A 72,089-nucleotide genomic window follows, 5' to 3' on the forward strand; every position below is an offset into this window, starting at 1 on the left:
AGGAATTACTTTGAGAGGGCAAAGAATTGCTTTGAAAATGCTCTGAAGAGGGAGCCTGATAACCCAGATGTTAATGCTGGCTATGCAATAACAATGTATCGCTTGAAGGACTGTGCTGAGAAGTATGGTGAAGAGGTGAGGCCATGCCTTGAGGCCCTGCAGCGAGCAGTGGAACTGAATCCAAACGACACTACCATTATGGGGCTACTTGCATTAGAACTTCAGCGATTAAAAAGAGTTAATGAAGGAGAGAGGTACATTGAAGAAGGACTGCAGAAAACCCCTGACTTTCCTGTTTTCCTGCGATATGCTGCTAATTTTTACAGAAAGAAAGGAAAAGTAGACAAGGCAGTGGAGATCTTGCAGAGGGCCCTAGTACTGACACCAAACGCTGTCGTTCTGCATCACCAACTAGGACTCTGCTACAGAACCAAGGCACTTCAATTGAAAAAGACAAGATACACACCTCAAGAGGAAGTGGAGAATCTCATCCAGCTTGCCATTTTTCATTTTAAAACAGTCATAGACAAGAAGCCAGTATTTTTTTGTGCCCATTGTGATCTTGCAAACACATACGCACTAGCCAAGAGGTATGAAGAAGCAGAAGAGGTATTTCAGGGAGTGCTTCTGAGAAATTATATACCCTGTGATGACAAACAAGTTATCTACTTCAATTATGGCAATTTTCAGCATTTTCACATGAAGTCAGAATCAAAAGCCATTAAGTATTACATAGAAGGTCTGAAAATGGAAAAAGATTCCTATGGAAGAAAAAAGTGCAGTGAAGCTGTGGAGATATTGTTGAAAGAGAAAATTAAGAGAGGTTTGAGAGCCACAGATATTGGTACACTTGGACTTGTTCATAACCTAAATGGTAAGAAACAAGAAGCAATTCAATGCTATCAGAAAGCCATTGCTTTGGAGCCAAACAATGAAGAATATCTGAACGCATTAGCTGAGCTACAACTTTCCATCTCAAGCTAAAGCTCACAAAAATCCTACGTACCAAAATATCCCCAAGGACCTTTCAACGCTCTCAAAACTTTTTTTTGTTGTTTGTTTTTCATTTGAAGGTAGACATTATGACCAGATGGAACTCGGGTGGCATCTGTTTCTGGTCATAATGTAGAAACTGCAGACGATTGTTCATTTGTTCATTCACTAACAGAGAACATGCTTGGATAACTACGTAATATATATTTATAGCTAATCTAACTTAGTCTTCAATGCTAACATGGGTATAAATGTTACATTTAAGCGATGGTCTGTAGAACACAGAACTGCAACACTGAAATCAGATATTACGTTTTACTGAGAAAAAGATAAGGGAATCATATTGTAGTGTTTTGTCTGTACACTTGAAGGGCATGCTTATACACAAATAGAAATTCTGAAGCTTTTTTAAGCATTTCAAAAATATGTTTTGTAGAAGAAACTTTGTTGAAGGCTTGTTCAGTTTACTACCTTGTATGCTGTTTAATTATGAAATAAAAACACAATTTTGTTAGTCCACTGGAAAGCTTACAAAATGTGTATTATTGTTGTGAATTACTAAAGTCTGTTGGATCCATCAACTGCTGCTTCTGGGTATCTCTCTGATGACCAGCCTTCATGTTAGTAGATTAAGACAAACAGCCATCAAAAAAGTAAGAAGGACAGAGTTTTGGTAGGATACAAAAGGCTGAGGAGACAGCCCCATTTATTTTCCCTGAGCTCTCAGCGAAGCTGGCTCCAGGGGCATTGCATCAAAGAATTAAACTGTGCACAAAACAGCATCTGTCTTGTTTACCTATCAGGAACCACTACAGCAAACGTCTTGTAGCAGCGTGGGCGGATGGTAAATGCTGCTGCCTTCCCAAAAGCGTCTCCAGGTGAAGGCGTTCGGGCAGGCACACAACAAACACACAATCCACACACACAGGGCACGGACAGCTTGTCAGTAAACAAAGCAGGAAGGGTCTTTGTACGGAGTTCCAACAGGGTTTATTACAGCCACACATCAAAGGGGTCCAGGCACAAAGACAAGTGACAAGGGTGGGTCCAGGATTATATATAGAAAAGGGGGGGCAGATCAAAGGGTCAGGGTCCAATAGGAACAGGGGAAAATGGTGCAGAGGTGGGGTAATAAAACAAGGGAATCGATAGGATAGCAGGGGTGGACCACTGCACTAAAGAATGGGGAAACAGGGGTGGAAGAACATCCTAGGGAGCATACATATAAGGTAAAAGGGGGGCTGAACTGGGTGACACCAACTTGGTAAAAGCAATGGGGGAATAAACATTAAAATATGGCTGCAGAGGTCTATGGGAGTGAGGCGTCTCCCACCCGAACCTCGGGAGGCATTACTCATGGTGTCCTTTCCATGGCTGAGGGATGGAGCTTTTGGTCATAGGCCCTTGGGCATCCACAACATTTGGAGGGGAAGGAGAGGCAGACTTTGAGATGCCAAAGAGGTGGCTGTGGCCATGCTTATTAAACAAGCAAGGGATAGCAAACACACACAAGAAATGACCTCAACTGGACATGGAGGGCAGAGCACAGCCAGAACAGAGTTGGGTGAGCACCACAGAGCAGGGCAGAGGAACATAAGGGGTGTGTGGGAAAAGGGGTGGGTGCCCATAGGGTCAACATGAATGGAAGAAAGGACTGAAATGACAGAACGGGTTGGCAAGGTGATTGTCTTCATATAACCAAGTAAAATTCAATACTCTTTGGAACATCCTGGCCTAATTTCCCAGTAGTGTACCTTTGTTTGATAGACCATAGTACTCAGGGAAAACTAATGTTCTACTTCCTAAACACTTCTGAGCCTTAGCCACTAGTGCAGCATGAAGGAAACTGGTGACAGAGCCCATCAGGAAGGATGTGCCCTTTAGTTTCTAGCCATCCTGGAGCATTCCCACACCTGCAACAGCACCCCTCTACAGACAGGATGACAAGCCATGAAGGAGAGCAAAAACACCAATGCCAAACCACAAAATATCAATAAACTTCTTCCCTCTTAGTTCTCCTTCAGAGAATCTTTCGTAACACAAGCAAAAGCAATCAACTGTACATAATTACAAACACCCTCTTCCTAAAAAAGAACTGGAGCAAAATTCACCCTTGTTTCCCAGCCACCTGTCAGTTTCTCTGGTACATACAAAGGCAACCCTACCTAGGGAAGGAGAGGTGAGGAGGGAGAACAGGAAGGACTGGGAACAGTTCTGACAGACCTGAAAGCTGGAACAGCAGTGGGGGCAAAGTCAGGAACTGGTGACACAACATTGGTGTGCCCAGCTATGGGGGAAAAAGGGTCTGTTAGACAACCTCACTGCCTTTGTGAATCTTGAGGCCTTCTAAGTTCAGCATCATTGTTATCTAAACTCTACTGAGGGCATAGATGGGGGAGGGCAACAGGGAAGAATCTGAGGAAGAGGTGGTGCAGATTCACAAAGCCGTGGTACATCCATTCCCCCCTCTACACTGTGACCAGGACATCTCCTGAAAAAATAACCTTCAAGAAATAAGGATAAGCTATAAATTATTTGGGGAAAAAAAAAAAAAGTGAGCCTGAATTTTTATGAAGAGTCATAGCAGCTCGATCTGCACAGTGAAGAAACTGACTGCAGAACACAGTAATGCAAAAAGTGTATTTGTTGTGCCTCACCTCCTTTGTACTCTGGAGGACTGCTCTGGACCACAGTACTACCTGGGGATGCTCTGTGCAAACACAGCCTTCTGGATTTTGCCTGTCTTGTAAATGAGGAAAAACGTTACTTCCCACAGGGTGGTGCTGCTGCATTGCTTGGCGTGCCGACATGGGGAGCAGGTTGAGCTCGAGCTTTGGAGGTAGACTAAATGAAACACACATTTTGGAGAGTCCACATCCATTGGGCAAAACTAGAACTACACAGAGGCTGAACACACCTCTCAATTCACACCCAAGTATGAATACATCACTGAAGCTGATGCTAGCAGTGTAGAGGGAAAAATGAGTGAAGATAACCCTTCAGGAAGTACCAATTCATGACTCAAAAGCACTTTCTAAAGTATATAGAATTTTTTTTCTGAAATACACCAGAATAATCACTAAGAAGAATGTATTATTTATTTATTTATTATTTATTTATTCCCCACTAAGGACTTTGCTATGCTGACCATGAAGTAGTGTTACAGTTTAACAAGCTCTTCCTTCTCACATAAATTTGTAACACTTTAGAAAGCAAACAAGGCATTGTTGTGGCAATATAAAATACATTCACCATATAGTAACACAGCCTTTATCTTTCAGGAGGTAAATTATTATCCAAGCTGACAGGAATGTTTCAGGAATGCTTTTTCTGAAAAAACAGTAATTTTTCAGCAGAAGGTACTTGATTTTCCAATGTTGTTTTCACACAACTTTCCAAGGTACAATTTATTAAATGTATCCAGATTATCATTAGGATATAAATTATTTCAAAATAATTATTATTTTCCCATTTCAAACCTCATGGAATGGAGACAGATGGGATAACTTCAGCAGCTGCAAGCAGTTTCACTTAGTTACACTGAATTTCCATCCACTGCACAGAACAGAGCATAATTGCAGGTAGGATCCATCTGAGGTAGAATCTGTGTTGGACAGATGTTACCCCAAGTCAAGTCCCACCACGCTGTCCTGGGAAGCCAGACAGGCTCAGCAGTGCAGTGCTCCAGCTGAGCTCCTACCCATCAATGCATGTGCCCATCAGGGCTGGTGGGAACATAGAATTACAAGATCATTAAGTGTGGAAAGGACCCCTAAATCCTCAAACATGCAGTGTTCATCTGGAAAATTGTTCACAGTTAGCTCAGCTATCTTGTAGCTGCCAATACAGTAAATAATTCTTTAAAACTATTGTAACCTAGAGATTCTATAATGCATTGCTTGGAATATTTCACATGGCTGGATGAAGATGACCTGTTGAGCCTGGGTTATGTGGAGCAGGAGGTAGAAGTTTGGCATGAGGCTTCACCAGCCTGGATTGTATTGCCATTTCTTACACTTGCAGGTCATTTCCTGCTACACTTCCTTCATTCTGTTTCTCATTGGGGGCATTCATGACAGGGCTGATATTTCACAGTGTGTTTTAAGCACAAAAGTCTTTATTCCATTGATTTAAGTCAGAGCAGAAACAGTGTTGGAAAACCCTGAAAGAATTTTGCCATTTTCTACAAAAGGTCTGTGAATAAAACCAGTTGAATGTTTGCTGCTAAACAAGATATTTAAAACAAGAAGTACTGCTTAAAAAACAAAAAGGGAAAAGCCTATGAAAAAATAAAATCTTTAAATAATAAAAAATGCTAATAATGTATTACACACTATAATTTACTATAATAAAAATGCACATAGCATTATCCCAACAGGCTTTTACAATATGCAGCTCTGACATGAACAACAGGTGACATGTTGTGATGTGATAAACAAAGTAACTAAATTTTTGTAAATTTATTTACAGTGGTAATTTATAACGTGTTAAAAATAAATTATGTTTTTTGTTGACCACACTATTCCCTACTTTTTTTGATGTTAAAATATTGTATAAAGTTCTAAAAAATTATCTTCATCAGTACTAACTAATAAAACCAATTAATTTTTTTCCCAAATGTGCATATTTTTCCTAACTCATTAAGAAACACCCATGGATAATTTTTGTCTTTTTTTATGAATATATGTTAAAAACGAAACTGGGGCCCAAGACTCAATTTTCATGCTGAGCTGAAGAAAAGTTATGTCATTGGCTTTAAGTAGATTTTGCACTGCTCGCATTTATTCTATGGTCTGTGCATGTAGATCATGCTGCTGGCTCTGACTACATTCCTGAAGCAGGACAGTGAGAAACGCTTCATTTAAATACAAACAATTTTAATATGTTATATTTGAATATATTGTATCAAATATAAGCGTTATATTATACACTTGGACAATAAAACTACTTGATACACATTATTCATATATATATGTGTGTGTATATATATAAATACATTATACTCCTATGGCTGTACTCTTGGTCTAAATCAAATTGGTGAACATCAGTCTATGTTGCTTTCACTTACAAGGCACAGAGTGGAAAAGACACACAAAATGAGCAGCCATTCAACACACTGCAGACTAAAAAAATTACTAGTTCAGTGTAAATGAACATTATTTGGACTCAGATCAATTTGTTAATGAACAGAATACAGTTTGATGTGGCATCAATACACTGAAACTATTTGTATTGTGGAATGTGAAGTTTTCCATTGCTGCTGATGTTTTCACTCTGGAAAAGTAGAGAATGCCAGTATTTATTAGACCATCACATCAGTAAGTTACTCCAGGAGCTACATTCACTCCCTAGCTCCTGTGAAGCAGCCAACTGGAGTATTTTCCTCACACAAGTAGCAGCAAACTGTCATCAAGTCACTGCCAGCTCTTGTGTTCTGGCCATCAAGGAAAAGTGACCTGAGAGCTCTTCAGATGGTACAAATGAGCAATTGGCACCACATGAAGATGCAGCTTCTGGGTCTGAAAAGAGACAGATTTGCCACTGCAATACACAGAAACAATTCTGCCAACATCCTCTCCACTGTCAGCCTGTGGGGTGGGCAATCTCTCAGCCATCTGGTTGCATGGATTCTAAAGTTCTCTAATAGATGCTGATTTTACAAGAGGAAGACGCTCTGTGTTTGAAAACACAGGAGCCTCTCTGGTCTCTCGGGTTGCCTTTGGGTTTCTTCCAACTAATGCAGTTAAAGCACATTTATCTATCAGCATGCCTGGTCCCATGGCACAAATTCACTCCTCTTCAGATAGCAGAGCCACCACAGCACATTTTCCACTCTCTAAGACAAGGATCAGCTGAAAGATCATACCCAGAATGTCAATGTTTAGAAATTCAAATTTTAAAGGTATCCAAAAGAAAAAAGTAAAAAAGTAAAATTTGCTAGAGAGCACGTGGGAAAGCACGCTTCAAATATTTGAAATTAAATTGCAATGTATGTACAAAGTTCAGGGACATTGTAAAAATTAAAGCTGCTCCAGAGATACTTTCAGCATAAATCAGTTTCCTGCCAGATTTTCTTAAAAAAAACCAAAAAAACAGAAGCAAAACGAACACATGACTTTGGCATTTGAAAAATTCATTTGCAAAGAGTTTCATACAGATTGATAAATGTGGAGATTTTTTCGTGGTGTGTGTGATTAGTCCATTGAAACATACTAGACCACAAAATGAAAAATCTTGTGTCATTAATGATATTTTTAAATGTAAATGTTATTGGTCAGTTTTGGTGACTGATACCTGTGGAACCAACATTGCATTTCAAAGAAATCTCTGAATGTTTGTATCTACAAACTCTGTTTTCAGTGTAGCTTTTTTCTATTACTGCATTAACTTGGTATTACTGTTGTTGTATGTAGATTTAAGCCAACTAAAACAGGACAGAAAAATCTAACTGAAAGATGTCTTGCTTCACAGGAGAAGTATCTTCAACAGTGTAACCACCACAGAGCCACGTCTGCCTCAGGCTATGCCATACTGAATCTCAACAGCACTTGTCACCTGTTGCTGAAGCTGTTTGTATCCACAGCCAAAAATTCACCATCCCTTTGGTCTAATTCTGCTGTGACAGAATAAGCTATTGCTCCATTTGTCCAGATGTGCTGTTTCAAGGCCATGTTACCCGTGAGGGGCCGCAAATGTGTTCTTTTGATTTTCTTTGCTAGTCTTGCAAAGCACAATAGTGCTGAACTAAATATCATAGAAAATCCACACAGGAGAAATGATGCAGTATAGCTGCCAGTTGTGTCCACAAGCCAACCTGTAAGAAAAAAAAATTAAATTTTTTTAAAGGTCTACCAGTATTCTGGCAGATAATTTACAAATCTTGTGACCCAGTTATAAACTTCTGGAGCTATCACATATAAATGCAATCAAACAATACAGGTTTACATCACCATCACTATACTTTTACATCCTGGGGCAGAGAGGGATTTATTCTCAGCAGGCAAATAATATCTTTATGGCCTTTTGTTTGGAGCTCAAATCCAGAAGGAAAGGCAGAGCCACACTACTAAATAAACATCTTCCAACTGCATGGATTTAACTGGCAGTCTTTAGAAGGCCTAGAGAGCTCTAAGATCTTCATGCAGAAATATTTATTAAGCTATGCCCAGGTTCATGCTTCGCTTAATTCTATTTTGCGATAATTTTTGCTATGGAAAATTAAATTAAAAGCTTCAGGAGCAGTGATTAATTTGGAATTGAAACATCAAACAAAGTGTAAACATCAGACAAAATATTCAAGATAAATGTACTTGATTGTTTGAAAAATATCTCAGACCTTCCATAATATCAAAAAGTGTGTCAAGTGCTTTCTAAGGGATAATAAGGGTAGAGGGCTCATCCTTACTTCACTGTAATGGTACGGATGGGAAAAATGACGGTTAGGTATTACAGGGATGATCTAGTGACCAAACAGGAGTGGAGATGACTCACCCACCTGTTCAAAGCAACGTAGAGACTAAAAGATCAAGTCTCGTACACACACACAAACACACAACTTGGAATTAAACTCTCTTAGAGAAATTTAGATTTTACAAAATCATGTAATTTCACAGTGAAGTATTTTACTCCTTCTGTTTGCACAGTTTCTAAACTACATGAAGTGGTGATGTAACAGCTCTTAGAAGCCCATTCCATACTGGTTTGTTTTTTACATTTCATCTCACTCTATATGTAGAAATCATCCCACGGAGACCAGGATGGGAGATCTAAAAACTTATGAATGTCCAGGTGTGTTATTCCTCTACCCAGAGGCTACCTTCACATTCACTGTGCATTTGCTGTCCTTCCTCCCCTTTAACATCACAGCAATACATAAATCTGAAGTACTGGTAAAATTATAGGAAAGTCATTTGGCAAAACTGACCTGCCACAGGTGGGCTCACTAGATATGGTATGGCATGAAGAAAATACACAACACCCAGTGCTGATGATAATAAAGAAGTTCCCACTACATCTGCTGTCATGACAGGGATCAGCGTTACATAGGCTCCGTCAAAGTAGCCAAAGGTAAATGAGAAAGGCACAAGCAAGGGGAAGCTTTGGAGAACTGGCAGGAAAAGACAACATAGGCCATCCATTCCCACAGCAAAGAGGTAGCAAAAGTACCGATGCTTCTTCAGACACCTGCAAATTTCAAAACAAAAGAAAAATATTATCACTGAAACCAGCATCTCCACTTCTATGCTCTGCCACGCAGTGCTTCAGTCTCTCTCTCTTTTCTATAGCTCAAATTTAAGTCCATTTCCTTAGACAAGTCTTCATTCAGCACACAAGCCCAGGTATGGAAAGCTGCCCGCCTACAGCTGCAGAAACATCTGGCCAGCAGCAGCCATGCTGCCTGCAGTGCTCTTCAGGATGTTCCTAGTGACAGAACTCTGCTGCCAGGAATTTTCAGTCCCCTGAAGTTTCAATGTTCAAAGCAGTACTTCATTGGGCTTTACATCCCAGCTCAGCAAGGTGCTCCCAGAATTACGCATAAAATATTGCAGTATACCTCTCTTAGCTGTCATCTTTCCAGACAGCCCTTAAATGCGAGTTAGAGTTAAGTGAGATGGCAATTTCCTTCCTTCCTGCTCCACAAAAACAGTAATTGTTTTTTTTCCCACAACCTAAATAAGTGCAAAGAATGCATCCTTTAGAATCAAAATCCTAGTTAATTTGGCCATTATCTACTGGTGTTACAGATGCTGCACACTGATGTTTACAGTGAGCTGAGTTCACAAAGCATGGTGAGTTCTTATATACTGGAAAATGTATAACAATTTTCAGACAGTCCTTCCTAGTCTGTGCCTAACAGTATTAGGCCAGACCTTGGACCCTCTTCCATAACTCCTGTGCCTCCCCAGCAGCACAAAAGAGATGGAAAAGCAGAGGAAGCAGAGTGAAATCTCCCATGAATCAGATACAGAGAATCATGCTCAACATACCTCAGGCAAGGGGTTACATTTCCATTATCCAACATACAAACACATCATTTTTTCAGGAAAGAAATATATTAAACAAGCAGAATTGAACAAACTCAGAAGAGACAAAAAATTAAATAGCAAGCATTTCTGAAAGTTAGACTGTGTTGTTGGGGTCTTTTTAAGTTACAGAAAGAGTCCATAATGTTAACTTTTATATGTATTATACCTCGCTTGCATCTAGCCTCCCACCAGCTAAAGCTTACACTTGATCAGCCAGAAGCCCTTACCTTCTGTCTGTGAGCCATCCAAAGGTGATATTACCAATGATGTCTATGACACCAAGTATGGACATGAGGAAGGCAGCCTGGTGATGACTCACTCCAACACTCAAAGCATAAGGCACTAGGTAGACAAAAAGAGGGCTGCAGCCATATGCCATAAATAAAATTGACACTGCGAGCACCATGAAGCCTGGCATCAGCAAAAAGTCATATTCCTTCCAGGAACAGTAGCATAAACATTCATGAGGCCATAATTTGATTAAAGGTGGACATATGGACATTCGCTTTAAGTCTTGTTTCTCTGTTTCAGGGACATAATTCTGTTCAAGAAACTCAGGAGCAGTTCTACAATCCTCCTTAAGAGAAATAGGCCGCATCAAGGCACCACAGACACAGAGGTTTAAAACAAAACCTCCCAAAATGAGCAAAGCTCCTCTCCAGGAAAACTGCTCAATTAAGAGCTGGACCACAGGGGCCAGGATGAAGGTACCAATTCCACTTCCTGACATGGCTATTCCATACGCCAGTGCTTTCCTTTTGTTGAAGTATTTGCCCACCATCGCAATGGCTGGAGAATAACAAAGTGCAAACCCAAGTCCTAGAAGAGAAAGCAAAGTACAGATGGCTTAATACTAAGCATGACATATGGAACATATTAAATCAAATCAAATCACATAATGTGTACAAATGAATAGAAAGCTTTTTCTTATTCTGTATCACGCAGCCCAGTCCGAATATGATGAGCAACTAGGATGATGTCTTTCTTCCACTGGCAGAGTCACTGACTTGACAAACCTAACTGATGATCATTAATTCACAATAATAAGACTCAGACAGAAGTGATGGGGTTCACTTCATAACAAGAACAAGGATGATCATTAAACATGAGAGAATTGGTGTGCCAGTGTCTCCTGCATGCTAAATGAGGTCTTCCCCAGGGTCTGCACCAATGCTGGCACTGGACGTGCTGTCCTGATGAGGCACCAGTTTGTGTTTTGGTCTGTTGCAACCCTGAACATTAATTTTCAGGTCTCTGAAGCACAGTACAAAGAGCTTGTCTCTGTTACTAATATTCTAAAAAAACCTCTCTTGGTCCACTAAACAAACTCCTTGCAACAGCTGTCTGGAGTCCTGACCATTTTAAATCTCTGCCTACAAGTAAAGGGGGGAGGAAAGGATCTGGCTCAGAAAGCCAGATCCAGTAGAGTAAACAAATAAGATTCATCTCTTGGATGGAGAAAAAGATTGTGGTCTCTGCTGCAGAATCAGAGAGCGAGTTTTAATCATCAAGTCATTGCCCTAACACTAAAATATGTATTTCTGAATCAGTAATAGAAATGAGTTCCTGACTAGGGCTTTCGAGCATGTCCTACATTGAGGGTAAAACAGTCCCCAGTGCTGTAACTGGCTTGCCACATCCTCCTCAAAGGCCACACTGTGTGGGGCAGGCACTAAACCTGCCAGGATGGAATAAGAGGATTAGAGGGACTCTGGGCGGCAGGTGCCCAGTCTGGCACCCCTCAAGAGGCGAGGGGAGAAGCCGGGCACAGAGCTGAGGTTGGACCCATATAGGCAGCAGAGCCAGAGGAGCAGCCCTAAGCTAGACATCATCACTTGAGAGTTATGAAAGTCATACTCTGTTAGGCATACACACCATTTAATTTCTAGTGAGTTGGCAGAGGGAAATAGGTCTCAAAAAAGCCAACAAATGCCCTGTGAAAAGTGGAAAATTTAGGGCTGAAAACATTTTCATACATCTCAGAAGGAACTCTACTGCTTACTGACACTCCCCAGTCTCACCTCTGCATCACTCTGGTTTCAAGTCCTGCTGCTTTTATGGATTTAGATATTCACTTATTGTGGTCCTTCCTGCTCTCTGGGTTGAAGGCACCACATCTAGCCTTTACCAACAGTTCACCTCTCTGTTAACTGGTCCCCACAGACTAAAAGTTCACTGCTTGTAGTGAACTTGGCTCTTTACTACTCCATGTACAAATTGTAACTGCCTTTCCACCTCTGTATTCACAGCAGCTCCCACTAAGGAAGCCTCAGAGGTATTAGCATGGTATGTAGCACAGTCCCTCGAGTTACAAGAAGCCTTTTTATTTGTTATGAACACATTTGTCAAAGATTAACATTGTAATACAGGAGCAACATGCGCTAAAATAAGGATTTTTTTTTTTTTTTAAATAAATAAGCTGTTGGCAGCATGTGAACTGCAGTAATTCCACCAACTTATTACTAAACTCCAGGGGACCAAGTACAAGGTCTTATATCACCGTGGCTACCAGGTCAGTATTAATGAGGAAGGAATGTCAGTGTGACCACGGGCCCCTCTCAAGTTCCTCTGTGCACAACAAACACAGGTAGATAGGACAGAGCAAAGATTTGTTTTCACCACACCTGAGCAAAAATGGAAGAGCTGCTACAGCAAGACTACCAACCAGCAATTTTTTTTTGCTTTTCAACTGGAATGTAAGGCAGACAAAAGTAAGGCATACAGCTGAGGTGCCTGGTATTCACCAAGAGCTCCTTTACCTCTTACTTACATTTATGTTTTGATTTAAACTTTTTTATAATATGCAAATATATTAGGGCAGTCTCAAACTTCTGCTATAACAAACTCCTCCCAAGTCCCAGACAAAACAGGGAAACCTTTTCATCTATATGTATACCAGCTGCAACAGCAGTCCTTCCTGACCTCCCAAGATTTCAGAACTTTATCAATAATCCTCTTTCTAATAGAAGGTAAGAGTTGCTTTTGCAGGGTTCTGCATTTGCATTATATGAGATCAGTCAGTGCTGAAGCTCTTGCTGGGGTAGTCTCTATTTTACAATGATGGGAACTGGTCTGAGTATCTCTGTTTGATGAGGGCAGTGCAAATATGACATGGAGAAGAGATCACCCATCATTTTTAGCATTCCTGTCTTGTGTTCTGGCAGCAACAAAGGGGCTGAATGCATCCTACCTGTGAGGACTCCTAATGATAAGTAGAGATGTTCCAGACTGGCGGCGAATGAGCTCAAAATTAGTCCAGTAGATGCAAGCAGCCCTCCTAGCATGATACCAACTTGGCAGGATACATGATTACTGATTAAACTCCCAAGAGGGGCTTCAAAGAAACAAATAAAGCTGGTAGTTAATGGCGGGTCCTCACACACAATTCACTGCAACAGTTATAAATGAAAAGGAAGCAGCAGGAAGCAGGAGAAAATGGTAATTGCAGCTACAGAGTGATCTTCCAACACACCCCTGTCACAATGGCATAAGCACCAAATATAAAGAAAAAAAATTCTAAAAGTAGTTTTCCTGAAAGTCAGGATAAACCTGAAACTTACAGCAGCTTTCTTAGCAGCCATTTCTGTAGATCAAAGTCATTATGGAACACAGCTAATCTGCAATGTCAAGGGCTCAATACAGGCCACAGCAACAGCCCACACTGTTCATTACTCTGCTTACAACACTTAGACTTTTCCTCACCTGGAATTTGCACTTCAACCCTCAGTAACTTTAGGTGTCCTTCCTCACAACTCCCTGGCCTTGTGGGCTCTGTGTTAGACACAAACAGGAGAGGTCTCACTTCCTTTGGACAACCTCCAGGGCTGCTACCCTTCTCCAGCACTTCTCCAACACTGATTCCTCCCAGATCTCGCTGTTTCTACCATGGGATGTCATCAACAGCACTCTCCCCCTCTGTTATCTGCAATTCCAGTGCAAGGTTACTTTTACTTCTTTTCCCCAAGATATAACCTGGCTGTCACAGGTGAGTTGTTGCATCTCATTCCAGCTGTGTCCCTCTGTCTAATTCTTACAGATTAACCTCTTCTACAGGACTAAAGCATGGATTACCACCAAGCTGTACAGCTTTAAAGCAAACCCATGAGAAATTCATACAACCACTGCATCGATGCACGTGATTTTTAATATCACATTTTCTTTTAAGAGAGAAGACTATTTGTGAATACACACTTCTGATAAAAGAAGGATGGCTGTGACTTGATCTGGAGGCAAGATGTACATCCTGTGCTACATCTCAAATATGACTCTAATCAAAACGCAGAAGAAACAATGGCTCAGTTAACAGCTCTCGAACATGGGGTGTCCCTGCAGACCTCAACGAAAGTACATCTCTGAAAAATTACATCATTTCACAAAGCAAAGTTCTGCTTCTTTTCTTTAGTATGAAGACACTCCCTTTCACAACTGTGTTGGGGGAAGCAGCTTGGATATACCATACCCCAAAGATCCCACCGTATCACTCTTTCCCAGCTGACTGCACCAACTTCTGAGCATGCTAAAACCAGATGGACACAACACAAAAGCAGCCACATTACTTGTAAAAGAGTAATACACACCACAAAGCATTGTAGCACAGTCGACAATGGAGTGGATCCAAGCAGTTCTGGCATAATCCTGCCCAAAGTATGCCTGGAACTCCACAAAGAAAATGGAAATGCACCTAGGACAGAAAATATGAACACTAATCTGTTAAACATGGAATATTTGCCTCACAGAAAACACTGGTCTCACTCTTCAGTTATAAAAAGTACCCACTTGAAGGTCCTCTCCAACTCCTAGGAAAATCAAAATTGTAGTCATGAACATTGTAATATCACATATTTCTTTTACATGTTTTCTGGGGTGTCTGCTGCTAGAGTTTTTATTACTCATAGTATTTTGAACTAAAAAAAAATTGAAATGCTAATTCTCACCAGCAACTTGTAGCCCATATGATGATGTTGCTTCCCTGGCACACAAAGCCCTGGCTTCACAGTTCTTCACTGACCTTGTTGCTGTTGACCCGCACAAACCATGAGAGTGGGTCAATACAATACCTACAGAGCAAACACCACCTGCAGCTATGTGCTCATTGATGGACAAGAGCAAAGTTAACTCCTCTCAAATAGAGAATCAAAACACAGCAGGAGCCTGTGGACCTTCCAGCAGTTTAATAAAATGCTTCCAGGAGAGGCTATTTTGCTCAGCTTAACAAGCGTTACTGTTCAACATGTCCCTGCAGAGGAACAGACTAAAAGGCTGCATAGTTTCATTCTCTTTTCTGGATCAACAAGAGATGCCTTTTCCCCCATCTTTTTCCTGAATCAGTGAACAACCACTTCTACTTTTTTTCTTGCACATACTCCATTTTTCTATGTAGTCTAACATGTGCCAGCCATGAGATGATTTCATGGATGTAACACACTTCACACATGAAAAAGCAATTAAATCCACTAGGAATTCTCTACTGTTATAATGGAATTGGTACATTTGTACACATTAACTAACACTGTATAAGTGTTTCTATCCCCTTCTGTGCTGTTGACTTCAAGACCCTAGATCCCTAAAGACTTCAGATCCCTAAATCTGGCAGCTTTATTTTAAAAGAAATAAGAACTTTAGGTAGGAAACACTATATCTACATTATACTGACTATCCAACAAGACATTCATTCCGTTTTCCTCACTTGCCAGGGTGTTTATCTCCTTGCTTAATATAGCTAAATTGTCCATGTTCACACACAACAGGCTCCTCTGTCTCCAGTTGATATCAAAGTCACTGTGAAAGCAATCTCAGCCCAGATTGCATTATGTTTATGCAAGGCAGCAGTCTATTCCTGTTCTTTCTATTTTCGAGAGAATATTTTCTGCATATTTTGGATACCAGAAGGGTGTAGAGAGGGGTTTCTTCTCCAGGGCTCGGCCCTTCTCAGGCAGGACAGTACCTGAAATGTTCACAGTAGGAGAAGGGGGTATTTACATGCTTTTCAGATTGACTCAGGAGTCACACAAATTCACTGGGACTGGCAAAAATGAGCACGGCTGTGGGGTCAGAGGGACACAGTGAACCCGAAGAGACCCTACATGATTGCTCCCTCCCCAGCCAAAGCACCACAGCCTGAAATAGCGCTACCTGTCCCAGGCCTTGATTCTGTAAGAGATCAGGGAGCGGGTGCTGAAAGCTAGAGCAGCTGTCAGAGGAGGCGAGACTAAAGCCAGAGGGCTCATAATCCCCTGGTTGTCCCCGCAGCCTTAGGGGTTTCAGGAAGCCTTGGAAAATGTAGCAGGAGAAAGTTTATACCTAACCAGAATAACCCTGTCGACTGTAGAATATCATAGGAGATCCCAAACCCTCTTCCTAAGAGGAGGAAAAAAAAAAAAAAAAAACGAAACCAAAAAAGCTAACGCCACAAAGAGGCCAGCAAGACAAGCAGAGTGCCTTTACCTTGTCACGGCCCTGGTGCAGATAGTGACAAGGAAGCAGCCAGCAACGATCATCCATCCCCAGCCTCCGTCGGGAGGGCCGCGGAGCCGGGCCCGGCGGGACGAGGCCATGGCGATCCCGGCGCTGCTCGCCTCAGTGCCAGCGGCTGGCTCCGGCCCTCACGCCCGGCCCGGGCGGGGGCCGCTCGGCACATGGGTGTCCGGCATCTGGGGAGAGAAACAGGCAGGGCGGCAGTCAGGACACACGGATCATGCTGTAACCTGGGCACCGCAGCCTGCCTCAGCTCTGCCCGCCGCAGAAAAGTGAGCGTTTTCTTTCACATGCCGTTGAAGAAAATTTGTTGGAACCGAGAGGGCCGTCAGAATTTGAGCCAGTGCCTGGTGTCATGCTTTTCGTGATGATTTGGGTAATTTGCCCAGCACTTGCATCCTAGCACACAATACCCTTTCCCCCTACGTCACTGTGTCACTGTGTGCGTGTGCAAGTCACTTTACTGCTGCCGGTCACTCATTCACCTCCAGCAGGTTCCAGGTGGTTCCCTGGCCTGAACTGTGTTTTCAACTTCAGTCTCTACTCAAACTAGCAGTTCTTCCTTGTACACAATTTAGTGCAAAAGTTTTGTTTGAGAGAGTACAGTTTTCACCTTTGTATAAGGAGGGAATATTTACTCCACAACCAGAGCAGGTCTGATGATAAAATGACCTCTATTCTCACAAGTTAAACCCCAGATGAAAGCTGTAATCAGCAGGACACAGCAACTTAATTTTATGAGCATGGACAGTTCACAGAAGGTTAGAGCTAGCCTGTCCCCCTCTCCTAACCACTTAAATCAAAACCATGTCTGCATCCAGGCCATAAAATGATCTCTAAACACACACTGGGTGCTTCAGGACACTGCAGGAGACCAAATGACAACCACTGGACCCTATGCGAACAACAGAGTCATGTGCTTTGCTAATGGGACCAACAGTCCTTAGTTCTTTCTGCATCAGTGACTGTATGGCAGGGCTCAACCCAGGGACCTGAAGTGCCCCAATTTTTTCAGTGCAGGAACGTGCAACTGGCTGTCAGTGCTGGATTTCAGTCCATGTTTCTGTCATGACCAGCAAGCCTTTAGCCTCTGGATGGATCAAAGATTTATAAGATATAAGCAGAATATCTGGAATGTCTTTCAGTTTTGCTTGAAAAGAAAGCTCAAATAGCTTCTATCTCACCTAGCTACAACAGATACTAAGTATGCAAGATTCCCACCGACAAGAACCATAGGCTTCCCAGGAAGTGCTACCTGTTAGGACAGGTCAGAGGGCTACAGAGCCACTTAAAATGGCAATTCAAGAAAGCAGCTACATGGCTAACAGTGTGCATCCTTGGTCCTTGAAGCTGCTTAGACAGGTGATGCTCAAGGCTTGACTTTGCAAAGCCCAGAGCTCCCTGACCCAAAGAGCAAGACACTCTAAAACCAGCCCTAAACATCATCACATCTGAACCTTTGAGAAGTGTTCATCAGTGACCTCCTTGAGATATATGGAGTTTCAGCTCAAAACCAAAACCAGAATTATTTCAAGAAAACATATACACACTACCAAATTCAAAGGTGAGCAAAATAGGAGAAAACACAACATGTTGAAAGCTTAGTTGACTAGGCTGTAAATAATATCCTGTAACAACACTGTACAAGAGTATCAACAGACTCTTTTTGAAAACAAAATCTTTGGTAGTGTTCTGACTCAAAAAGAATAAGAAATGTAATCCTAATCGATCTGATTTGCCTTCAATGCCAAAGAATTGCAGCTGATCATTCAGGGTCATCAAGTCCTATGTTCTAACAGAACTCACTCCACTAATGTTGAAAACAGAAAATCCCTAGTGCAGCTTTCAAAGACAGGGGTGTACTGGGTTTGCATGGCCTGGTTTTTGGTAGCGGGAGGCCTACAGGGTGGCTTCTGTGAGAAGCTGCTAGAAGCCTTCCTTCACCAAAGTGAACCAAAGCAGAACCAAAGTGCAAAATCCAGGGGCTGTGCTTTCATATGGGGCATCCTAACTGCCATGGGAAGTGAACAGCAAAGAGCACAATTCATAACCTTGCAACAAAATGTGTGCTTGTCGTTTTTGAACAGTGACCTGTGCTGGCCATGTTTAAAACAATAACCTTGAAAAATATCAGTGAATAAAAATATCCACAAAAGATGCCAAAACTATATTATACTGCCATCCAGTTATACCAGCTAAAACAGCTAACATTAAATAACTGTTCCAGGTCTTTCCTGGTATTCCTCAAGGACCACATATTTTTCCCTCTGCACTAATCTGTGTACCACACACTTTACTTTAGACCAAAACTGCTGTATTATATTTGGAAATAAAAACTACTGTCCTATTTTCTCTCTTCATGTAATAGACTTTGCTAACATTTATTTATAAATAAATATTTGTAAAAATCTTTCTAATAATTCAGAGCCAAAAGAAATTCCCACTACAAGCATTAGAACACCTACTAATGCTGTTTTATTATCTTCTCCCCCATTGTCACAAACATCTGTTTCATCATAAGTTAAACCGTTTTATAAGGCCTTTGCAAGGTTATTCCCAGTGTTTTTAAAGAGTCTAGCACAATGGTGGTTTTCACTCATCACAAAGTACTATTGCAATATAACCCACATTAATGAACTAGAAGAGAACTCGGGTATTATAAAAACTCTAATGACCTGCTTTGCTTCTCACTTCTCCGGCTCTTTGGAGAGACACTCTGTTCTGCCTGGTTATGGAAACCATTCCCTTTTTGTATGAAGAACAAGCCACATCTCAGTTGGGACACATGACATGGCTACAGTTTGGATTACCTATCAATGGCCACATTTGCTCACAAAGATCAAACAGGAATTCATGGCCAGGGTTACAAGAGCAAAAAAGCAAGCAAAAAACTGGCATCTCATGGATAGAAGTGAGTTTAAAGAGTCTCAGCTGGATGCAGCCTTTGCAAATTCATTCCTACAGCTGATTATAAAAATACTACAAAACAAATTAAACTCAAGTGAGTTTAGGGTTTTAAGCCTCATCTTCAAGGTATTCAATTACTAGAACTTACATACATAAAAAAATCAGTAAAATCTCCAGAATGGAGACCAGGACAGTTTGCCTCTTCTAACACAATTTTTTAATACACAGCAAAAAATGCAAGCACAGCGGACAAAGCTTTCTGAAAAGTTTTTGCAGGTGCCCACATGACCAGCAGGACATCACTGGCCTCTTCACAAGCCTCTCCACTATACTCAAACTTCTGACACAAAGACAAACAAATTGAGGAAAAAAGAGAAAACAGATTGGTTAATGCAGTAAAAGTAGAAAGCATGTTTGTAAGCAAGTATGGCTTACAAACCAAAATCCAAGGGAGGCTGAAAATGCCTTCAGTGAAAAGTTAGAGGATACCAGGCACACGACACAAAAGACACACCCATGGACTCACCACTTGGCACAACACCTTATGTATTTGCCTTCCAGCACATGCTGCTAATTTGTGAGCAAACCATATTTCTTATAGATTCCATCCAGGCAGCAGACAGTTCTGCAGGATTTATGTTACATTTCAAGTAGACACAAACTAATGACTGATTCTTTATTTTTAACTGATACAGTCAATTGTAGCTTTGATTGAAGCTTTCTGTATAGCTTCAGGCAACTGCCTCATGAAATATGTGCAAACATTGGATCAACAAGTTATCTGATGACTAAGACAGTGGTCACATGATTCTTCATCTAGGACCAGATCATCAAGTACAGTTTGATACACAAGTACACAAGTACACCACATCCCAGTCTACTTAGATGGAAAACAAAATTCAACACTTTTGTGAGGGTCTACATCTAACCTAGCCACATAAAAAGCTGCTAACTAATCTATCATGAAGCCAAAGTGGCACAAATAAATTACATCCTGATTTGTCAATTAAGTCTACGATCAAACTATCCTGCCAAATTCACTTGAACAAGCACAGCCAGTACCAGTGCTTTGCACCATGTGGCTACCATATTTTGCATGTAACACTAAGAGCCTTGGGGTAGATTTATTTCTTTATTTCAAGTTCAATAAGTTATGTTCAAATGCCTGGATGATTGAATAGCTCGTAAGAATCCATGAATTAACAGGGCACTGATAAAATTCAAGTTATTTAGCTCAAGATTTTCCTGGCAATCACACGTAATATAGTTAGGTGGAGTTTGCATAAGCACATGATCCATCACAGAAGGATCCTGAGAAATTCACACATACCACTGGAGCACTTCTGCAGAGTCTTGGCAAGGAGAGATTTCTTACTTTGGGTTTGAGCAGTATCTTTCATTGCCCTTTCTCCAAGAATGAAGTTGGTTTTTTGGGCTTTTTTCTAAGTTCTGATTATTTGGAGTGGAGGAGGAACTTCCAGTAATGCAAAAATGGGTAACAGTGACTCTTCAATAAGCAGAAATACATACAAAAATTTTCAGAGGAGTCTCTGAAATACAGAGCCCTAACTAATTTTAATGCACAAACAGTAGTAGATAGGTGCCATGGCCTCAGCCTAGATCTCTGGTCCAACTTCCCTGGCAAGCTTCAGATCAGGGTTGAGACCCTAGTTCGCATTTTTAGCTGTACATTAACGTACTTGGGAAGAATTTGATGACATATCAGGCTAACTAAACATAGATTAGCTATTTGGTTACATGGTTACTTGCTGTTATTTTCCCAGAACTCTGCCAGCAAACATTTAATGAGGTTACAAGCAACTGAAAACAACCATATTATAAAAAATGCCTGGCCAACAGGAAAAGGCCAGCCAGCCTCCCTATAGCAGATTAGTGTAAACCTCATCTCCTTGACTCCCCACTTGCTTCAAGGAGTGCTGTGCCTTTCACAGCCACTAAACTAATAGGCAAGTTAAATAATTACCTTTCTTGTGGCTGCACATGTCTAAAAGCACTTACTATGCCAACTGACAATTTCATTGGGAGGTTAGGAAACTTAATTTGCTTACACTCTGGTGCTGTTTTCTAATTATCTGTATGGTGGATAGTACAGATTGTGGACTCTGCAAATGAAGTTGAACAGCAAGAAAGCACACTTTATCTGCACAATCATGTCCTCTCCCTTCCCAAATGCCAGTTTGCTCTCAAGTTGCATCTTTTCTTAACCCCTCTGGTATAGGATAAGACTCCTTTTGCATATTTGCTCCACAGTAAGGCCTGGCAGCATTGGCTGCTATTATAACGTATCTCAGATGTACATGAAAGTTCCTGCTGCTTCAGACAGCTAAAGGAAAGCAGTGTTAAAATATAATCTCAAGAAACAGCTCTATACTTTGCTAGATAATTTTCACCCAAGCACTAAGTAAGTAAATGTGCTTTGCTGTGAGTTCAAAGATGATGCAAGGGGGGGTGAAAATGGTACAAATTCTGATAATCTCTTAGAAAGCCTTAGTTACCCAATGTGCCCTGGCAGCTCACTAAACAGTGACTCTGTTCCCCCAGTTTAAAACATTAAGTTTAATTTTGCAGGATAAATAACCTAGCAGTTACTTCAGCAGCTGTTTTTGAGAAGCCTAGAAAGAAAACTTGTGCTCCTGACAGCATCTCCCTTGCTCAGTCACTCAGCAAGCAGAAAGGAGTGGGTGAGGTTACTAAAAAGGCATTGCCATAAACTTGCACCTCACCACAAGGTCCCTTTTGCCAGGAACAGGAGCACAAAAATCCAGGGCAGTTTAGCCACCAGCCAGCAGAATGACAGGAGCCACTGACCTTTTAAACAGCTCACAGCCAGCAAAGCACTCACTGCTCCCCCTGCCCACCTCTCCTCCCACCCTAAAGGTTTCCTTATTTAAAGAAATTCATTTAATAATGATATCACAACAGTGTGAAGATGCAAAGCATTTGTATGACAGAGGACAGAAGAACAGCAGGTACAGTCACACTGGCCAGCCTGGGGACCAGGGACAGTGTTTTTCCTACCTTGTTCACCTGCTTAATTTATAGTGTTGGTGTATCTGGCAACTCCCTCACCTCTAGAAATACCACCTCCAGTGCCTGACAGTTTGGGTGCTTTTTGAAAATGCTCCATTTGCAGAGGGATACAGCTTCAGCCAGAGGAAAAGGAATAAGGTGAGGTTTCAGCAGGAGGACACAGATCCCAGACCATAGTGGGGGTCCCACTCCACTACTTTCTTATTCTTCACCCTACCCTGATTACACAAAATCAAAATGGCTCTGTGTGTTTAAATGCCTTTGCAATTTCTTTCAGAACTGCATGGAAGGATTCTGTGCAGCTTACCCCAATGGAGCTGGCCCAAATATGTATTACCAGCATAAATAAGCACAGAATCCAACACTTACTTTTACCTGTTCCATAATGCAGAGATGTACATGTCAGAAGCATGAGAAAGAGACTGATCTAGAATTTTCTTTCTGGAACAGTGTGAGATACATCTGAATAGTTAAACTATATGTGCCATTTGCTGCCTTTACCACGAAGATGGGGCAGGAGAGGCCTGAGAAACTTGTGCCCAGAATGTCAGGACACATTTCCAGAACAGGTTCATTCACACCAATTAATTTAAACTGTACTTTTCTGGTAAACAACAACACACACAGCTTTCAAAGTCACTTTAAGAACATTCGTGCAGATGAATTTTATGAAGAACAAGTATAAAGCAGTTTAAGTGCAGCTGGAGAAGATTCATTAATGCATGAAAGGTAACAGAATTGCATATATTTGCTACATTTAACCTATGCACCTAGCTCTAGGGCAGTTTAATATCTTCTGGCTATTCACATAGCTCTAGGGTAGATCTTCTATCTTTTTTGTTCTTCAGATTGCACCAAATATTATTTCTAGGCACTTGCTACATTCATGTTGACCTCTGGCTTTAATACTCTCTTGCTTTCTCTTCCCTTTGACTGCTGCATCTTTAATGAAATGAAAAATAAACAAACGAAAGAACTACGAATAAAAGAGAAAACAAAAAGGGCATGGTATGAGTATCAAAGAAGAGGAAGAGAGAAGAAGGAAAAAGCTAGCTAAAAAATATGTATGTTCTGTGGGACAGTGGAGCATAAGATTAAATATTTTAAAAGTTTTGAAAGAGTTCATTTCTTTTGCATGTCTTGAAGGATCAAGGATGACCACATCTGACCACTGACCAGAGTCTTCCCAGAAGTTTGCTAGCTACCTTAACTTATACAATAGAGCACATTAAATGGGACATGGCATTTTATATAAGCACAGAAGATGCAGACAGCTGCAAACCCTCTATTGGCTGGTCTAGTTAAAAGAAAAGGAGGTACTCTTTTTTGGGGTTTTTTTTTTCCTGTTAGGAAAAAAACAAGACACTTTTTCAGCCTCTTCTGCTTTCCTATATTCCCACACTAGCAATTGCATACCATGGTAGGCACTACAGCCAGCATTCTGGCAGGCAGCTAAATCCTAAATTGTTCTTAAATACATGGAAAATAAAGACTTCAATTCTGTACAGCTCTTGGGAGGCAAACACTATTTCTAATCTAATCTATTTTCTCCAGTCAACAGCTGTCTCATTCTGCACCCTGAGTTAGCTACTTAACTCAAAAAGAACAGCTTGTTTTGATTTCAGCAGTCTATTTATCAAGAATTATATGATTATGACTTTGACTTGTTTAAAAACAACCCAAGAGGTTCTTTGCAACCCTATGTTCCCAAGTAAAAGTACTCCATTGAGCATCTTAAGGCTGTCACTCTATATTGTCAGCCTTTTTTCTGTTTAAATATGTGTCTAGATAAATATGTGCCCAGTCTCTAGACAAAAACAAAGTTTATGTTCTTCTGAAAAGAATGGCTGATGAATCCATGAAAATAGTCCTTGTGTGAGCAAGTAATCTTGCAGATTATGCATGTCTTTACAAGCAGGGCACTCATTCAGCATCCCAGACCTCCATAAAATCAGTATCTCTCCAGCACTGTTACAAATGTTTAAAAAAAGAACTGCTTACCCAAAGGTTCATTTAAGGAATTGTACCAGAATCCAAGTAAACTAACAAATATCTAAAAAATCCCCAAATAAAACCAAAATCCAACCTGAATTTTAATAGTTGCCAGAACATGACAAGAAGCACATTAAGACAGATTGTAATTAGTGCTTCACACTTTTCCCTGCTTTTTATCCATAATATTCCTGAATAAATCTGTATGATTTATTTTGAAAATGTGTAACCACTTTTATAAGTTTAAGGAGGGATTTCCCTATGATATCAAATAAAAGCAACATTAATAATCTATTTGTATTGCAGCAGTACTTTGGGGCTTCTAATCAGAGAGCAGTGTCACAGGGCTGGGCATCATCCAAACATCTGATAAAACTTCCATCCAAACTGTATCCAGATAGAGAAGATAAAGTGTGCAACAGCCCAGCTTATTAGCTCCTATCACTGTGCTGAACAGCAAATGTTCTTTGTTTGCTTCAGTCAATACATATGAGGGAGGTGGTTGCTGGAGACAGATGGAACAGGAAAAGCAGTCTGGAAAGCAAAGGGATAAGCAGCTGGTAGAGAATGGAGGTGCCAGAGAGAGGCATAGGTGACTGGGTGACACAAAAGAAGGGCAAGAGTTTAGAAGACTCTCTTTTTACCCAAATATAAAAATACTCAGAGCTGAAACATGAAAAAGATGGCAAAAGGAAGGGCTGTAGAGCAGCACAATGTTCATTAGCTGCTCCTGGACCAAGCAGTCACTGGGAAAGGAAGGGCCATGCTTGCCTCCCACAGCGATCACTTTGCCACACTGGCTCCTTAATTTGTCAAAGTTGCCAGGAATTGCTAAACCAAATGATGCAGCTGGAGCCACAGCAGGAGTAGTTACTGTTGGTAATGAGAAATGCAATGTGAACATCCCTTGTCTCTTAAAACCGTTGTGTGGGGCTCACAGAAAACCAACAGCCTGATAGAAGGGGGTCTACAGAAAAAAGTTAAGCAAATGGTAATGGAACCCTTTTGACTCTCTTACGTAGCTTCTGGCTAGGTTAGTCCTTAAATAATGCAGTTTAACTACAGAGGGTAAAAAACACAAAAGAGTATTTTTGTAAGAAAACACATTTGCAGAGAAAGCTTGACTTTAACTTAACTCCACCTGAAAATGTGCATTTTTGATTGACACTCTTAAGGATTTTTAAACAGGCAGGTTGTCACCATTTCATTTCTCACTGTGATGAAAACAACAGAGCCAGACAATTTTCCTTGAGTACACGGCTGTTACCGAAATCTGAGCTGAGCCTGCCAGTGAGCACACCCATAGCAAGGCTGTGGTCACACATGTTCCATCTTACGATGTCAACATACAGATGAGTCAGAAATCTCTGATGTTTGCTATTTTTCCAATAGCTCTCAATTTTTCAATATTCCTACATTTTCCTAATGTAGAAACAGGTGGTGGGTAGACAAGGGTTTTGGAAGTTTTTTGGAAGGCTTACATTTATCTGTTAATTTTGAGTTTTATAATATATCATTAATGATGACTAAACATTTCTTCAAACACTTCTCATTTACTGTTAAGCTTACATATGTCACAGTACAATAATTTTTCTGAGTCATTCCTATCTGTTCAAGGATCTGTGCACTTTTCTGGATTAAGTACTTATTAGTGCCCTCTTATATCCTTAAAGAAATGTTAACATCTGACCATAATTGTTTGGAAATTCTGAAAAAGCTTTGTAATCAAAGTGGTCTTCAAGTGACACTTTTCCAACATCTGGTATATAAATTTTTCCATCTTCAGGACAATCTTGCCCTGAGAGAGAATGCCACTGCAAAGCTGCAATGAAACGTGAGAATAGCATGAGTTTTTTCAGACCATCACATAGTCTGTGGAAATCACCACTCTCCCCTTTCTTCACTGATTCTGCACCCCAGAGTCTACTTTGGTGATAAGGATCCAAAAATAAACTTCTCTTAGGTTAGCTGGAGATGACCTGGTGAATCATATAACAAGCAAATGCTGTTCCAATCCCTCCAGAGAAAATTAGGGTGTCCTCAGGCATGCCAGGAGTGCTCAGGCACCAACAGTGCAGCTGTGCCTGGGTAAAACTGAGGGGCTGACAACATGGAGATACATCTCCCTGAACATATCTTGAAGTGCAAAGGCCACCTAAAAGCTGTGATCGCTGCCAGCTTTTGTGTCTCATCTCTGATAAGAAATGAGTGCTGATGAACGCCAGTCACAGCAAACGTCCTTGGCGGGGAGTCCTAGCCTGAGGAAGCACTGATAACCCTTCTGTGGTGTCCTGGGAGAGGTGACACCCAGTCCAAGTTCCTGCTAACAGAGGAGATCCAGGAAAGCAGGAGGCAAGGCCAGGGCACATTTGTATGCCCTCACCTAGAAGTCTCAGTGATATGCTTAGAGAACTTGTACATGTACTTGGAGTTCTTTCACAGTTATCACCTTCTCAGCCTTTCTGTTTATGGAAAAACCTTGTTCAATCTGCACCAAACTAATTTGGTTTATAATAACCTTGATGCCTGGCTGGGTTTTAGTAAGATGCACCTAAACAAAGACATATTTTCCCCATGGTCTTGAAGAGTTCAGAGCCCAAGTGGCATTGTTGGGTTTTTAACAATTCACACAGAAAAATGCTTTTCATAGTTAATTTTCAAGATGTGAATCTTACACAAGCTCTTTTTAAAAGGCAAGGAAATGACTGTTTTAGAAAACAAATTCTGCACCTACAGAACAAGCTATCCAGAAGGTTGCCTCTATTTATCTGATGGTTTAGGGCTGCTGTTAGCGTCAATTCATCATCATCTTCAATGTGCAATATTTGCCAAAGCTAATCAGGCATGGAAAGGCAGGGCAGATTATTTCCTTTTGTTGACACAAGCTTATGTTCTGAAATAAGGCTATTAGGATACTTGATGCCATGCATGCTCTTCTAATGGTCAATATGCACCATATGATAGCAAACTGTCACCAGGACTGTTATTTGTCTTGGGAGGTTTTCAGCTGAAATCTTAAACTCTGTAAAAAAGTCAGACAGCCCTACTATCATGTAAGAGCCACAAATTATTTTAACTTTAATAATCTTAATTTATAATCATCGTATATTCTACGATTCTCACCGAGCCATCCACGTTCCAACTAGATCTTTGCTTAATACCGCATTTTATTTTTTAGGAAAACTTAAAAGCTTTGAGAGAACTGCCCCAGGTTCCCTTTGCTGAGTGAATCTTGGTGCAGCTGCTTGATTACATCATTTTCAGAAATGATCAGCAGGAACTTTCCATGATACATAAGGGTGTACTCCTGCTAGTCAGCATTGCAGCCCAGAAATACAATTTCTCAATTTTATGTTAAAGAACATTTCATAGAATGCTTTTGCTTTCATAAGTGAAACACAGAAAAAAAAAAATCACCCAGTTATACCTTAAGTATGTTTTACCATTGCTCTCCAGATTTCTATTTTAATTTCTTTAAAAGTTAGTCTCCATTTTCATTTTCTCTGATGTTCCCACATATCCTTAGCTTGTATCCTCTCATCCCCACAGGCACACGGAACTGTCAGCAAGCAGAATGCTACAGTAAGTGTTCAAATAAGCCTGTGATGGAGATGTGATTAGAAAGAATATTTGAAAAAATGTCTGACCACAGGAAGCACATGATTACCTTAACTCATAAAAAGCATAAGACTAAAGGGCTTTGCACCAAGGGACCTAAGGGTGCCTCTGGCAGGAAAACAAACCTGCACGTAGTGAAGGCAGAAATTTTACAGAAGAGAAGTTTGAGTTACTCTAGCAATAAATGAGACAGTATGTAGAAAAACAGGAAACCACTTTCCCCAGATTGTATCACATTTGTCTTTTCTCTTCAACATCTACACTGTAAAGCAAGATAGCTATAAAAGAAGGAGGAAAAGAGCCCATCTGGAGGAGCAAGACAAGATGTTAGGGAGTCATCTTGTTATACATTAGACAGCAATGATAAGAGTCCATAAAAGGTGAAATTTTAAACTACTTGAAAAAGGAAAGAAAGAAAAAGACTGATGCTATCTAAGAAAAATAACCTAGAAATTTATGTAAGAACTGGTTATAAAAACATTGGTAAAATTTCTCTGTTTCTTCCTCCTGTTAAACGAAGTCCTAATTACAGCAGCTGAATATTTACAGCCTCAGAACTAGCACAGCCTGCCAAGTCTCCCATAAAACCCCCAAAGGCTCCTATGGGCAAACTCTCAAATGGAAACACTTCAGAATCAAACTATGCAGCCTCTGCTTTTTCATCTGATCCTACAGGCCGGCTTGCTGGCCATTTATCATAGCATCTTGAACCACTGAATTGGAAAGTTTATAAAAACAAAAACCTGGCTAAAAATTTCAAGAATAGATTGTAGAACTTAGTATAGGCTTTCACCCTGGTACCATGCTCCAGGATGTACTCCATACAAGTTATAAGAAAGTTTAAAAAAAAAAAAAATAGTCCTGGCTTTTCACTCTCAGTTTTCTTATTCACATTACTGGTCAAGGAGCCATGGTGAATAAATGCATTTGGTACCTGTTTGGACTGGACAGTCATATGAGTATCATTTGTTTAAAGTCTCACCACATGTCAGCTTGGGAACAAAAGAGCAAGTTTTAAAAGGATGACCCATGATTTCCTCTTATCCTGTTATTCCAGCCAACCCTGTAATTGTCTCTTAACCAGATCTCATTATCAATAATCCTTTTAGTGGGATCTGTTTCACTTCAAACAGCTTATTACATGGATGAAAGAAGGAGCAAAAATAACTCAAGAATTACCAGAAAACAAAAATAATTTCTAAAACAAATGTCCCTATATTGATACACAGAGGGTGATATTCCTTAAAATCTTCTCACTGTGAAATTAATTATTTTCTGGAGAAATGAACAGGTTCTAGTGATTTTTTCAAGAACATCTTCTATTTACAATGGAAATTCAGCCCCTACAGGGAATAAACTATAACTATAAAGAAGTATTATTTAAATTGCATCTTCTGAATTACCTGAAAGAGTAACTTGAAGCATCCCAAAGAAGAGTTGTTATGGGGAATTGTTGGTTCACCCATAAATTGGCACCATAATAATAAAAAGATAATATTGATCTCACACTAAAACTGATAAACAAAAACTAATGTCAAATTAAATTATCCTTTTTTTTTAGCAACAAGATCTCTTACTGAGTTAAGTTTCCATTTCCAGTTAAGAACCACTGGTATATCTTGGTACCCTGAAAAACATTGGGAAGATGTTGGCAGCAACTCCTGTCTATGAACCTACCTAAAAAAAGCTCTGTTGCACTTCAGATCCTTCATTGTTAGATAATTTTTCTTCTTGAGTGGGCATTTCACATTAGGGCAGGTTGCATTTAATAAATTTTAAATTGCTACGAAGTTCTAAATTCACCTGAAGCAAAATTAGAATCTCAACAAATTTTAATGAATCCAGAGGTGTCAGCTGGTTTCCACCTCCACTGCCACTCTAAAACACACACCACTGGTTTCACACACTGCCCTGTCACCATCTTCTCATACTCTTTTTTCCCCCACACAGATTTTATTTGGTGCATTGGTGCCAACTGCATGGACCTTTCCTGTCAGGAGGCATTAATACACTGACAACAGCATTTACATGCTTGTTATATTCTCTAGAAGGAGTAAAATGAAGGGATTTTTTCTTTTCTAGAAGTTGCTTCATGTACTATGTTTTCACAACTGTCACCCAAGATTTACTTTCTCATTTGGGTAAAAGTAAAAATTGCCTACTAAAGGAACACTCTGCAAAGTACCTCTGCTGATATGCCCAGGACGCCCATATGCAAGACCTCTCATCTGAAATACTTTGTTAACCCACGCTTTCTGGCAGACAGACAAAGCTTGCAAACTAACAAGTGTCATTTTACCATCAGTCACGTGTGGGCTGATTTTATGTAGCTTGCACTATAAGCCAAATGCTGAACTACATCATAGGGTACATCATCTGAGGGTTGCAACCCCTCAAAGATTACTCTCCACGCCATTAACTTGATTAAAAATACACCAGCTGTGTGGGATAATTCTATTTATTCTTTCCAACTTGCTACTCCATCAGGCTAAATTAAATGGGCACTGATAGAAAGAGCTCTGACCACAAACAAGAGATGAAACACTGGCTTCATGAAGAGCAGGGGATGGTAGACCAGTCAGGGAATGAGTCACAGTTCATCCTAGATTTCCCATTCTCACTTGCACTGCTTTGCTGTACTGCCCTGCCTACTCTACATCTGGATCCCTAAGCTAACCAGAAGGGGAATGTTCAAAGCTTTGGATCTGTGCTGTGTCCCACAGAGCTAAAGAGGGTACAGAAATAACAGTGTTTGCTTCGACAGGAAGCTGGCTCTGGCTGGGATTCACAGGGATGACTCTGCTAACAAATTGTTTTTACCTTGCCAATTTTCATCACAGCCACGTGCCAACCTGCAAAAATGAAAATTAAATTTGACCAATTTAATTGTTCTCCAACTGTGTCCTCTTTCGACTGCTTAGATTTTCACGTGTTTAGGGTGGAAGCAATGTCCTTCAGTACATAATGACAGAAACTGAATATTTTTGCTGAGAGTTTCAGGGTCCTTTGTGATCAGCTGTGATGCCACATTCAACATATTGTTCATCCAATACTAATTTTTCCACTGTCATCAAATTGTATTTTATGGCAGCTGCACTTCCCAAATTAAATATTTGGGCCACTTTCAATGCAAAATACCAGATGTACAGAGAAATAGTCCGAACTGATTTAGATGAGGAAACAAAGAAAATTGTTAATTCTATACTCAACACTGAAAACAGCTTTCATACAAAAACCTCTATCTGTTATTGGAACACAATATTGGTCAAATGGAGAAACTACCTGGACTTTGTATTAACTCAGTCCTTTCAAGAGGGAACGTGCTGCTCCTCTCAGCTGGCTTTTCTTGGTCAGCTGATTTCCATTCCAATATTCTCTCTCTTTCTTTTTTCAGTCCCTTGTAAAATGCACTTTGGATTTCTACTAATGTTATCACACTATAGCTGCCCCAAGGACCATTCAGACTAAATAAATCAATAAAAAATATTACAAAAGTTTAGATAGAGAACAAAAGGGAGTCAACAGGCAGAAGGCACTTTATGGAGAAGCTTCCCAAATGGTCTTTAGTCAAAACAAGTACTGTTGGCTTGTTAGATGAAGGAGGTCAGATAGTGTATCTTTCAAGCTTTTATGGAAGAAAGTGTAATTTAAGATGTTTGCATAAAAGCAGGGTTGCCAAGAGATAGTCAACAGGGACAGAACTCTCCAGGAACATGTGGCAGCAAGGACATGATCGTGGTCAATATAGATAGGCAGTGGTTTGTTATCCAAACTGATAGGATTGCATCTGAAAGGCTGCAATGTTTAAAAACAAACAAACAAAATCAAACTACCAGAAATTAGTTAGCTTCTTTAAAAAAAATGCAAAGTAGCTGAACAGTAGCTGACTATGAGAGGTGTAACAACATCAACATATTCAAATGGCAATAGCACATCAAATCAATTCTGCAAGGGCCAACTCTAGTTAGCCCTTGATGACCAGTTAGCCCATATGATGGAAAGGGAAACCTCTATTCCCATCAAGTTCAGTGCAGTAACTAATTTTAAAACCAGCTGTGGATATTTACATATCCTCACTGGTATAGGCAAGGCTGAGTATCATGCCCCTGGCCCAGGAAATTTCAAGCTCAATAGCTGACAGACTGTATTCAACATTTCAGCAACCTGGCACATGCCTTGAATGTGGAACCATTTTGGGTTTGACTCTCCTTATTTCAGTTCTTCTTTTCCCTGTTCTTATAATGACTTTTATGGGAAATAAAGGTTATGAGCTTGAAAGGCTGATTACAGGGGCTTTTGGAAGAGAGGAATAAACACAAAGTCAACAAATTACCAATCCAAATACTCTGGTACTTTTGGGAACGCGTAGGAGTAACACAGCAATGGAATCCATGCTCCCCTGCAGTGTCAACCAAAGAAGACAGAGCAGAGAGGCGCTGGAGCAGTGAACACAGAGAAGCACAGCCCTACAGTGCTCCCTTCTCAAATGTGCAACCAACAGCAGGTTGCCTGAACAACCTCCAAGCACTCCTCTGCCACAAGAGCTTGATATTGTCAAACATGACAACTTGATAAGGCCTCAAACAGACAAGAGGAGGTATTTGATTATGTCTACAGACTAAATTAAGGACTTTTGTGAGGTCTTCAAGAAGCTCTCAAAGCCAAACTAGTTTAAGATGTGTTTACAATGAACACTCTAACACATGACTTATTAGGTACTGAAGCAGCCCCCAAAACACCAGGAAAACCATTTGAATCAAGAGAAGTTAACTAGGAAACCCAGCAGCACCACTGACTCCAAGAAACCCCTAGAGAGGCAGGGGAAAGATCCCACTTCCCACAATTGCAGTTCACATCTGGGAAATATGAATCATTACATCAGCATTCAGAGAAATCCAGAAACAGCAGGAAGGAAGAAAACTTCCGAGTTTATTTAAAAAAAAAAAAAAAAAAAAAAGTGAAAGATGGGAGACTGTTTCCATCTAGAACAAAGGGAGAGAAAAATGTCAGCACTGTCCTGCTGAGGATGAGGAGCTGAAGTCCTAGCTCCAAAAATACTTCCAGTCCTATTCAGGAAGGGGGATGCAGGAATTTTGTGGCTGCTAGCTAAAACATCTTCTCTGTTTTGATGCACAAAACCTGCCTCCAGGACCTTCTGCAATAGCTGGAAACAGCTTTCCTTTTTTAAATATCCAAAGAAAATATATTCTTCTTCTTCTATTTGTTTTCTATCAGGAGCTTTGCTTCTAACATTACATTAGAGAACTGAAATTTCCTTTACCATATTTTCATCTGCACTCTCACCTAATGCTTCAAATAGATCTGAGAAAAGCTTTCAGTCATTAGGTACACTGTTACCCCAGAAGAAATAGAGTATAAATGGTGTGTGTAGACAAGTACACTGGTAGTCTGTGACAAAAGCTGAAGAATCCCTGAAGTTTGGTCATATCTCTTGGCAAGATATAGCAATTATCTGGATGGTATTCCAGTCACTCACATGTTGCACAAGAAACTTGGAGAGCTGGAAAGGGTGACAAAGGGGCTCACCATAATTTACCTGCCAGAAGGTTAAAAGAACTAATGTGTACATAATAAATTAATAAATATACATATATGGTCTCAGGGCTTCCCATGATCATTATTTCTGGACAATTACGATAACCCTTTAGTAGTAACTAATGTATTTACCACTCAAAAAGCATTCAAGGACAGTGTTCCCCAGAAAATGAATAGATGCTAGTGACAATGAGAACAGCTGAAGAAAATAATGTTTAATAGAAAAAGGAGCCCAGATTATTTCCCAGATCTTGTTTTTACATTAGTTTTTAATCCTTTCCACTCAAATAGCATTACCCAACTTGCAAGCTGATGCAGAATGTGAGCCTGATTCCTGGTGCATACAAGCATGGATGTACATCCCTTACATAGACCAGACATAAAATACACACTATAAAAGTACAGTTGCTTCATTTTTCTTTTATTTACATCATGCTCTGAGACAGCATCCATACCAAAGCCCAGAAAATCATGTTACAATAAAACACAAAAAAGGGAAAAAGGCCAACAGTTTTTCAGTGCGAACTGGTAACGTTGCCTAAAAATAAACACTAAAGATTCTTCATTTACTGCTTTCTCGCTTCATTATCTCATCGAACAAAAGTAAAAACTAATAAATATGACACATAAACCAAACAAGAACAAAAAATGCTGTTACTTTTTTTTTTAAAGTCAAGTAAAAGCAGCAATAGTATCTTGGATAACTTGTACTTGTCGAACACTGAACTGCAGCTGAGAAACAACTATTCAGTAGTATTTGTACTGTATGCAAAGTAATTGACAGAGTTTTACTAATGAAGACTAAATTCATCCCAACTCACTAACAAAATAGATTGTTGTATGCCCTCAAGCCAGTTCTACAATCCCCAGCCACTGCAGGCTCTGGGGAAGAAATCTGCCACAAATTGCTGGCTAATCTTACCAATGAATAGCTCATCTCGCTGCTGAAGAGATTATCTGCTGCCTCAGGGGCCTGCACAGCTTAAAATGCTGCAGAGATAAAAGTGGTGGATTTTGATCTTACAGTGCAAGGACAGAGAAGTGCCACCTGGCTATACCTGAGTTCCGTGGGCTCCTCTCTCCTGCCACCGTGTCTGTGACCGTGCCAGGCAGGTGTAATCTGAGCAGCACCCACCCTCCGGTGCTGAAAAATGCTTCTTCCAAAAACAGGAGGATGAGGGACCTGAACACCAAAGATTTCATATGTAGAAGATCGCAGCTCTCCCTGCATGCAGTAACAGACAGCATCCTACAAGCTGCAGAGAGATAAGGAACCAATCCAGGAAAAGAGAGTCTGTATCTGGGGGTCTTCACCCAGAGCAGCTGACAACTCATTGCCCCATTGGCAACAGCTCTTCCACTGCACAGCAAGAACAGAAAGCTTCCAGAGAGGAAAACAAACCTATCAGCTCAATAAGCTCCCTAGGAAGCACCTTCATTTCCAGTGAAGAAAAACAGAGTGATTAGCTTGGACAGCTTCAGTTTTTAAAAACTGCACCTTTCCAAATGTCTCCATCCTGCAGGCTAGAAGCCCACCTCCTGCAGGCAAGATGTAGCTTGCAGTTCTACTGCTCACAGTCACATCAATGTGTGCCAATTAACATAGGCAACAATATAGCTCATAAAATACGTATTTTGCTCTAGTAAGGCTGCTGTAAAGAAAACCCTCTTAGGAAAAAATGGATAAAAATATGATTTTTATTTCTTTAAATATGTTTTTTTAAATCCATGTGAGACTCTACAAAGATAATCCAAACTACAGCTGTAGTGACCCACCACAGGACAGTAAAGATATTGTTCTTCAATGTCATGAAGTTTCTTGTTTCCGGTTAGAGGGGAAAAAGTGATTTTTCTCTGTTGAATAAAGACACTAATAGCACATAATTTCTCCTTCCAGTTCTATGAACAAGAACATGTACCATCATCCTCTAAATATGCACTCCTGCTAAATGGACAATGTGCTGTGTTTTCTTACTGGTTACAATAGGACCATGACAGAGAAACAAAGTGTCTAAAGTAGGAATGAAAACGTCAAGTAGGAATGAAAAAGTCCTAAAACAATGCACAAAAGCATCAGTGCTTTCCAGACTAAAATAAATGGTAGCAGATTATAGAAGTCTTACATTAAACTGACTTCTTAGTCTCACCGTATCAATTAAAACAGTGCTATTTGTCCAATTGTTTCTGTTATTCATAATTTAACAGCAGGTCTACACTACATGCAAAAGCATATTTAACATTTTATGTAAATGTAAAGCAGAGTAAAGTGCATGCATGTAACAATTATGCTCTCTAGGATTAGAGGCACCTTCTTAGGGGTGGTTTAATATTCCCTTTTAGAATTTTAGGCATTCACCTATTTCAGCTAAATATAATCTGATTAACAAAACTCATACTCTTGTGACGCCTAGGTCTGTTTTCCAGAAAAGAGAGAATATACTCCAAGAGACAATAGTATAGGGAATGTATCCTTAAGTTGTACACGTAGCTGTACATCATGAAAGTAAAATCATTGGGTGAAAACTCAGAGTTACACGAGAAACAGAGAATCGTATCTTCATGTATACAGCTAACTAACTGCACGTGCACACAGCTGCATTAAGATATCTGAGCATTCAGCTCCGTTTTTCAGGCAACTGCCATAACCACGTCATCATCCCCTCCGAACACAGTTTGATAAGCAATTACTTCTTTCAGCAGCAGTGATGCTGGCAGAAACAGCCTTTACCTCCTGCTCCCTGCCACGTGTTCCCTCCTTTCAGGCCACCTTCTCAGCCCTGACACAGCAGCCACACAGTCAGATAAATCAGGGTAAAAAGTTATGAATAAAAAAGAGGAAAAGGTGCTTTTGAAGCCAGTGCAGTTCCCCATGAGCCCCACAAATGGCTGTGCTAGTCCAGCGCAGAGGGTGGCAGGGGCTGCTTACGCAAGCACGGTTCTCTCAGGAAACACATGCCAAATCTCTCCCTCAGGAAGCAATTGTGTTTGCACCAAAACATCTGAAAAATCTTCCCCTCCTGTGCCCAGTCTGTTGGACCTTGGCCTGGGAATATAGATCCGGAAGGGATCCCTGGGGGTGTCCTGGTCCCCTTCCTCACAGCTGCAGACAAGAACCAACTCAGCAAATCCAACCAGTCGGGAGCCCGTGCTGCAGCTGTCAGGTAAACGTGCACAGCTTCAAGCTGAAGTGAATGTGCAAGCTGGGGCGAGAAGAAAGTGAGGTTTCCCCTGTTTACATATCAGCTGAATCAATTCTGATAAAGCTTTGTAAAACCAAATTACACATGGTGCTATATTGTTTTTCATCATCACTTTCTACCTTCAGGTGAAGGCAAAAGTTAATGATTGAATTTTAAAGGCATTAATGTGGAAACCCTTTATGGAAGCCCAGAGAAACCTTCCATTAAAATACAGCTTCTGTTACACTGCTGCAAAAAACAGAAAAGTAAACACTAAATACAGTGCAACTGAAAAAAATATAAAACAAGAACATATTATGAGCTATGTAGCACTAAAAAAGAAATAGAAAAAATACAGAAAGACAGTAACAGCTAATGATTTGAGGTGAGCAATAACATGGCCCTAAATGAGGCATAATAGAATCACTCTGAGGAAAATGCAATTCTGTTTCACTTCGTTAACTTTCATGTTATCCTCCAGTTTCCCAGCGCTAACGGAAACGTTTCTTCATTGCCGCTGTAGGAGTGGACTTACAACAACAAGCAGGCTCAGCTGTCCCAACCAGCTTGTTAACTTAATGAAATCAATTCAGTCAGAATGCTATCACACAAACACAAATTCATCCCAAATACCTAATTAACAACTTACGTGTAAAGATATTAAGCAGAACAGGTCGATAAATGAGTGGCAAATTATCAGAAAGTTCAAAATGAGGATAATTCTCACTGTATCTTTTGGCTTCTTTTTTTCATTGAATAGATTCCCTGAATTTAGTCAGCCTGTGAACAGACAATTCCCTACAAGACCACTTAGCCCAAGTCTATTACTGCACACCTGGTTGTCCTACAAGGGAGTAAGAATTCTCCTGGAAATTCACTACGTTAATATCCCAGAAGAAATTTCAAGGCTGTTAAGGCTATGGATTGCTGGGATTTGCAAACTGTCCCTTTAGAAGACTACAGGCCAGCTCTGCAGCCCGTCATTGAGCAGCCTGAGCCTCAGGTTTCAGAGCTCTTTGGGGAGCCGCTCACACACACAAACACAAACACAAACACACACAAACACACACACACAACCAGAGCCGTGCACGGGCATCCCAGTGACAGCCGTGGATCCAGCACTGCCTCTCACACCTGCCTCTGAACAGGTACATTTGTCCTGCTTATGCAACAGAAATAAAAGATACCTGAGTTTCCTCTTACCATCGTGCAACTTGAAACGCTGTTTATCCTTAAACGCTGTCTACCTGACTAGCATCTTACCTGACCAACAGCTTTTACATATATATGTGTGCACATATATTCAGTTCCTTCATTAAATACCGGCGTTTAAAATAATTTTTATTTATTTTTCAGTGTTTCCACAGTTCTAAGTCTCCACAGCTCAGGCAGCGCACGAAAGCAGCTGGGCTGCAGCCGCTCCTCCGGGGAGCCGCGCTGTGCCCGCGGGCCGCCGCTCGCTCCCTCCTCGCTGTCCCCGGGCCCCTCACACCCTGCGGGGTCTCGGAACGCGGCCCCTCACACCCTACCTGCGGGGTCTCGGAACGCGGCCCCTCACACCCTGCGGGGTCTCGGAACGCGGCCCCTCACACCCTACCTGCGGGGTCACGGAACGCGGTCCCTCACGCCCGGCAGGGTCACGGAAAGCGGCCGCCCGTGCGCGCTCCCCGCGGGGGCGGAGGCTCCGCGGGCCCGGGGCCGGGGCGGCGCCGTGACCGCGGCCCCCAGCACCGCAGACAGGGGAGCGGCTCGGTTTGGGCTCAGCCCCCTCCCCGCCGCAGTTTGCCCGGCCGTCCCGGTCGCCCACCTGGCCGAAGGGTCACAGCTCCCCGCGGCGGGGCCCGGTGCGCTCGGCCGAGAGCTGCCCCTCGCCCGGCTCCGTCACGCTGTCATCGGAGAGAGTCGGAGTCCCTCCTTCGTGGTACCTTCACCAACACGAAAAAGTGCGTCTCAGCAGTGCCACGGGAGCTTTCATCGCGTTAAGAGGGATTTTTTTTTTTTTCCTTCCCATCGAGGCAAAGTCAGTACTGGGATTTGTGGATCAGTGCTCTCAGACTTTTTATAAGACATTTTAAGCGGTTCCAAAGTCAGGCAACATTCAAGAGTGGAAATAACGCCAGAACTTGTGCATAAGGATGGTCCTCTGACACACACACCAGCCCTTCCTGCCCATTACGAATCATGCTGCTGTTTGGTAGTCTTTAAATTTTCAAACTCAGTTCAAAATCCCAGACCAGGGGAAGGGCTCATGCAGATTTGGACCCTAGACTCTTGGAACAAGTTTCAAATTCCAGCAGCCTTCTGTTTATCCAAGAAAGATAAACTAAGTGGCCTGCTGAATACTGCATGTGTTTTTGGGCAAGATCTGGAAAACAGCAGGTCTTTGCTCAGAAAGGACATTAAACATCCTGTGACACTTTCCATGAGAACAGAGATAAAATGGGATCTTTTCTTACCCTTCTTGTTGCCGCTGCTTGGTCGTGGTCTTTTCCCTTGTTGCCTTTCAGGGCTGCTACGAAGAGCAAGTGCAAAGCTGCCAGGAGTGTGCAAGCAGAGCCCTTGGAGGGTGGCAGGGAGGTATTTGCTCTGCTGCTCTTCAGGATAAGTTCAAGCATACATGATTTTGTTAAGCATGGCAGCTTCAGGGTAGATTATTAATTGGAAAAGACTTCCCTTTCCCTTTCTAGAGCTACTCTGTGCCACACAGCAGCACAAGAGAGCTAGGAGAGACTGATCTTTCCCCTCCTTCTGCACACTGTGGTATGAAGCTGCACACCACCTATGCACATCTTCCCCAACACAAGTACAGCCCCTTCCTGTGGCATGTGGCCCACAGCAGTACAAGAAAAAAGAGGCTAGGTTTTCCCCACCATGCACGTGGGTGATAAAAACTTGTCCTTGAACAAAAAAAAAGTGCAGTTCTTTCTTTATTGTTGAATTTTTAATTAACCGCCCCCAAATCTCTTTTTTATGGTTCTTTAATATTTTGGGGATTTTTCATCTTACCTGTATTAAACTGTGCTTCATGTTGGAAGATTTCCTTTGCCAAAACACAGTGCTAACATAATTGCAGCAGACTTTATTTGAACTGCTTAACACTGCAAGATAAATTTCTGAACAAGGTGGTCAGGGTGTTAAACTGCTGGTCAAGAGATTGGGGATCTCAACATTGCAGTGAACTTCCTCTGCAAGTCTGGTTGGCATTATCTCTATGACAACTCCTCATCAGCAGTGGGAATGACATTTTTCTATACTGGCTACTGACATTTTGACATCTGGCTCAACAACAGGTAGTGCTCCTCTGTCGTGTGGAACAGATATTATCAGAGCACTACAACACATTCTGCATTGTACACGCCAGGGAAACTCAGGGAGGCAGTAATACCACTCACACTCTGCTGACCTGCCCTTGGCGCTACAACAACAACTTTGAAACACTTTTGAGCTATTTAATTTTTATATAAATTCATTTTAAGCACTTAAGTATCAGAAGCTAGGTATCACCAAAGCAAAATGCATGACTTCATTTAGTTCTTGGATCAAAACTCTAACACTAATAGAAATACAAGGGTTTGGGCTACACACGTGTTTACATATTCATGACAGGCTTTCTTTTGTCACTAAATTTTCTCATGCAAGTTTCAACTGCTGACACCACATAAATGACCAAGCAACACAAAAGAAGTCACTAATAATGGCCTTAATCCTTCCAAAATTGCAGACCTATGCATGTTGCTTTCTCTAGAGCTGCAGTCAAGGTAGGAAAGGAGCAGATGCCCTCACCTGGCATGCCTGACCAGGCAAAGAATACACAATGTGCAAGGGCTTGTTTTGGTTTGGTTCCTGTGCAAACAAGAGTCATTCCTTTATACTCTTCCACACTTTCCAAACCACAATAATAAACAGAAAGTAGAATACTGTCGAATTCAACAGGTAAAATAAAAGATTTTGCAGTTTGGAGAATAGTTATGTGCCATGGTACAGTGGATGAATGACCTTCCTACACAATGAATGTTCTTAATTTGAACCTTTATATACAAATACCTGCTGGAAACTGAAAACCTCACTGCCCTCCTCTCCCATCTCCCTGGAGAGAGAGACATGTACAGGGACATGCTGCAATGGCATGCTCAGAGTAACATTTCCAGATCTGGTCACTAACATTTGGATCTGCAACCTTTGGAATTCTATAGCCAAAGGAACCCAGCTTCCCTGAAATCTCTAAACAATTAAGCCAAAGACTGGGGAAACTGTAAGTCCCTATGGTTCCTTCAGCCCCCCTCTCTGTGTCTACAGTCCAAATACTGTGAACTCCAAGGCAAGAAAGTAAAATACCCACCACTTGAGGCTCCTTTCTAGAGGTGAGAGCAAGCTGTGTTTCTTACTGACACACCAGATTTTAGCAAGGGATCAAAAGACTGTGATGAATTCCTAAAAACATGTGGCTGTGTAAGTCATACATGTAGCCTGGGATAGAAAAAAAAGAGGGTATGTAATGGCCTCCTCACTTTTTCATGGACACTAGCAATTCCTGGAACTCAAGACCATCATTTGGCATCAGACCAGAAGATGCATTTAAAACCAGACAGTTCCTAATGACACTCAAAACCAGATGAGGGTATGTCTCACTACCTACGGAGTGTATCATCTTCAGAATATTGGGAAATTTTGGCAGAAGTATCCTCTCTTTCTTGATTTAAAATAAGTATAGGCAGATCAACACTTAATATTAGTTGAACAAGAGGATGATTCATCTCCTTTTACTGATTAAAAACTTCCACATTTCAAATCTTCTGCCTTGCTCCTTTTTAATCCACATGTCATGGAAGTCCTTGGTCCAAGCACACACTGTAAGATTTCTGGACACATTTATATGCACGTATTTTACAAAGATCTGCATTCCAGCTAGCAATAATTTTTCACTGGAAAACAGATTCATCACTACAAATGTCCTATGGAAACATCATTTAACAAAATTTGGCTGTAGAAAATGCAGGAGCTTTAAAAAAACCTTGTATTTCAAAAGACTTGCTTTTGGCAGCCTGCTAGGTTTCCTTGCTAGCAGGCTTTATTTTGGTGGAGAAAGTGAAATGAAATGTGGACATTTTCAAATCTCCCATCAGAAGAAAAACTTAATTAGAGACTGGAATTTTTCACAGCATGGGAATAATAAATTTGAATTAGTTGTACTTGGAAGCAAGCCTTTGCACAGCTATTCCAGTTTTTCTTCCATATTCACCTAACTGTGGACCAGAAGCTTGGACAACTTAAATCCATACAGGAATCTGACACCAAATATGGGCTGTAATGTCACTCCAGTCTGAGGACACCTAACCATTTCCATCGTTCTACAACTTTTCATGGCATTATGTTTTTGTTCTTCTGGATGACAACTATGGCTTGCTGTGCTCTGCAGAAGAAATGGTATTAGCAGTTTATGCTGCTCATCATCAACACCCTTGCCTGTAGCAGCTCTCAGGGAAATGCACAAGCTAAAGAAGTGTGAATTGGGGATCAAGGCCTGAAGGCAGAGCAGGTGGTCTTTATCCTATTCACCAAATCAACACACAAAACCAAATAAAAGAAGATGGTAAAACACCATCAGTTCTTCACACATCCACAACACATAAAACAAGTCATCTGACAAGAATTTGCTGTACCTCAGACAAAACTCTGGCTGGTGTTTGCTGCTGCCGGGGCTTTCAGAGAGTTCCTACCCAGCCCAGGGTATACTGTGCCTCTGGACAGGTATTTGCTCCAGCTCACCTGTAAAATACACAGCTTAACACCAACGATTACTTACAATTCCGTTTTTACTACCTAATTGTTGTATTTGTTGTATTCACAGGCGGGGGGAGAAGTTTCTTTGGCTTAAACTTTAATACACTCCTTTAAATAAAATATTCCCATTGATGACATCTACAGCAAACATTTACAGAGTTAACAAACACAGAAACTATTGTCATTCCACACAGAAAGTTACAACCATCAAAGATTTCTGTTTTATTTGGAAATGTACCAGATTACTTCCAGGAGCACTTACGCAACACCAAATCTTACAGATGATTTTTTTTCACCTTGTGTTTGGTACAATATTTTTTTCCCCCCATTCATTTGCTTTTTTCTCTCTGCAAGTTATGCATGTACAGACAGAGGCCTAAATCAGAGCTAGCTGAAATTCCATCTGAAACTACCTGTTATGAGTAACACAGTGTAATGTAAATATTACAACATTGATTACCCAAGGCCTTGCATTTCTGTATCGGCACGTGGCTGCCAGGCTGCTGCCACTCTGGCACTGCCAGGGGCTCCCTTTCCTCTTCCCACGGGGCAGAAGCATTTCAAACCATCTCATTCCTCTACAACCAGTGCTGCTAACTTTATAACTGGTGACAGAAACTTCGACAGGTTTCTGATTCAAGCCTGAATAATATTTTACTACAATGTTTTCTTGTTTGTGTTTCAAAAAAATTCTCTGCTGCTCTGCATTTTTGTGCGTGTCCCAAATTTCCGTTTATTGAGTTGCTAGCCACTGCTTTCTAGCACAGCAGGGGAAGTGGAGTGGTCAGTGACTGAAAGGGAACTGACTCTAAATTACCTTCTCTCCACCAGTGGGTCTCTAAGGCAATAGGCTAGAAAAGGAAGAGCCAGTTTTTACACTTTTTTGAATAAAGATATTTTAATTGCCTAACAATCCCCTTACACAGGACAAACTTCTAGTGTCTTGTGCCCAGTTAATGGACTCCACAGAACGGTATCAGTAACAGCTATTTTGCTCCTAGCCTGATAAAGGGGCTTATAATGCTAGAGTTGGTGTCTTAGAACTTTATAGTAACGTACATAAACCAAAACTTCAGCAAAATCCCGTAATGCCGTGAACCAGATGTTCACAAAAACCTCACAAAGGCACTTTTATAGTTACCTTTCATGAAGAAGAGCTGGAACAGAGATATGTTGCAAAGCACCTTAAAAAAAATCAAGCTCCAAATTGAGAAAAAAAAGATAAGAAATTGAAAAAAGAAGTCTTCTTGACTAAAACTAAGCTGACTTCTATGATTTGTCCAATGAATAAAAGGTGAATTAGTCTGTGGGGCTTGGTGCCTTTTCTACTTAAGTTTTTTTTTATACAATTTCTTATGTGATGAGAGCAAGGAGTGGAGAGAAATTCAGTTCCTGAATGTTTTCTCCCCTAGCTGTAAAAGAGCAGGTGTGAAGTGTGTTACAGGTCAGCCTACAGCCATCATCAGGAAGAGGCTTTCACTTCCCTTGCACTGCTTTTCTCCCTTCTAAGAAGCAAACCAGTGATGCTTGGGGGCTGCTATACTGCACAGGTAAATCTGCTGGAGAGAAGTCTGCAAACCTCCTATATCTGAAGAGAATAGAAAACTTATTTTCTAAGCTAAAACAGAAGTAACAAACACTGGGAAATTTGGGAGTGTTTCTGGTTTATCTTGTAAATACTTCTGGATTTTTTTTGTGCACAGCCTTGTGCGTAGCCAAGTGCAATATGCTGAAAGCTAGCTGGATAACAGCATGCTCCATGCTTAGGACATAGGAACAGCATGTTTTTGTTTACTTATTCAAATAGCAGTAGGGGTGAGGTTGCTCAAAAAACAAAACAATTCTACTAAAAGGAACTTAATTTTGTTTAAGTACACTCAGCATTTTGTGATTCATTTAGCCAGCCACCTATGAAAATGCTACATTTGTTTAGGGTTTTTTTTCTAATTAATGCATATTATTTCACAGTTAACTTTTAAAATATAAAAAGAACAATTTTCAAAAGAAGAGAGTGTTCTCATTGTTCAAATCAATACCAGTAATAAGTTTTTATCTCCAGGTGGAGCCTCTCATAGCTTCAGTTGCCTTGTCCACATTACGCTACTGCATTTCACAAAACAGATGTTCACAGACCCCCTTGGCTGTGCTGCCTCCATTGCCTCCTGCTGACAATCACGATGTCAGGGAGGTAATTCCAGAGGGAGGACAGAGGGGGCAAATATAGACTACAATACCACTATCCCAATTCAGTATTACATCTACAGGTTGGTAATGATTTACTGCCTTATATGAGGGCATTTCGACTGCAGTCTCCTAACTGATGCAGCTGTTCTAAAAGCTTGTAGGAAAAAGCATTTTAGTCAGCATGTCTTTCCTATGGGCTTGAGATATTCATTTCTCCATCCTTACTGAAACACATGTATTTCCACTTCCACCCAACCTAGCATCTGCATTAGAAACGCCTACAAGCTGAGACCAGCTGTTGGATTTTTGTGCAATTATTAATTTGTTAACATATTAATGCAAAACAAATCCCCTGAAAAGTCACAGCACCCCAGTGGCCACACCATCTTGTGTACTTGAAGCACTAATATGTCTCTTGTGACAAAATGCACTATCAAACCAGTGTCTGCCCATTGTGAGATTGTCTTGCTCTAACATTGTTCCTTGATGCTTTCAAGGATGCAACAGAAAATGGGTACTCCCTTTCAAGGAAAAGTTCATCTCACAAAAGATTTTAAACCCAAAAAAAGCACGCCATTTGGAAAAAAAATCCTAACACATTATATGAGAAAGCGGTAAAATGGTTAGCTGAGAACACATCTTCATGGATGGGCATAAATGGAAATCTCAGTAACAGGGGTGAACTCTGCTCTGTGCATACACTGCCAAGGCTGCTTTGGCACCTCAGCATTTGCTAAAGGGCAATTTCTGCTTTGTATTAAATGTCCAGATTCACGCAAACTTTTAAGTTTGAAAATAAATGAATGGGTCACCCACCCAAAAACCTGGAAAACTACAAAGTTGTCAACTTGGAAAGACACTTCTGAAAGTGGATGTGCTCTGATCATCACAAAAAAATAAGCAAAACCACTTAAGAACAGGGAATGATACACTGTTTTAAAACATGATGCCATTTCATGCTGTTTACCCACCTTCATTCCAGGTACTGTGGTCTTTTTCATAGCCTGCGTTTCATTTAATTCCAAATTCAAAGACACCTTGTACTTTAAAAACAGAACCCAGTAGAACTCCTCATCCGACTGGAAACAATCATGTATGTTTATTTTGTCATCAGTTCAACCCCATATGGTTCTCCCATCTCTAAAGTTATGCTGTGTCCTGCCAAAAATCACTTGCAAGTATCTTGTGACAGTCTAATGGGAACAGAAGTGCTGATAACAGTGAAACACCGGGACAGCTTTGCTGAGGTTGGAATGAATTGCAAGCACCCTACTTGTCCTAGAAGTCAGATTCTTGTACTGCCCCCATGTACCCCATGCTAGCCTTCTCTATCAAATCCGATAAAGTAAATACTTTTAGCTTTCTCTCACTCTTCATTCAGCACTAGGGATTTCCCCCCGATAATTTAGTCCAAAAATCTTACTTCAGAACACAGACCCTTCTTCCTAGGGGATGTAATTAAACTGCTTGTCAAAACAATTAAAAATTGGGCTGTCTTGGTGGTGGTGGGGAAAGAATGCAGAGAGTAGCATATGATTCAAGAACAAATGTTCAAGTACAAAAGAAGCACAGGCCATGACAGTTGAGAATGATGAATCTGACTCTTCTGCTCCAACTTACCTGAATAATTACCTTACCATGTTTCAGGAAGAGAAGATAGATTAACAAAGCTTGGCCTGTTAAGAGGTCTCTTTAATTTACACCAAAACAAGTATTTTCTACACATACTAAATCTGCAGACTCACTGATCTCCCTTAGGGAAGTTTGCTTCTTCGACTTCACCATTTCCAAAACAAAAAAGATCCAAGAATTTGGATATTTCTAGATTCTCAGTAATACTCTTTGATAGTGCTGGAATTGAACTTTGCTTGCACCAACTTCCAGTTATACTAGAGGTTTATCTGTGTAGTTGAGCAAGAATTGTTTTCACTCTTTAGATACCTCTGTATGACTGATGAAGAGGGGCACCTTAGAGAACCTCTTCCAACAGATGACTGTAGGCAGCAACTGGATACCAAACACAATCAGAAAAATTCAACACCTAGAAATGCCCCAAAGTACTCCTCCCTATGGCAAAAATATTGTAACAGTGCCAGAAATCACCACACTGTCATTCATCCGTTACCTTAATTACAGAAGGGGGACATGGAGGAGGAAACCAAGAGCTGGGATTAGTGGAGGCAGGCAAAAAGTTCTAGTACTAGCAGAGTCATATGATGGTACTTATGGGGAAACAGGAAAAAGCAGTCAACTGTAGATTTCAAGGCAATAAAGAAATTCGGCTTTTTCCCTCAGGAAAGGAAGAATTGACCATACGGTGTCATTTTCCTCTAGTTTTTCCTACCGTGTGACTTTCCACAGCTCTCTATCCTAGTTAAAGTCTGCTAATGTTTTTCCCAACCAGGCATACTAATTTATGTAGTATACAATTCAGAGTACTTTTTCTCATTTTTTTAACTACAGAAATTCACCTATTACATATTTTAAATTTCAAACCATAATTTTTAAGGTGAAGTTTTATTTTGTGTTTTTCATAGAACTGTGATCAACTTACCTGACAGTCCTAGAATCTCAGAGCTAACTTCAGGGCTACCATGATTGTGCTTTTCTTCTTCAACAACACAGCCTCAGTTTGTGCATCTTTAAAGCCCTTATATATTTTTCTGAATGGCCTGCTAGGGGTTTTTTGAATGTGTATGGGGGTTTTGGTTTTGGAGGGTTTTTTCTTGGTTTTTTTTTTTTTGTTGTTGTTGTTTTGTTTTGTTTTATAAGTAGAGGATTTTAATATTTAAAGAACAGCATATTTGTTTACTTAACATTATAGTCTTCCTTCACAAGCCCAAATATGAAGAATGCAAGAACACCTAAGTCACAGACATTCCCATGTCAAATTCCCTTCAAAAATAAACAACGGAGAAAAAGACAGATCTTTCTCTGAAACAAGCAGTTAGATGGCCGATGTCATGCTTCCCTCTACTGTTTATCATAAGAAGCACAGTTACTGGTTAACATTCTGAACTTTTCCTTAAAAAAACCAGAACAATGTACAAGTGAATCTTTATTCACAGGCAAAACTTAGCCAATAACCTAAATCAAAGTTTTATTTTCTTTATTAGAAAAATAGAGGCACTGAGCAGAACCATCTGCACTTATCTTAAGCTCAATATTACAGAAAATATCAACTTCAACACTAGTGTTATCTCATATTTTTGTTACAGTTCTTTAAAGTCAACTTCAAGGAGGCAAAAGGCTTCAAAGACTAAAGCTTTGTTATGAAGAGTAAAAGCATGGCAAGAACCAAACGATTATCATAGAAATAAGTAGTCATGTATGTCACAAAAAAATGTATTTTGTATGTCACATCATTGCTTTCAAGAAATGAATTCCACAGATACATTAAAACTGTCAGAACAGTAGAGGTCTTTATTTCCATCAGACAAGTTAACACTTCAGTTAATGTTACCACCTTTCAACATTTGGGAGATATGTAAGTTAATGACTTAAAAAAGTGAAATATACCCCCTTCCAAAAATATACTGAATTTTATACTGTCCCTCTGATGAGTCATTTACATTATGTAACATCACATACAGTCTTTCAAGACAAAATAATTTATGAACTGCTTTTCGGCCTCTCAGTTGTGAGCCCTCAAGGTGTCAAAGGAAAGCAAGTTTGTACATGCTCTGCTGCAACCTAAGTACATGGACTTCAAAGGGATCTCAATTTAACTTGGGAAAAAAAATCCAGAGAGGTCCACAAATCAGAAAAGGTAGAAAATACTGTATTGGAATAAACACTCAAATTTTATTGTCCCGGAGGGAAAGTTAATGCTAGTTTAAAAGCAGAAAGTACTTTAGTCAGTATTTTTCTGATTTTAGTAACTGGGCTTTTAATAATGCTGTTATTAGTTGTTTCCAATTAAGAACAAGTTAAACCTTGCAGACTAAAAAATAAACAACAATCTCCCTTTGCCATCTAATAGCAAGTGTGAATAACATCTTTACTACAGAACTCTTCATGTTGATCAGAGGTTTTAATCAGAAACAGATTTTCATTTTAGTGTTGATTGAATAATTAAAATTTTATTACACAGCTTCTTTAAAGTTTTTATTATAGAGAAGAATCAGCCCTGCAAAACCAGCTGGCATTCTCTTCCTGTTGCAATTCATGACTAGTGAAAAATTGCAATCTTAAACCCCCTGTTATTACCAAGCTTCCTCACAGTCCTTTGAAGAAACACATTTAGCCACATAATGGTTGCAAATTTATTTTTGAGGGGGGCAGAGAGATGTTAAAGTGTCTCATCTAATAAGGAAAGGAAAGGCAAAAAAATCAATGACTAGTTTTCACAGTAAAATGCATCAGCTTTGTAGTTTCATTTGAAACCAAGAACAAATCATGAAACGTCATGAAAATAAGATAAAAAAAAATCTCCTAGAGTGATTACTAAATGAAGTTAAAATTACCACACTAATCAGTAAACCCCAGAAGAAAAGCAGATGCCTCATATATCACAGGTCTTACATTAAACAGTATCAATTTTTTAAAATAAATCCATAAAATCTGTATGTTTGGCCACTTTGCACATTTTTCCCCTAAAAAATACAGTGTACAGGAAAAAAATCTCGTAATTCCCAGTATGAATTCAGAAGTATAAGGTCAAAACCCAGAAATTAAAGATCAGCTAAAAGGATTTTAAATTATTTACAAATCCAGTAGACAGAACTACCATAATGGCTTCACTTCCATCCTTGTAGTGGCTTTCACTCTTACCCAGCAGCATCTGCAGTAGGAATCTCTTCAGACAGCTTCATCACTGATCATCTGTCATTTTAAGCATTTCTAGAAGAGCCCCAACAGCTCCAAAATAACCCTTTGAACGAAGACAAAAGAAAACAAAAACCAATCAAATTCCAAAATAAGACATAACATGAACATAAAGTTTTCAGTTCTATTAAGGCAACTAAAAGAATGTAAGCCCTGCCAAATATTTGCTCTATCTAAAATATGATTCAATAAGATCATCCTTAGGTAGAAGAAAGGGCCTGTCTCACATAGTTCCCCAAAATTATATATAAAAAATAAATTACAAAACCATAATACTGATGCTGTACTGGGGCAGGGAAGTTTCCATTATGGACCTGGCCTTCTGGTAGTCACCTCAAAATTATGCTTACAAAAATGAATGATACTCGAGGTTTTCATACACCAGCCCATGCAAATGAACACTGTTGCTATCAGGGTCAGAAAGCAAATACAAGAAAAGGGCAATGTTTAATAACACAAACCACACAGTCAGTGATCAAACCCACGAGTTAACAAGTAGTATTTTTAAACAAATTTGTAAACTAAATAGCATTTATGCAAAACTTAACTTGCAATTCAAAGCAATGGCATTTCTCCCCTTTCAAATTCACCAAATAAAGAAATACAAGAATTTTGTACTTACAAATAAAAGTTCAACACATATTTCCTTACCTCATGTTCCAAAAACAGAGCTTTTAGCTGTCCCTTGGACCAATAATCCATAGCATATGCTAGCACCTTCATAGAAATCATATTAATTCTGAGAAAGTTGCCAACAAACACCACCTTGTCGATGTTCTGCAAAATTGAATTTGAAAAACATACCAGAAAAATTATATTCAGTTAAATTATTTGTCTTATTTAACATGTACCTCTGCCTCTACTATGAAGTTAAATGGGAATTTTAGGCTATATTTAAATACTTCAAACTGGAAAGTCAAAAAATATTGCAGTAACTGACCGCTAAGTAAGAGACATTGCAAGATCAGGGAGGTACAGAGTCATATTCCAAAGAAAGTGAGAGGCTATTATCATAGATAATCAATATTTGCTTAAAATATTGAATAAATATCACAACCTTCCCAACGTGACTCAGATTATGAGTTTTGGTGGTGGTGTTTGGTTTTTTTAACTGTATATGGCTACAAAATGACATCTTCCACCCCCCGCATGTTAAATGAAACAACTTCCCAGAGATCACTATGATTATCAAATCCAGATGAAGAACCTCTGAAGGATATTTGAGAAGGATTACATTAGAGATGGGAAAGAGCATCTTTCATTATCAATTATCAGGACTGTGACTCCATTTTCAAAAAGCAGGTGAAATGGGGCTATACATAAGACTTGATATGTATGCCATTCCTTTGTTTCAAAGCTCATATGAACTCAGTTTTCATTCAGGAAATTAAGATTTTTTTGAACCATCAGCACTAGGCTGCCAATGAGAAAGCCACAGACCATCCTTACTTGTATATACATCACTGCAGCAAGCAGTGGTTCTGTGTGGTGTTTAAACAATGCCCATAACTACCTTACCAGGCCCAGTTCTGCCCTTTATGCATGGAATTGCACTTGCATTTTGCAAGTGTACCAGATGATGCTCACCAGACACTAGAATTTGTCTAGAAGATTCAGTAAGAAGATACATCCTGCAGATAAAAGTTTTTACAGGAGTCCTGAAGAGCCCTAGGAATGTATCCTTAAGAGTCCTCTGCAGAAGTTTGCCAGAAAGGCTGCACAGGGGCTAGAATTAGCAAGGGCTACCCCTCTATATTGATCCAGCTCTAAAGAGCAACACTTGGCTCTGCAGCAACTCCTGTGCTACAGCCACAGTCGTGCCATGTCCAGGACCAAGCCTGTGACACACCCCAGGGAACATCCTCACTGGAATTCCCAGTGCTGGAGAGAGCTGATCCCCAGACACCGTAACTCATTCACCCACTCTGCTGACTGAGTGATGGACATGCCTGACTGTCCTCAAACCAAACACAGCCACACAAACTTTATTCAATAATTTAGCTTCAGTCATCTATCTCCTTAGACTCTGCAGTCACATCAGCAAGCATTCATACTCGGGAATTTATGAGTGAAAATAAGAACTTCTTAAATTTCAAAATGCTGCTATGGAACATGGCCAAAAGCACCCTGCATCCCCAGATAAGGCAGTTTTATCTCTGAAGCAACTTCAAACAAAGGAGTAACAAATATGCAATTAATTTCCTGTAATGCCATAGCATAAAATTGATTAGAATCTACATTTCAATTCCACATGCGCATGATTTTTTCTGAAAATAAAAACAAAGCTACTGTTACCAGAAGCAATACCTAAGACATAGTATAAAAAATACTGCAAATTTTAAATCTAATAGTACTAATTATAACTACTAGAATAACAGTGTATATTAACATGCAGATCTCAATTTTGTTTCAAACACTCCTTGAGCTGACAAGGATAAAAACTGTATTAATAATATAAAGTTTCCTAGATTTTCTGAACTGAACTAAAAACAAGTTTAGTGTTTTTCAGAAGTCGAAATGCTACTCCTTAAGGGAGTCTTGTCAATTTACTTTTAAATTGTCCACTGCTGAAACTTTCAAACCTGAAAGACAAAAATCTTAAACTGCTGAAGATATGGTGGTGACATGCTTATTTAAGCTAATCAAATTACAGCATCCTGGAAAAGACATGCACTCTTTCACTCTGTGGGGTCTTGTTAAATTGTTCAACTTACCCTGCAGGAAAAAGCTATAGTACAGCTTTAATGTAGTATATTCACATATTTGCCAATATAATTGAATTGGGAAATCTATAGCAATAACACGATAAACAACCCTACACGTATTTTCGCAATGCAGCTTGTCTAGATGCAAACTTACATGTTCTGCGAATAAGAAAAGTATAAACAGGAGATCAGTTTCCTTTATGCAGATCTGCTGTGCCTAGGACAGGCCATTTCAAAGGGTCTGTGGTCAAATGGTTCCAGACTATGGAATTTTTCTACCCCACTGCCAACTTTGTGCAAGAAAACTTGCTTTGAAGTTCTGCAGACAGAATATTTCATTTATTCCCCAGCCTCGTTTTTTCCTGCACATATGCAAGTCATTTTCAACACAATATTAAAGCTGCAATCATTGGGAAAGACTTATCAAAAGTCATGCTTCAGGGCATAAATTGATTCTGTCAACCTAAAAGTGAGCTTTACCATAACCCTAATCTAATACATACAAGCTTCACAAAATAATATCATATTCAACTGTTTATTTAGCTCTTATTTGAGGATTTGATTCAGCAAGCTTGTTGTAAGTCAGAGCCATTTCTCCCAAAGGCAATTTAGGTGTCCAGATTATTTAGCAGAATGATAGTATTATGTTTTTTTCCGCAAGACCAAGCCATCTGAAGATTAGCTTACTTGAAACGATACTGCATGTTTTTCTTTTTAGTAGTATGTAAAGTGACTAAATAAAGTTTTCGTTCTCTAAAACTACACAACGATTTACTTCAAATGTTGGAGAAATTCTGCTTTGACACTGGGAAATGAAGAATATTTAACACATCAGTTCACATTCCTCCACAAGATTCTATGGATCACATCAGTTTTTAAGAGGCCTGCCCCCAGAACAAAGATGTTAGGAGCTCTTACACAATGACTCAGAAGCATTAGTTTTGTTAGCAGCCTATCTCCTCCTCTGAATGCACCACATGTGGTTCCCTGCTGCAACTCTCTATGCTTTGATAGCCCTGTACAATGCTGCTTGAACTCCATGCCACAAGGCAACACTGTAAAGAAGCTGAAAGCAAAGAGAACACTGAAAGAGAATCATCCTGACCGATAGAGTCGAATTGCCAAGAAAAAGAAGTCTGTAGCCACTTTTCACAACGAAGGGAGGTTATCAGTGGCATTTGATAGAGCATACACTACAACTTATACAGATCAGTACGTTTTGAAAGTCCTCTAGAGAGGAATATGAGCAACAAACATACTAATGGCAAACAAAATTAAAAGAGAATAAAAAATGAACAGCATAGCAGTGCTGAAGAGACTTATATCCCGTGACTGAGGAAAAAATGGCAGATCAAGTTCAAATTTAAAAAGTGAAATGACACAACTAAAAGGGAGAAAGACAGAGACACTTGATTATGCAGACACAAAATAGGCTCCAAATTAGCCACTTTAAGATGAGACCATGGAGAGAGTGTTGATGATTTCTTAGAAATTAGTTCCATCCTCACAAAAATGAGATATTATGAACTGTTAGTAAAGGAGTTCTGAACACAAGATTTATCAATATGCCATCACATAAATTCATTAAGCAACCACACTCTGAATACCATATGAAGATCTCATAATTCAATCTTAAAATTACAACTATAAAATAGATTAAAAAGACAAAATGAAGGAGTGCATAAAAGAGTGTCTTCTCTTTTTTTAGGTTAGGAGATTAAGTATTAGGACCTTTTGTCTTGGAAATACCGAGAGTGAGATGTGACAAAGGTTGATTAAAAATCAAATCAAAACCCACACACACCAAAAGCACTAGTGATTAATTATTTACTATTTCTGATAAAGCCATAAGCTAGACAGGACCCAATAAAATGATTAGATGGCAGTTTGGTGAGTTTCTTGGGTAGGTTTTGTTCAATTTTTCTGGCTCTGTGTGTGTGTTGTTGATTAAAAATATAAAAGCAGCAGCAATTTTTTCTACCAACAGAATGCTGTGCAGCTAAAACACCTGTGCATTAAAAAAATTATATTAATTCATTATCTTCTCGGAACAGATAAAAAGTATTAGTTTCCACATAATTGTAAAGGATGCAATCTGCAGATAAAAGCAAGGGCCTAATGTTTGGGTTTGTGGTGGTGTTTTTTGTGTTTTGTTTTTTAACTGCTGGAAGCTGAAGTGATGGATGGAACAATCCATCCCTATTTATCATGCCTAATGAAAAGAATGTAACAAACATCTGATAGGAGTTTGAGGCAGAAAAATGAACTGCATTTTTCTTCTTTCTGACACAGTGCAATGGAGCTTGCATCTATCCAAACATTTAAAACAATACACAATTTGAACCTATCCTGCTATGGAAACAATCCAAGCAAAGTAGTATTCAAAATAAAATCTGTCATTCTGTAGTAAAACCTGTAAATAACTACAAAGTAATAGAGTAATAATTAGTATTGCAAACATGTTAATATCTATGTATTACAGCTGGAGAACAACTGCACACTCCAGGCTAAAGCTCAATGCCTCAAAGTGATGTTTACAATTTTTCTCCCCTCTTCCCTAGCTTGGTAGCTTGAACAGCCTTACACTTTGCATCAAAGCATACACATAACAAGCCACAAGACATGACATTAAATATATGCATATTTACCAAGGCCAGGACACACCTACCACAACAGCAATTTGCATTTTTGCATCCTGATAATCTCACTTTGTTGCTTCTAAGTTTTAAACTCATGGTAAATAACTTACCTCATTCAATGCACACATGCGAGCAATAGAACCTATGTTGTTGGTGATGGTGACCAAAGTAGCTCTGGCCAAGTCCTCTTTACTGATGGAATCTCTCTTTTCTTTACTCATCATATGACCAAAGCTGTGTAAGGAAGATCATGTCTTTTAACATGAGATATTCAGGAGTGATAAAAGACCTTAAAATTTTATCATTTAGCAACCTGTGCTGGATTTGACAACCTTTCCTTTGTGACAGATTTGAAATGTGAACAGGGATCTCATGCATCAGGCATTACTTACACCTATTTAAGAAAAAAGCACCAGAAGTAGGTGAGAGATCTAAGGACAAACCCCATGATACATTGAGTGACATTTCCACATGGACACAGTGCATAGTCCAGGGATTATACACTCAGTTTAGCATGCACAGGAAGTTTCCCAAGGGACTGCTTACAAACAGCTTGATTAACACATACCTTGATGCTACAGCAGATCCTTGAAGGCCAAACCGCTCATAGTCTCCTCCATAGATATCTTTCACCAGCTTATCCACATTGGTGCTGTCTCCTTTCGCGGCCATTTCCAGCGCTTCCTCAAATGTCTCACAGCCAGTGAGCAAACAGCACAGGCCCAGGAATGTTCCTCCTCCAAGGCTGGAAAAGTACAGTCCCTTCAGACCAGCAGACTGAACCAGCTTTTACCACAACCCTTCAGACTGCCATTTACAACGTGCTGTACGCAGGTGCCAACTGTATCTCACAACTCCTCCCTCAGATGAGTGAGCACCGACACTCTACGCTGAGTTCCTATTTAACACAAGTGTCATCCCATGTGGTTTTAACTGAACTGGACTTGAGTCTTTAATCCTTAAACATGAGAAATTATACTAAAGGGTTAGCTAAGAATAAGGTCCAATCTAACACCACAGATACCACTTTGCTATTTGTAGCACTCTAACAAGTTTTCTGCACAAGAATAATTAGCCAGCAGAGCACTCAAGTGAGTGAGGAAAGAATGAACAGTGAACAAAGGTAAATCTACAAGGGCTGGCAGCCAAGACAGATCTTGTCCCCCTAGCCAGTGGCAGGAAGCAGTCTGGTTGGCTCCTTTTCAAAGCAAGCCTAGCATCAGCCCTGAATGTTCTTTCTCTGCAAGAACTCTAAGCAAGGAGCACTCACTTGAATATTTTGTAAAGGTTCAAGTACAGTATTTACTGACTACATAAATTTAGCAGGGAGTATTTAACTGTGCATAACGTGTTGCTAACTCATTAAAGTTCTACTTTGGACTTTTCAGTCTTACAGACATGAGCTTAAATTTACTATCTCTACATCCTTCCTCATTCTTTCTTGGCCACTGACAAAGTTAGCTCATTTGCAGTGACGACAGTCACAGCAACTGGAGCCACTGAAAACAAGGTGATCAGTGAGACACCACATTTGTACTTCGTGAAAAAACACAGGAGGTCAGATAGGAACACTATTTAGTCCGTGCTCTTGGATTATTGGGTTTTTCAGAACACATCTCATAGCAGTGTAATATACTCCATATCTGAACAGTAGAAAACTCTGCAAACCAGCCACAAGACAGTATTGATTTCATCATCTATAATGAGTCAACACACTGTGGTCATGTTTTTTCTTCCATAGTGGAAAGGATTAGAAGCACATCTACCAAAGATGCCAAAATCTTTGTGCTTGAAGAAGACTCAGAACTGCAGGAAATCCAATGCCTCCCACTGAACTTGTGTCCTTCTGTACTGCAGATAGAGAAATGGCTCGTGGGTACCCTTGTGGCAAAGGCATGCACTAGGCTAAGGCAACAGAAGATATATATACATGTCATGTGCATTATACGGGAGAAACTTTAATATATACCATGCACCAAACAACGGAATGCAGGGGAGAGAAGATTCACTTGCTGCAACAGTTTTATTTTGGTAATTCACAGCAAGAGATGGGAAATAGGTAAGAACACCAACAAGAGACTAAGGCAGATCTAAAGTTGAACATATCAATGATTTCCCTGACATAGATACCCTCTCTGAAGGTATACTAGGATATTTTCAGCCTTGCTACTGGTACCTTTTAAAAGAAATGGGAATACATCCACAATTTGGAAATGTAGCTACTGATCACACTCTCTAATTCTACCTGTTCAGTTGTGAAGGAGAAAAGAAAACAATTAAAAGAAACAAAAGTAAATTTACCTGGATCCTGTCACTCTTTTATAATTGTCCTTAGAATAGACAGCTAGGATGCTGACCCCTGAGCCTATGTTAACCAGCAGCATAGGATATGGATTATCAAGGCAGTAAGGCTTTTTCTGGCACTGTTCAGGATCTGTAGGATTTTCAAAATAATAGCACTCTGGTTGGCCATTGAAACCAACAGAATCAACATAAAGGAGACCCTGGATCAAACAGTCCAATTCATCCAGTTTATAGAGCTGTAGATCAGCCATCTGTAAAAGAATAACAAGAAATTAAGAAACACACATTTCCAAGGATAATACAACACTGAGAAGGACAAAAGGCTCCACTAAAGCACTGATCACTTGAATAGTAACACATTATGCTGTTTAAGCAGTACAAAGATCTAAGCACGTAAGCAGTACAAAGATCTAAGCATGTAAGCAGTACAAAGATCTAAGCATGAAGTCTGAAATAAAAATTCACTATCTGTCTGACAACAGGTACCTCCCAAAACAGTGATGTGCTACATTACATTACATGCAGTAATGCCATCTAGTCCCTTTGCCTTTGAGATATTCTGGGCTCTGTATGCAGGAATTTCTGCCCAGTATTCTGACACAATAAATGTCTTTCCCTTCATTCCCAGCCCAAGAGGAACTGTGTTCTGCAGCTTTTGGGCAGTATCAGACATGTGCCTACACAGCAGAATTCCTCAGGATACAAAGTACTTTAGCTCATCATCCAACTACATTTCCCAGCAATTTAATGAAATTTTCAATAGAAGCATTAAGATGTGCATGTTATGTTAATATGCATTAAATATACAGTGGATTTTTTTTTAGTATATATCAGTAGTTATTCTTGTTATTTTTTTAAATTACAATGAGCACTTTAAAATGCCTCATCAAAAACAGAGGCATAACATAACCCCTTTGTTTGGTGAAAAACTATATAAAAAATCCAAACAAAAAGATTGTCCAGCCCATGCCCCCAGCAGAATATAACTTAAAGAGAAGGCAGACAATCAGTAACAAAAGCTGACAAAAGACATTCCCTCTGAGATCTCGCAGGTCACCATGACTGTACTCCAACAGACATGTCTACTTGCCATAGTATTCTACTCACTTGAATGAGAAGTAACATCCTTTCTCATAATAGGACACACTGACCAACTGTAGAAAGTCTCCTTTCCATTTTTAGGTAGAGGAGAGGGCAAAAAAGACCTGTAAAGTTGCCCATCCAAATCCTGAGGTAATTTTCATCCTCAAGCATGCAAAGCAGGACATGCCTAACTCTACTTTCCAGAAAAAAAAAAAAAAAAAAAAAAAAAAAAAAAAAAAAAAAAAAAGCAGCAGAGTATAATGGAGTTACACAGTACACAGCTGGTTCTCCAGTATTTGCATACTGCAGGATGTTTTTATAATGGCTAATGGAGAAGGTTTACACGGGTAACTATGTCCTATTTTTAATTCTGGAAGCTATATTAAGGCACTATAAACAGGGAAGATATTTCTGTAGAACAGGCATGGTCAATAGGTTACATTCTTTTAAGCTATTTAAATCTCCCCTGCTCACTCTTTACTCTTCTTGTACACAGCTCTAACTTGCTGTAAGTGAAAGCTATCCCACTGTTTGGGTCTGTCCTTTTGTTTTACTTGCCACTCCTCAAATCCCATAACCAGGGAAAAGAAGTAAGACCAAAAGGACCAAACCAGCAGTCTCAAGGACCTCAAGAGAGATTCAGTTATTCATAGGACAAGCAAGAGAGGTGGAAATCATTTCCTCTTGTTTCTGTATTTCCTCCTGCAACTTCTGCAACCTCTTTTTTTTTTTATTACCACATTGCTACACAAATTAAAATTAGAGAAATGCAGCATAAAAGACTTGAACCATTTAGCTACCAAATATGAAGAATAAGCATAATTTGTGAGAAAATGATTTCTTAAGGCTACTTCGCAAATATCTTGGATTTAATTGATTTCTAACTATTAGACCAAGAGGAAAAGCTCCAAGATACACACAAGACAAGGTATGGTGCAAGGTATCAACATAATAAACCTTCGTGCACTTTATCACAATCAACATTGCATGGAGTCCACTAAGTCATCACTCCTTACAGGATTTATTTAGTTCAACAAACATTGCACATACCTGGATGACATAGGGAAATATTCTGTACTACCCATGATCTTCCCCCAGGTTATGTGTTGCAGTGTCAGTTTCCTCACCTCAGTGTGTAAGTTGGACACAGCATGACCAAACATGATCTAACACAGATGCACAAATGTGCTGTGAACCAGGAGCTCTTGTACAAAGATGAGTCATTAGCAGGTTTATGGCCCCTACTGTCCAAACCTCTATTCTAATGTAAGCCAAATACCCAGCCACAAGCTGCTTTTGCCTGACCCATGTTACACTTTTACAAACAGGTAAGCACTAGCCAGAGACCTTGCAAGACATAAACAAGTAATACAAATCAGAGTAGAACACTTCTGACATCAGTACAAAACCACAGACAAACCCATTGATTCTACAAACTCACCTCACCAATTCTGTAAGAACAAAACAAGAGAAACTAATCAGGTTCTTTCTCAAGCATTACACATAGAGGTTTTATTAGGTTCAGCCCTCAATGTATAAAAGGCACGCTGAAATTTGTTCTTTTTATAGCTCTGTGCTATATTTAACAGTTGATATACTATAAGCAGAAAGTCCTGTTACTGCTTTCTTGTGGAGGCAGGTCAGCCTGCCAAGGCTTTCCCTTGGAAGAATGTGCCTTGAGGAAGCTGTGATAAGCTTATCTCAAGCCTCTCCTGGAGAGATAGCCCTTAGATGGCACCATCCTCTCTTGTCACGGTGAGCTATCCCACCATGCTTTGGTGACTACGTTGATCCCATTGGTTTTCCCCCCAGTACCACCCTGGCTTTCCTCCATAAAAGCCCCAGCTTCTGTCCAGTTCAGCAGGGAGCTGCTGTCCCTGGCTACCCTTCACAGAGCCACTGGACAATAAAGGCTGTCTCTGCGGAATCGCCACACGACGCTCCTGTCTCTCTGTCTCTGAGTAAGCCTGGGATAACCGCACAAGCAGAGCTGAAATCACTGAGCTGAAATCACTTGCAGCCACAGGCTACCCCTTGCTGAGGTTACCCGTTGGCCAGGGATTGCCATCTCTTGCGGGACTGCTCTCTCTGGGAAAGTCCTGGCATCCCAGGTCAGACCAACGGACCTGGCCTGGCCACCACGCTTCCTTTCCTGTATGATATTCACAGCAGATTGAAAAACTATTTTCCTGTGTCATTGCAGCAGTCTGGATTTGATTTTTGGAATAATCAAGATAGGCATCAGCATGCTATGTCAATCCACCTTCCTTCAGAAAACCAAAAGTTCTGCAGCCACCACATACCCAAGGTCCCAAATAGCTTACTGAGCCACCACTGATCTCATTTCTAAACAGAAAGTAGGGCAAAGTTTCAAGAAATGTAGTAACTCAGTCTTGTACAAGAAGCCAGGATAGAGCCATGGTCACAATTCAGTCCCCTTCCCTGCATATACAACTGTTACTTTGCCCACAATGTCTCAGAGCAGCAAAACTGCATTGCACAATAGATTTACCTGTAACCATTGTAACTAATTTACAAGTAGGCAATCATTTCTTCTGCTGCCATCACCTGACCTACCACACTCTAGTCACCCTCAACCTTCAGCTGCTCAAACCTCTTCTCCTTAGAGGAACCAAAGTTTATGTGCAAATATGCATAACAAAAATGGAAGCTGTGTCTAGAAGCAAATGATTACAAAATGCATTTGCAGGTATTTTTCAGCTCTTTACAATTCCTACTGTGAAGGCAGACAGCAAAATGGTCAACTTACCCTACTCTGCACTCCTGTGACTATATTCAGCACAGTGCCTCTCTACAGGTTATGTCAGAAAGTTGTGCTATGAGAAAAACAACTGCAGAACAAAGTAGTATACAGGACCCTGGAGGGAAAATTTATGATTACAGGGAAACCACATATATGTTTTTTTTAAAGCAAATATTTTATGCATTATAGCCAGACTGTAGCTATTCCTCTTTTCTTTAAGACTGCTTTTTAAATACTGGGGGAGGGAACAAAACACTTCAGATCTCAAGAAACTCTCCAGGACCATCAAAAGGAGTGACTTAGGACTTCAACCATGCTTGCAAGCAGGTGCAACACACCAAGGGAATGTAGCCAACATTTCCCCCATGACATTAGCAACAAACTCCTGAAACACAGCCGATTTCAAGGATACAAAGTCTGCTGTTACTTCATACAGATGCTGTTCCAAGAAGAATGAAAGACCATCTCTTGTACTCTTGCAAAAAGTGCTGGAAAATTGTGCTACCTGTTGAAATTTAGACCTGGATTTCTTTGTTGTTTCTCTTGTTTCTTGTTGTTTTTGGTTTTTTTTAAATAGTGTGCATAACATTAAAAAAAATTAGCTGCATTCAAATACCAAGCACTATAAAAAGAAAAAACATGGTACCATCTTGTTTCTGCTTTCAAGTATGGAAGCACATAAATCAAAGACTTGGGTCCCATTTGTTTTTTATTATGGGTGAGCAAATACTTCCACTTCACCAAGGTTTCACCCAGTCCTCTATAAGTGAGCTGAGGGTAACTATGACATATATGCACTAGGGTTAAAGTCTAATGCATCACCACTGGTGTGCAGACATATTTTCAATGAAGCTCCAGCTCATGAAACATTTCAACCACTTCTACTGTATTCTGGTGAACACAAGAAAGTCTGAACCTACATGCAGTTGCAAGTTCATTTTTCGCTTGGACTTCCAATGAGAAATATTTTTTTTTCTGTAAAAAACTGTTAGGAACATAACATCTTGCAAGTTTTTAATTATCAATTACAATAGCCTCATATCACTCTGACTTCTATGTCTGCTGGGCATTGCTCCAGTTTTTATTTCTTAGAATAGCTTACAATCTAGCTTTTCCTTCCATCTCTCTCCCATCACCTCTCCTCCATTTTCATAAAGACTTTGCTTTCTTTATATTTTGATTATCTTCATTTCAACCCCCACCCCTTCTACTTTATGGAGCTGAAAATAACCACTCACATTCAAACAAGACAAAATCTAATGCAAATAAACTGCAAGTCCAACATTCACTGAGGCAGAAGATTCACTCTGTATCAGCTTTGGGCAAAAAAAGCACTCATCAGGAATCCTGTGCAGAGCTCTGCCCTCTTGCATAGCGAGCCTCAAGGATCTCTTCCCTCTTGGAAGGGAAGAGATGAACATTGTTTCTCCCTATTCCCTCTAAAGAGGTTACTTTACCAATTCTCTGGATGCTGCTTTCAACTCCAGCCCCCTGCCTTCAGCCTCCTCAGCAAGATGATTTTTGAGTGTCTCATACTAACTGTGAAAGAGTTACACAGCTTACTCACCCTACAACAGAGGACAGTGAGTTTATTTGTTTTAAGATGAACACAGTCCATAAGTCGTCCTCAGGCATTCAGTTCATACCATGAAGTCAAGCCTTAGAATTAGCTAATAACTGGCACTATCCAACAGCCAAGCTCACTTTCAAAGCATTTTCTTTTAAGGGAAGTCAAGGCCACAGTTTGAGTCTGTGTTGGTAAGATATTTCTTCCCCTGTCCCAAATGTTCTTGTGACTGGAGGTTTTTAGCACAGATGCTGCTCCCACTGAAGACAGGAGTAAAATTTCTATTAAGACAAGTCAGGTTCTGCAACTGTCTGTTCAGGAAAGGAATACAGAAATCCCACCTTTGAGCCACTGTAATCAACAGAAATTTTATAACAGAGCAGGTTTTAATCAAAAGTCTGAATATTCCTTCCTTCTCTCATCCTGCCCATCCTTTACACTGAGTTGCTTTACAAAACTGAATGGCTGCCTAAAAATTTATTCCTCATTACATTAACAGCAAACTTCTGTGCAAGTAATGTTCCTGTGCCATCATGGAGGAGTCACAGCACAGAGAGAGATTCATCTGTCTAAGTACTCCTTACTTTTACAGAAGTGGTTACTTGAGCATTAGAATATGTGAAGTGACAGTACATAGTTGGGGAAAGGAAGAAGGATAATCAGAATCAGGCTGCAGATTTATCCATGCCTTAATACCATTGTTACCTGAAAATAAAGACAGCCAGCCATAAAGACCATTCAGAGAGGAAATAAAAAAAGAACAAAAATGCAAGTAAAAAACCCCTAGGCTGGAAACAGTCCTTTTGGTGAATTACTTACTGATGTGCTCTTCAATGAACATTAAGTATAACCATATGATTGTTAAAATTATTTCTGTGGTCTAGTTTCATGAATAGAGTCAATTTTCCTACTTCCAGAGGAAGCACTCAGATCTTCAGAATGAGTCACATGATTTGCCAAGCTACCGACTGACAAAAGATCCAACATACTGCCAGCAATTAGCATGCAGACCACAGAGACTTCTCCAGGTATCCAACTCTCCAATACCGCAGATTATATGAGGGAGGTGAAATAGCTAAACCTAGGTAGCTTTGTAGATTTAGTTGCCTTTTTATAGAAAAAAAAAACAAACCCAGTCTTAAGGTAAACAGACTATGTCTCACCATTTTATGTTATTTTTTTAAATACACAAAAGCAACATAGATGTCTAGATCAAACCTATTTAACTCATTTAGGGATTCAGAACCCAAGCAACAGAGGCAAGTAACAATGGTATTTGCCTCTCTATTTTAAGGAGGAAAAGCTTCTGTAATCTTAGAGGGCTTCCTTCCTTGGGATTTGAATGTTATTTTGCAATATATTGGATCTTTTGTCCTAAATCTATGCAATCTTACAGTTACATTGAGAAATACTAGGAAAGACAAGTAACTTAAAAGCATATACACAGGAAAGTAAAGGGACAAAACAAAAGCAAGGTAGCTAGAGTTTACTAGCATTTAGCTAGAATTTTTTATTGAAAGTAACTTTACAAACATACCTTAGTTTCTCTACACTTCTTCTAAGTAACAAACAGGAAGATTTGAAGTCTCCTCCATATAAAGCATTTTACAATACTGAATCCTGTGATAGCAAGATCTAGACTTGGCACATATTCTTTGCTTCTAGAGGTGCATTAGTGTCCAAATACTTGAAACAGGTATTTCTGAGCTTTGACAGAGCAGTCCTGAAGCTGTTGCCCAGTGACAATTTATACACAGCAGAACTCACTGAGAGGCAGCTGCTGTTACCATGGCTAATGAAGTGTGACAATTTAAGTGCCAGTACCCAGAACACTCTGCCCTTTGAGAGAGATTAAGCAAGCAAACTTCCATGTAATAGATAATATTCTGCTTCTGTAATTCTCTATGGATATTCCAGTTTGAGCCAAGAAATACTTGCTATAAAGGAAGGTATGGAACTGGATAGCTGTAAGAAGTGTCCAAGCACTCATTTTAGTGGGAGTGAACTGATTGCTTTATGCTAGAAAACTCCCCAGCCAGCCTTTATGGGGTTTGTCTTAAACTACCTACAAATGTTGTAGCACATAGGATATTAACAAGACTGCAGAAATGTGGAATTTCATGTCTAAGTCCACCGGTCATTTGTTATGTGACCTCTTATTTGTGTTCAACAGCTGGCAAACTCCTCCAGCTATGTCTCCCCCTGCTATAGTGACTATATTGCAGCTGAGACAAGACTGATCCCTCACCGTAGATTGCGTATTTACAGCCTGTAAGGCCAAAGCTACAAAGAGAAATGATCAGCTGTGAGAGCCACCTTTGAGAGGCACCTTTCAGTTCAATTCTACAGCTGTGCGAGTGAGGGACATGAACTTCCTTACTAAGCAACTGCAGCTGTTATCACATGATGCAGGAAGAATGAATTTGGAGAGACCATTGACCATTCCAAGGGGGTAGTCAGCCTCTTCCAAAAGTCCTAAAGTGAACTCCCATTGTCACTAAAGAATGTGGCCTGAATCATACCCAGGACACACGAAAAGATACTCAGAAACACCTAAACTGAGGCCACACTGACTACAACTGCAACTCACCTCCTACTGTGGTGCCAACATCCTTACACAATGCAAGGCAAACAGGTTTTTGAGGACTTAGTCATCAGTAGACTCTAACTTGTAAGGGACTTGCAATCAACCTAAAAGACAAGAAATCTAGCACTAGTGATGGACTACTACACCAATTCAGAAACTTGATAATTCTTCCTTGGACATGGAAACAGTCTAATATTCACTGAAAGTGACTGCACAACAGCCTAACATTTGGAATTTGTGTTGAGCTCTTACAGCATTCTTTTTCCCCTCAGAATCGCAGTCATCTGGTATGCAAGGATATTGATGACAGAAGGGTATTGACAAAGAAAAAAAACTCTTGTACAGCAGGAATACATGTTTGGAGTTAAAAATGAAGCACATAGAGCCAAGGACTACAGTCAACAGCAGTTGGTCATTCAATACGAGAGCTCCCTGGACTGACACAGAGACAGAAAAGCAGCTGTAACCTGTCATACCCAGTAGCCATCCCTCAGCCTCAAAGATCAGGTCAAAAGTTAGGGACAGAAGTGCCAGACCCACCAGTCAAGTAAATAATTCACATTATTCTTAGTAACAATGTCCTGGGACAATCAGATTAGTCTCTTTTCCTCAGAAAATAAATGAAGGTATGTCCCAATACAGATGGATACACAACAGACGACTGCCTCCCAAATGCTTTTTCTCTTCAACATAATTTGTACAACAGATCTTCCATGCTTCTGCACTACAATCAATCTTTGAAGAGTACTCTAGTGAAAAACTTCATGTTTACATCAGCTTCTGGAGTTTCCTGCAAAGGCTATTTTTAAATCCTTGGGGATCTGAGACTTACTCATCTCATAAAATGGCACACTCACAGAATTGAAATCAAAAGCTAGCTGGTTTTATTATGCTCCCACACACTGTTTCTGCCCTATGCTCCATGGTTGATCTTCCAGACTCTTAACTTCAGTCTGAAAGTTAATACAAAGGGAAGGGAACATGAATCAAATCTCCAGCCTGTATGGTTTCATATCTGGTTTCCAATAGACAACCAGTTTGCAAGTACCTATAGTATCAGGCTTCTAGGTTGTCATAACATACCCTCAGTTGATTATGAAGTATCTGATCATCACAGCTGTGCTCTAAAAAAACTCCACATTTACTAACAACATCCTGCACCGCAACACTTCAGTAGAATACCCTTCCCTGCCCTCTCCATGTTCTCAGATATGTCACCAGCTAACAAATATGAATTGATTCTATTGCTCCTAAACAGTTAGGATGGACTAAAAAAAGTTATTTTCCCAGCAAGTTTTAATAGATGGGCTCTCATGATGTTTTCCCAAAGTACTTCCCACTGAACCCATGTGAATTGTTCACGTACCGTTCTAAAGTCTTCTTCAAACTTGTAAGCTCCACCTCCCGTGGCACAGAGAGTAGTGTGCAAACTGGAGAAGTTCTTTTCACTACCCATCTGTATGAACCTGTGCATGGCACAGCTGGGAAAGCGGATGAAGTGCAGGTTTCCTTTGCGTCCACACATTGTCAAATTTTTCAGTTCCAGGTGGACATCGCGAATGCCAGTTTTACCATAGGCTGTATTGGAGGTCAAATATTTCCTAATGCTTTTCAGGTTTTCTACCTCCTCCTGTTCTTCCTCTGCAGTAATGTCCTTAGGTTCAAAGTAGACCAGTTTAACCAACGTTCCACCGATATCCATTCCAAACCATGGGAATGCTAAGAACAAGGGGTTTAGGGAGGAAAAAAAAGAAAGTCACTATAAATATACAAGCTAGACAAGTCACTTAAATAATTTGCTGAATGACAATTCAGTGCAGGCACAGTGGCAGTATCTACTCCTGAGAATTTGGGGTCACTTGCATCCAATTTACATGCTTTAAACACATCTCTAGGTTAAGCCTTCATAAAGCCTCAGTTAAGAAAAATAATAAAGAAAATTTTAAAATATTATTGTCTGAAGAAGCAGGTTTTAATAAAATGAAAACATTTTTTTCCCAGGAAATCATTTTACTCTTCAGTTACCACCTCTTGACAGAGCACATTTACTGAATTTCTCCCAGTCAGCACCAATGGGTGGGAAATGAAATGAAACTGTGTTTCACCCAACTGGCTCCAATTCTGCTAAGAATTAACGAGAAGGAGGAAGAAACAACCAAACAAACAGGAGAACAAGATTTCTCAAGTAATATTCCCACTGTGTAACATTTACAATTGCCTTTCCAAGCTCAGTCAGAATTTCCACGGTCACAAGGCTGTCTCTGAAGTGCAGTAATACAGAGCTCCCATTATGCAGGAGGCCTCCAGACTCCAACCCACCAGAACCAGCAGCTTTGTTGACTGCAGCACTTGTATATAGTAGCCAAAAGTGAGCTGGCTTATGTTTAGTATTTACCACTGACAGACCCATCCCTTGAGTGCAGACTCCCTTTGCTGGTATATGTGTTAGTCTATCACGTAATTATATAAAAAAATGCCACTATTTGCTTCTTAGCTTGCCACAGCTGGCCTAGGTCCTCCAAAATCTTTGTTTTATTAATAGCAGGAGAAAATAACTATGGAGAAAACCCAACAGAAGACCTGAATAAGCTGGTCTACCTGTTCCACTTATATATATATATACACACATATATATATTAAATAGTATGCCAGGTTAGTTTATGAAACAGTAAGAATTGAGAATACAAAATCTATACACAGGCATTGCAGATGGAGGGAGCTAGCAATGTTTCTTAGAAAAATTAAAAGTACTGAGTATATGATTAACATCTAAGGCACACTTCGAAAATAGCAGTCACACAGTCACCTCCCTGCTTTTTAGGGAGAATCAGGTGGACTTGCTAGAAAAATGATTCTACCAACTAGGGCATCTCAACTTGGTGTTGATACAAACTTGAAACCATAAATACCATATGCATAGCTGATTTTTCTGCCAGTGAACCTAAAAATAACTTGGGGCCAACACTTTAATAAGCATAGGAGGTACTTATCACACTGTCCTTCCTCATGTGATCACAGATCACTATTAAGTTACTCAGTTTCAAGATGGAAGAGGCTTAGTCTTTTTTTCTTATCACAAATGTCTCAGCATCATCTGGCTGAATAATTTGTCTAAATTCCGCAATTTTTAATATGCTCCCCCTGCCCAAACCAATCCTTAAATGTCAGATATTTAAAACAGTTATTTCACTCCATTGCTGTATGCCAAGTAATTGAATCATCGGTTTCTCCTCCCAGGCCCCCACAGACAAGGCAAGCATAATGTATACACTCCAATGAAGTTGTGGTTATCTGTTGTAAGGTCTGATTTTATTTTTTTTCCATGCTGTACAAGCTGCATGAAGACAGTGAAATTAAGTCTAATTTGAGGTTTGGGAAGATACATAATCCTATGCAGATACATGAGAATTCCCTGAAACGGGAAGAATTCAGAACAAATGTTTCTAAAACAGGCTTTATTTTAAAGGAGAAAAATATGTTATAGACTAACAGACACTTTTGAAAGTACAAGGTAAATATTTATGTGAAAGCTGTTTGGTCCATAACGCACCACATTCCAATGCAGTGGAGCTCAGGATGACAATCCCATTAGTGATTTACACAAATCTTTATTAAAGCTACTGAGAACTTTAATTACCTGACCCACTGGAACAGTTAAGTCTCCTCCTCAGATGTATACTATATGACAGCAGGAAGTTCTATTTTAAAAGCAGCATGGTTGAACTATTCAACACAGAACCATCCTGTAGCTAAGTATAAGCCAATTTCTAATGTTTTTCATTAAGGGCATAAAACCTGCTACACTCTACCTGCACCAACATTTGTTCTAAAGCCATAGTGCAGATTTCACCTTTAAGAGAGGCAAGAAGTGTTCCATCCTCCTATCAAACACAAGCCCAGCAATAAAAGTGTTAAAGCACTAACAGCTGAGAGTTATTCATAAATGACTGCCAAGACATTTCATTTTGTATCTTAACATTTTAAGGAGTTATAACCAAATAACAGAATAAGTACTGCAGAAAACAACTATGAAGTTTCTTCAAGTCTGCATAGTTCTTGGGATAGCTACACATAATGCTCGCATTTATGAAGTGAGCAGAAATACCAGGACACTTTTTTTTTAGTTAATTCTCTCTGTGACTCTAAGTTCCTTTCATTTTGTTGTGAGCCAAATGGACTGCTGCAGAAAGAAAGGAACTTTGCTTTTAGAACACCAGCAGTTTTCTTCAGCACAAATAAAGAGCCCAAGATCAGACAACAAAACCAGGTATTTCAGTTATGCAGAAAAACAACTTAGTTTTCTTCTCAACTTCTAACACCAGCTCTCTGTTGGAATTACTTGCAATAATTCAACAACCATCTTGACTGGTTGACCACTTAGGAAAAAAAACAAGTCTCCAAGTTTCTAACTGAAATTCATATAACTTCGGCACAACTGCAGTTAGAGTAAAAACACTTACTTCTGTAACACTTCCGTATTCCAGTGATTATTTTAAAATGTATTAATTGTATCTTTTGTTACTATCAGTATGTTCCAAATCAAAATGCACCACTGACCCACCATCAGCTCTTTTCTGCATCTATATATAATTCATCTCAGCTGGTACCTATATACTTCAACTTTCCTGGGGCCACTGAATGTGGTGCTAATGGCAATATACACACAGACTGAAGGTGCTCCTGGGATTTGCTGCCTCTGTGAATACAGAGAGTAAGATGATTCAGAGGCCATCAAAACTAATAGAGCCTGCCCACTACTACAGCCAGGGGGTATGAAAAAAAGGTGTTTGTGTAGATAAGTTTTTCACAGACTTGAGGGAGAATGGGGAGAAAATTGTGGAGGTTTGGGTTTTTATGTTTGGTATGTTTTTTTGGTTTGTGGGTTGTTGTTTGGGTTGGCTTGTTGGGGTTTTTTTTTTGGGGGGGGGGGGGGGGCAGGGGTGGTGAGCAGTGTTTGAGGTTTCCTGTTGGTTTGTTTTAAACTGGAAGTCCTGTATTTCATTGATAACTTAAGTGTCCCTGAATTACAAAAAGCCAGGAAAGCAAGGAGGGGAAAATAAAATCCATCCCACCCGCATCTCAGGCTGATCTCAGTTACTCAAAATTGTGTGATGTACTATGAGCAGCATGGACACCAGGTATGTTGCAAAAATGTTCCCACAATGTAAAAAAATGCACTTAATTAAAATTGTCTGATAAGGCTTATAAGCTGATATCTCTCTTTTCAGTAGGTATGCAAGATCCCTATTGGATCGATGGAATCTATAACTGTGGCAAAAGCAGACCTATTCTACTGAATTGCTATACAGCAGTAAGTCAAAAAATAACACTGTAAAATCTAGTTTTAGGTCCTATAGAACTCATCCAGAAAGCATGAAGATACATATGTTCTCAGAAGTCTAGCATAAATCAAAGACTCTACTTACCTTCTTAAAAAAATTAATTCTCTTTATGTTAATAAACTGTCCCAACTACTTTGTGATTTGTTATCATGAGATAAAAATCTGTACTAGTCCAAAATTTAGCTGCAGAAGCATGTGACAATGCAAACAGAAGGTATCTACAGCATTGCATAAGTAGGTAACCTGATGCACACCAACAGCTGTGTATCTGGGGCAAAGGTTCACTCATGAGAAATTCCACGATACATTTTACCTAGTTTCTGCATTAACTCTGCAGTATCAGGCTATTCCTACAAGACATTATTATATTCAGATTTCAACACCTTGGATTTTTAAAAATCTTATGCTTAACACACAATATAATGAGGGCATGTGGAAAGTAAATATCAAATCACAACAGTCTCCTCACAGACAAGAGCTCAGGAGAAGCAAGAATGAGAGGGAACTCCTGGGTCATCAAGTAACATTTGCCCCCATTAAAGAAGATAACCAAGATTAATCCTTTTCATATATTTAAACAACCACCACATATGGTAAGATGAATCTTTTTATTCCTCAACATTCAGAAAGAAATTGTGCTTGAATCCTGCTGGAGAGAACATTCTTCTCTACACCTGAGCCCTGGATTTATTCCTGACCAGCTTGGAGCACTTTATTCTTTTGCCAAAACTGTTTCAGTTTATGTATCTCTCTTACAAGACCTGTATTTTGAGGTACATGTACAGTGCCTGTACATTTTCAAGACAGGTACAGTACTTAATTTTTTTTATCAATAATTTGAATGGTGGTATCAAATACTCTGATATCTTAGTCATAAGTATCTCAGATGAAATATCTTCATTTCGGCTGCTTTTCTTTCTGAACACACTTACGTTGAATTCCTATTACTTCATTTACATTTAATTTGCATTGCTTGATACTTTGATGATCTAGGAACTTCCTGCGTTAATTGGGTCCAGAAGAGGTGAGAAAGCCAAAAGCAGTAAAGGGAAAAAAAACCCCAAAACATCAAAACAAGACACATAACATGGCACAGTATTCTTACAGCTTCTGAAAGCTGATTTTTATTTTTAAAAAAATAAAGGGATAATAGCTTACACATATTTTTCAATTAGTTCTTCCCATTTTACAAAGTTATAAATAAATAAAATGGAAGCATTTTTTTCTTTGAACAAAACTAGAATATGCAGCTCAAAAAATTAATTATATCTGCTTAGTAATTAAAGATTCCTCAAACCTTAGAAAGCTAGAGCTAAATGATGCACACATATCAGGTGAAGACTTCCAGTTCATCTTCGGTAACAAGGGCTTATTGAATGTCTTCCTCCTCACCAGAAAAACAAACAGACAAAACCCAGAAGTTACAATCAACCTCAAAGAAAGTTCAAACCCAAAAGCAGAGAGCTTTTTGTTAAACAGGTGTGACCATCCACACAAGTGTAGTTATAAT

At 39.8% G+C, this 72,089-nt stretch overlaps 3 protein-coding genes across 8 annotated transcripts in view; 1 reads left to right on the forward strand and 2 right to left on the reverse strand.

Moving 5' to 3' along the window:
- Positions 1-1,507, forward strand: part of LOC102111926 (interferon-induced protein with tetratricopeptide repeats 5) — a 4,626-nt gene extending 3,119 nt beyond the window's left edge. The window contains exon 2 of the mRNA XM_014250157.2: positions 1-1,507. This exon is cut by the window's left edge and continues 448 nt beyond it. Coding sequence (XP_014105632.2) covers positions 1-984 — 984 coding nt within the window. The 3' untranslated portion in view covers positions 985-1,507.
- A 2,613-nt stretch (positions 1,508-4,120) lies between these two features.
- Positions 4,121-39,532, reverse strand: SLC16A12 (solute carrier family 16 member 12). Of its 3 annotated transcripts, XM_088059947.1 has the most exons (8): positions 39,253-39,532; positions 38,604-38,721; positions 16,464-16,669; positions 14,597-14,700; positions 13,210-13,353; positions 10,247-10,838; positions 8,918-9,177; positions 4,121-7,807 (listed from the first exon to the last, which is right to left on the reverse strand). In XM_088059947.1, exons 3-8 carry the CDS (start codon positions 16,571-16,573, stop codon positions 7,545-7,547), a joined length of 1,473 nt encoding a protein of 490 aa, XP_087916073.1. In that variant the 5' UTR covers positions 16,574-16,669; positions 38,604-38,721; positions 39,253-39,532; the 3' UTR covers positions 4,121-7,544. The 3 variants fall into 3 exon arrangements, with proteins under 3 accessions (XP_087916073.1, XP_087916074.1, XP_087916075.1); XM_088059948.1 differs by lacking the exon at positions 38,604-38,721; XM_088059949.1 differs by lacking the exon at positions 39,253-39,532 and having other exon boundaries at positions 38,604-38,969.
- Positions 39,533-48,164: 8,632 nt separating this feature from the next.
- Positions 48,165-72,089, reverse strand: part of PANK1 (pantothenate kinase 1) — a 35,358-nt gene continuing 11,433 nt past the window's right edge. For all 4 annotated transcript variants that reach the window (XM_014250504.2, XM_014250505.2, XM_005520607.3 and 1 more), the window contains 6 exons: positions 66,604-66,956; positions 57,234-57,487; positions 55,501-55,677; positions 55,043-55,166; positions 50,240-50,365; positions 48,165-49,634 (listed from right to left, as the gene is read on the reverse strand). In XM_014250504.2, coding sequence (XP_014105979.1) covers positions 49,575-49,634; positions 50,240-50,365; positions 55,043-55,166; positions 55,501-55,677; positions 57,234-57,487; positions 66,604-66,956 — 1,094 coding nt within the window. In that variant the 3' untranslated portion in view covers positions 48,165-49,574. The remainder of the gene's footprint in view (positions 49,635-50,239; positions 50,366-55,042; positions 55,167-55,500; positions 55,678-57,233; positions 57,488-66,603; positions 66,957-72,089) is intronic.

The sequence above is a fragment of the Pseudopodoces humilis genome, chromosome 9, assembly GCF_049639895.1.
Source record: "Pseudopodoces humilis isolate 2021_Gansu_Grassland_sample_001 chromosome 9, ASM4963989v1, whole genome shotgun sequence".
NCBI lineage: Eukaryota > Metazoa > Chordata > Aves > Passeriformes > Paridae > Pseudopodoces > Pseudopodoces humilis.

Coding starts and splice junctions, on each gene's coding strand:
- SLC16A12 (XM_088059948.1), bottom strand. CDS start 16,573: ATGGCCTCGTCCCGCCGGGCCCGGCTCCGCGGCCCTCCCGACGGAGGC. Junction 14,701..16,463: donor TGCACCAGGGCCGTGACAAG/GTAAAGGCACTC, acceptor TTTCTGTCCTAG/GTGCATTTCCATTTTCTTTG. Junction 13,354..14,596: donor CTGTGCTACAATGCTTTGTG/GTGTGTATTACT, acceptor GTTTCTTTGAAG/CCCCTCTTGGGAGTTTAATC.